General features: G+C 40.6%; 1 protein-coding gene and 1 pseudogene across 1 annotated transcript; both read right to left on the reverse strand.

The window, feature by feature from the left end:
* Positions 1-6,036: 6,036 nt before the first annotated feature.
* LOC111824679 lies at positions 6,037-6,132 on the reverse strand (annotated as a pseudogene).
* A 14,935-nt stretch (positions 6,133-21,067) lies between these two features.
* On the reverse strand, positions 21,068-25,805 carry LOC102423132 (kelch repeat and BTB domain-containing protein 6). The gene has a single exon (XM_006083496.3). It carries the CDS (start codon positions 25,331-25,333, stop codon positions 23,312-23,314), a length of 2,022 nt encoding a protein of 673 aa, XP_006083558.1. The 5' UTR covers positions 25,334-25,805; the 3' UTR covers positions 21,068-23,311.
* Positions 25,806-57,451: the final 31,646 nt, after the last annotated feature.

The following is a 57,451-nucleotide window of genomic DNA, read 5'->3' on the forward strand; positions in this document are numbered from 1 at the left end:
GTTTCATTGCCAAAATACAAATATTTTACTTCATTATGGGCTCTTGTGCCTCCAACTAGGACATGACCTCAATTTCTGAATTATCACATATAGCCTACCAGTATTATCATGTACTTATTTACATTTATAGCTTACAATTCTGTTGCTTAAAAGACCAGAGGAAGTCCTCCAAATTGAAAAACATTATCAGATGCAGTTTTGTCATGAAAATCTTTTGCTGACCCTGAATTTTTTCACTAGATGGTATGGCTAATATCTGCACAATTGTTTAGTAGATGACATTGACAGTATAGTAGTCCCAGCCTTATCTTCAGGGGATATGTTCTAAGACCCCCAGTGGATGCCTGAAACCAAGGACAATCCCAAACCCTATACATACTATGTTTTTTCCTAGACATACACACCTTTTCACTTAAAGGAGGCACTTTATGGCTTCTTTTTATCATTTCTGAATTTTCAGCACCACTACTCTTGCTTTTGGGGGCCATTACTAAGTAAAATGGGGATTACTTGAATTTAAGCACTAGGATACAATGACAGTCAATCTGATCATTGAGAAAGCTATGAAGTGACTAAGATGGGTAGCATATACACGTGGATACACTGGACAAAGGGATGATTCACATCCCAGGTGGAGCATGATCACACTACTCAGAACAGCACACAATTTAAAACTTATGAACTGTTTATTTCTAGAATTTTTCATGTAACATTTACAGACTGTGGATAAATAAAACTGCGAAAAGCAAAACCATAGATAAGGAAGGAAATGCTGTATTCCTTATGTAAAATAGATGACAAATAGGCAGGAGGATTGGTGGCATGTGTAGTGGTATCCTAAATCCTAGACTCCATCTTCTTCTTTAACTTAGAAAAATCTTAGTTTTTTGCCTTTATTAATCTGAGCACGGTGAAACAGATTTAAAAGAGTGAGATAATAAATATTCTGCCAGGCTGACCTGGCTCAGTGGTTGAGCATCAACCTATGAACCAGGAGGTCATGGTTTGATTCCCGGTCAGGGCACATGCCTAAGTTGCAGGCTCAGTCCCCAATGATGGGCTTGCAGGAGGCAGCCGATCAAAGATTCTCTCTCATCATTGATGTTTCTATCTCTCTCCCTCTCCCTTCCTCTCTGAAATCAATAAAAAATATACATATTAAATAAATAAATAAAATTTCTGTCACTGCTGATATTCAAGCAGAATATTAATGATCATTTATGAAGAATGCTGTAGAAATGAAACTAGCAAAACAGGTTGGTTGATTTTTAAGGTAATTTCTAATTCTATCATTTTCAATGATGAAATGTGGAGTCAAAGAATAATGTGAGATAAAATACAGAGAAAAATTCAATTTAGTTGGATAACTAACTGCAATTTAGTGATAAAGCAAAAAGAAACATCACAGATAATCCCAATATTTTTAGACTGGAATGTGGGGAAATCATGATAATTATATATAGAAGTGAGGAAATTACAAAGATTTGGGAATAATAAAACAGGATTAGAAATGTCTTTCCAGATCATGTTATGTTCCTGATAGCAGGGTACCAGCGAAAACATAGTGAAAAAGGCAGACCCCTGCTCTCATACAATCTAGTGAGGATACAGACAAGTGACAGGCAAGTAGTAATACACACATTGCCAGTAAAAGCCCTGGAGACCATGAGAGCTCATCCAACAAGCACCGCCCAGATGTCAGGGTCAGGGAGGGCTTCCTGGAGAAAATGATGTCTAATCTGGGAACTGAAGAGTGAGCCAGAATTTGCTGGGCCATGAGGTAAATTATCTATACTAATAAAAGGGTAATATGCTAATTAGACCAGATAGACTGGACATCCTTCCAGACAAAGCTGCAGTGGCTGCTAGGGCAGAGGAGGGCTGGCAGCCACGCGGCCAGCAGCCCGGCGGCTGGCAGTGGCAGCAGCAGCAGAGTGATGGGGACAGCACCTTCCCCTCACCTCCCATAGGGAGCGGGCCTAAGCCATCAGTAGGACATCCCCTGAGGGCTTCCAGACTGTGAGAGGGGGCAGGCCGGGCTGAGGGACCTCTGGGCCTCTAATAAAATATAAAAGAGAAGAGGGTTACAGGACAAGGGACATGTAAAGGTCTGGAGGGGAGGAAGAGGAAGGGCATTTTCAAGGTTCTAAAAGTAGTTTACATGATTGGAGTACAAAGTGTGAAGATGAGACAGAGGTACAAAGATGGGCCAGAAAAGCAAGCAGTGACAATGCATTAAGGAACTTATAAGCCATGTTAAGGAAATTGGACTTTTATCTGAAGGCCATGGACAGGCAATTAAAAGTGTTAATCATTGCTTGGCCAGTGTGGCTTAGTGGTTGAGCGTTGACCCATGAACCAGTAGGTCACAGTTCAATTCCTGGTCAGGGCACATGCCTAGGTTGCAGGCTTGATCCCTGGTAGGGGGCACGCAGGAGGCAGCTGATCAATGATTCCCTTTCATCATTGATGTTTCTATCTCTCTCTCTCTCCCCCTTCCTCTTTGAAACCAATAAAAATATATGTATTTAAAAGCATTAATCAGTGAAAAGACATAATTAAATTTGCATTTTATAAAGATCACTGGCTGCAATGTACAGCAGGGTTTTAAAATTTAATTTATTTATGTCTTTATATATTTATGTACCCCCAAAATTACAAATTATAGTTGAAAGAAATTAAAGAATACTTAAATAAATAAAGGATATCTTCTATATTCATGGATTGGACAACTCACCGTTAAAACAGAAATGTTCACCAAATTGAATTAGATTCAACACAATCATTATCAAATTTCTAGCTGATTCTAAAATTCATATGGAAATGTAAGTAATTAAGAGTAGCCACACTCTAGCTGGTTTGGCTCAGTGGATAGAACATTGGCCTGCAGACTGGAGGGTACTGGGTTCAATTCCAGTCAGGGGCACATGCCTGGGTGATCCCCAGTGGGGGGCATGCAGAAGGCAGCCAATCAATGATTTTCTCTCATCATTGATGTTTCTGTCTCTCTCTCCCTTGCTCTCTGAAATCAATAAAAATATATTTAAAATAACAAGAGAAAGAGTAGCCAAAGTAATCTTAAAATAGAATAATCAAGTTAAAGGATTCACATGTCCTGATTTCAAAACTTACAAAGCTGCAGTAAACAAGATGAAGACGGTGTGGTGCTGGGATATGCAGAGACAAAAATTATGGAATAGAATTGAGATTACAGAAATAAGCCTTTATTTTTATGGTTATTTGAATTTTCACAAGGGTGCCAAGACCATTCAATAGGGGAAAGAATAGTATTTTCAGCAACTGACTAGCACCATATACAAAAATTAATTTAAAATGAATCATAAATATAAATGTAAAACTATAAAACGTTTAGAGAAGAAAACATAGAAATAAATCTTCATATCCTAAAGTTAGAGAAAGCCTTCTTAGACATATTCCAAAAGCACAAGTGATGAAAGAAAAGAAAACTTGCTTGGTGTAGTACAGGATTCAAGGAATGAAACTGTGTTACATTCAATTGAAAATATTCTTTAGTTCCAGATTTACCATGAAAACTCTACGCTACCATAATATTTACTTTTCCCACGGGATCCCTGTTTTTAGTCCTAAAGATGATGCCCTAACTGGTTTGGCTCAGTGGATAGAGCATCGGCCTGCGGACTGAAAGGTCCCAGGTTTGATTCCGGTCAAGGGCATGTACCTTGGTTGCGGGCACATCCCCAGTAGGGGTGTGCAGGAGGCAGCTGATTGATGTTTCTCTCTCATCGATGTTTCTAACTCTTTATCCCTCTCCCTTCCTCTCTGTAAAAAATCAATAAAACATATTTTTAAAAAACAAACAAACAAACATTTTCATTAATAGATCTAAATTTATTTTTTAGTTTCTCTGTAATAGTAGTTCAAAAGTAGGTAAACTTAGACTTTTCTAGCAATTAACGTTTCAGTACTTCATGTTATTTAGAAATATCTAGATATTCAATTTTCTATCATTTCACTTAATGTAGTAAAATTCTAAAGTTTCAAGTTAACAAAGAGATTTATACTACGCTGCTGTAAAAAAAAGAAATAACTCATACGATTCACAACAGCACCGATGGACATGGAGAGCATTATGCTAAGCGAAATAAGCCAGTTGGAGAAAGATAAATGTCACATGATCTCACTCATTTGTGGACTATAATGAACAACATAAACTGATGAACAAAAATAGATCCAGAGACAGAAAAGCATCAAACAGACTGTCAAACCTCAGAGGGAAGGCAGAGGTAAGAGATCAACCAAAGGCCCTGTATGCATGCATATAAGCATAACTAATAGACACAGACACTGGGGCGGTGGGGGCATATATCCTAGGACAGCGATGGCGAACCTTTTGAGCTCGGCATGTCAGCATTTTGAAAAACCCTAACTTAACTCTGGTGCCGTGTCACATATAGAAATTTTTTGATATTTGCAACCATAGTAAAACAAAGACTTATATTTTTGCTATTTATTTTATATATTTAAATGCCATTTAACAAAGAAAAATCAACCAAAAAAATGAGTTCACGTGTCACCTCTGACACGCGTGTCATAGGTTCACCATCACTGTCCTAGGAGGAGGGGGAGTGGCCAGGGAGGAGTAGATGGGGAAATAAAGAGACATATGTAATACTTTAAACAATAAAAAAATAAACATTGTAATGTGTACACAGAATTTATATACATTGCTTGAATTTGTCAATGGTGTTCTAAAAAAATCAGTTAAGTATTCATACAATATAATTATTGCTAAAGAGTTAAAAGAAACCTTTTATTCCATTTATATTAATTTAATTTATTTTCTCCTAACAGTTAAGTTAGTTCTATATAAATTTTACTATACCAAGTTATTTCTCTTGCTGACAAATTTTGCAAAAGAGATAGCATGAACTTACTTGACTAATAAACTCAGAAAAAATCAAAGTATTATTTAATGCTTATGAGTCTAAAGATATGACTATTTAACCAAACTAAACTCAGAACCAGCTTTAATCCTATGTAATAAAGAGGGTATATGCAAATTGACCATCACTCTGCCACAAAGAGGGCAGCGCCCACAGCGGAGGCAGGGTTTCCGTAACACAAGATGGCTGCACCCACAGCGGAGCCCTACTTCTCGTTATGAGCCTTAACGAGTAATCTGCAGGGACCTGAGGCTGCGCCCCTCCTTCCCCCCATGGGGCTTGACAGGGGACCTCAGGCCACGCCTCCTGCCCCAGCACCGGGCTGGGGGACCTGAGGCCACACCCCCTGCCCCAGCTCCAGGCCAGGGGACTTGAGGCCACACCTCCCCCCCCGTCTGGCAGGGCTTGACAGAGGACCTGAGGTTGCGCCCCCACCCGGCAGGGCTTGACGAGGGACCTCAAGGTGTCCCCCCGCCCCAGTGCTGGGCCAGGGGACTTCAGGCTTCTCCCCTCGCCCTGGGCCAGGGGATATAAGGCCACACCCCCCACCCAGCAGGGCTTGACGGGGGACCTGAGGCTGTGCCCCCCCTACCATTGGAGCTTGTTGGGGGACCTGAGGCTGCGCCCCCCACCCAGCGGGGCTTGACAGGAGACCTCAAGGCATGCCCCCTGCCCCAGCCCGGGCTGGGGGACCTCAGCCTGCACCTCCCGCCCCAGCACCAGGCCAGGGGACCTGAGGCTATGCCCTTGCCCAGCGGGGCTTGACAAGGGTGGGACTGGCTGGGTCTAAATCTAGCCCAATTGGGGGGGGGGGCCTGCCGAGTCTGGGTCTCGCGTGATTTTGAGGCACATGTGGGTGGGTGGGACTCTGGGTCCCATGGTGAGCCCCAGACTCTGACAGGAGGAAGATTTTCATATACATTTTACTAATTTCCTTTCATCTCTGACACTTCTATTATAGAGAAAGGGCAAATAGCAATATTAAAATATTTCCTCTAATTAATCCCCTTTTAATGTGCACAAATTTTGTGCACCGGGCCAGTAGTTTCAAATATTTTCCCAAATCATGTGATTCTGAAAAGCATTTCAGTTAGCCTGTTCTATTTTGTTTTTTAATATGGAATGCTTCATGAATTTGCATGTCATCTTTGTATCAATCTTCTCTGTATCAATCTAATTTTAGTATATGTGCTGCCAAAGTGAGCACAGCCTGTTCTATTTTTTTTAATGTTTTATAACTCAAATGAGTAATTTTTTTATTGATTTAAGAGAGAGGAAGGGAAAAGGGGAGAGAGATAGAAACATCATTGATAGAGAAACATCATTGAAGGGCTGTCTCCTGAATGCCCCCTACTAGGGATGAAGCCCATAACCTGAGCATGTGTCCTGATGGGAATTGAACCTCCTGGTTCCTGGGTAATCACTCAACCACTGAGCCACACCACCAGGAAACCTGTTCTATTTTTGAGCATTCTTATATAAGCCCTTATTTTTTTAAACCAATTTAATATTACAAATTAGGATTCAATGGTAGAAATATGCTACATCTAGACTGTACATACTAGTACATAGACATACATCAACATACAGATAAGCATAAATAGAGATCTCATAGTTGTCATTTTAAATCTCTAGCCTTTGTGTTCCAGGCACAATTCAAGACTCAGAGGAAAACTGGATCCAGATTATGTTTCTGGTAAATGAACTAATTTAAGATTCTGCTTGGATGACCAAAGCTTTGTATGCTGTAAAACAAATAACATCGACAACAACATATCTCACTCACGCACATTCATACATTTCCCCCCCAAACTATACTTTCAGATTTAATTTGCCAGCTCTAGACTAAATTCATAACCAGTTTCAAGTTACAAACAAAATTCCACACCTGAGTTGAGACACAGACTCAACAAATAACCAATATAATTCCAGTAATCAATCCTAGTTGCTAATTGCAACCTCTCAGGATCCTTTTCCTAATGCAACTGATAGGGGACCCTCAAACCAAGTAAATGAATTCCTCAAGGACCCAACCAAAAGTAACAGGGGAGTGTCCCTGGGATCTTTACCTACAAGGCTACTTACCAGTAGATGTCTTCTACACCAAGTACCCACTTTCTCTCACTGCAAAATGAAAGCACTGTTGGTCAGCCATGCCCAGTCAATGGTGAGCACTGTAGATCTGTTCCTGGAGCAATCAGTCCAGGAAGCTGCTCACACAGAATCTGGAGCGACCACTACCAGCCAGGGGTTGCTGAACTGCAGGCAGAAAACCGACTCAGGGCTAAGTCCCAACAGAATTTCCATTTGTGTTACAGGAACAGCAAGAGTTTGTTCACCGGACACTAGCAGAGCCAAACACTAGACACAAAGATTGCAGTAGAGAAATATTGGCTAATCCCATCTAATAAAAGAGTAATATGCAAATTGACCATCACTCCAACACACAAGATGGCTGCCCCCATGTGGTCAAAGATGGTTGCCTCCATGTGGACACAAGATAGCCGGCAGGGGAGGGCAGTTGTAGGCGATCAGGCCAGCAGGAGGGGGCAGTTGGGAGGGACCAGGCCTGCAGGGGAGGGCAGTTGGGGGAGACCAGGCCTGCAGAGGAGGGCAGTTGGGGGTGACCAGGCCGGCAGGGTAGGGCAGTTAGGGGCAACCAGGCTGGCAGGGGAGTGGTTAGGGAGTGATCAGGCTGGCAGGCAGAAGCAGTTAGGGGCAATCGGGCAGGCAGGCAGGCGAGCGGTTGGGAGCCAGCAGTCCTGGATTGTGAGAGGGATGTCCGACTGCCCTTTTAGGCCCGATCCCAGTGGGGTCCCAGATTGGAGAGGGTGAAGGCTGGGCTGAGAGACATACACTCCCCCTTGTGCATGAATTTCTAGTTTTATTATAAAATAGAGGCCTGGTGCACAGATGCATGCACTGGTGGGGTCTCTCGGCCTGGCCTGCAGGGATCAGGCTGAAACCAGCTCTCAGACATCCCCTAAGAGGTCCCAGATTTCAAGAGGGCACAGCCAACCTGAGGGATCCCCACTGGTGTATGATCAGGGATGGGGAGGGACCATGGGAGGTCTTCAGGGCATGTCCAGCCCATCTCACCCAGTCCCCGTAAGTCAGACCCCAGCAGCAAGCTAACCTACTGGTCAAAGCGTCTGTCCCCTGGTGGTCAGTGTGCATAATAGTGACTGGTCGAATGGTCGAACAGTCAGACACTTAGCATATTAGGCTTTTATATATATAGACTAGGGGCCCGGTGCACGAAGATTCGTGCCCTGGGGGTGGGTCCCTCAGCCCAACCTGCACCCTCTCCAATCTGGGAGCCCTCAGGGGAGCCCTCTCCAATCTGGGAGTTTCTGTCTGTCTTTGCAATCATATGAGCGAATTGTCTGAGACCCCCAACCCAGTATGGTTTGTTGCTCACAGAATAATAGAGGCATTTTTTTTTCTTTGCTTCATTGGTGGAGATTTCCTGGAAGTTTTAGGATATCTTCCCTTTAATTTTTCCTATACACTCTGATTTTACTTGTCTCTCACCTTTGCTTTCTCTCCATTCCCCACTGCAACAGTAACTTGCTCCAGGCTCACTTTGCTCTAGTGTCTAGGACAGTGGTGGCAAACCTATGACACGTGTGTCAGAGGTGACACACGAACTCATTTTTTTGGTTTTTCTTGTTAAATGGCATTTAAATTTAAATATATAAAATAAATATCAAAAATATAAGTCTTTGTTTTACTATGGTTGCAAATATCAAAAGATTTCTATATATGACACGGCACCAGAGTTAAGTTAGGGTTTTTCAAAATGCTGACACACCGAGCTCAAAAGGTTCGCCTCACTGGTCTAGGAGATCCGTCTGCCACCAGAACTATGATTCCCAGCATTCCTGGTGCTCCCCACGCTCTCGGCTTCTGCTTCCGGTCTTGGGCTGCCACCAAAACTACTATTCCCAGAATTCCTGATGCTCCTCGTGCTCTTGGTTTTCCCTTCCTGTTCTGTCTCCATCCCACAGCCTCCCACTCTGCCAAGTCCTCCAAGCCGCCAGCTCTCCCTCTCTGCTCTCCATCTGGCAGCTTGGGGAGCCAAGTTCCCCAAGCCACTCCACTCTCCACCGGCTCTCCCATTCTGCTCTTGGCCTGGCGGCTTGGGGGAGTGACCAAGAGAGCCACGTCCCCCCAAGCTGCTGGCTCTCAGCCTGGCACCTGTGTATGCAAATTAACCCACCATCTTTGTCGGGTTAATTTGCACACTCACTCCTGATTGGCTGGTGAGCATAGCAGAGGGATAGTCAATTTACATGTTTCTCTTTTATTATATAGGACTAGAGGCCCGGTGCACGAAATTCGTGCACTGGGGATGGGTGGGGGGTCCCTTAGCCCAGCATGTGCCCTCTTGCAGTCCGGGACCCCTCCCTTGTTACTGCCCACCTGCTTGCTGCTTCCTACCGCTTGGCTTGCTGCTCCTTAGTTCTGCCACGAAGGCCTTGGGTCTGCTGGGTGCCGGGCCTGCAGGTTTGTGTCTCTGATACCCCCAGCAGCCCCAGTACCAAGGTGGCGGGCCTTGGGGCTGCTGGGTACAGGCCCCCCGTTGCGTGTTTGTGTCTTCTATCAGGCCCCCAGCAGCCCCAGCAGCCCCAGCACCACCTAAATAACTTAAGGGAAACTTTATTTAGTCTTCTTTTAAAAGCAATCTAGTTTAAAAATGAGTTGCAGTTAAGAGAGAACAAAGAACATGGTACCTAAGAGTGAGATAGACTGACAGAGGAGAGGCTGGGCACTGGTCAGGGGCTTACATCCCAACTGTTCTACACCTGGGAAATGATGTAAAATCGGTTTCTTTAGTTTTCTGCTTAATGGTCTTCTCCAGCACTGAGGTCAGAGGAGCCACCTTCCAGCCCGTAGGCTGCTTCTCAGAGTCGAAAATTTCGCCATAGGCCTCTGCCTAGGACAGGACCTCTGAACCCCCAGGGTGCATAAACACACAGGGCTTCCATCAGGCTCCGCTGATCCCAGGCCAGGAGGCCTCTCGGCTCCCCTGATCCAGGCGGCCGGAAGGCCTCTCGGCTCCCCTGATCCAGGCGGCCGGAAGGCCTCTTGGCTCCGCTGATCCCCGGGCAGTGAGGCCTCTCTGCTCTGAGGCTTCAGGGCTGTTTGGCTTCGCTCTACCGCTTGGAGCCTGAGTATGCAGATTAACCGCCATCTTTTAGCTTCTATAATTGAAACATTGTATCTTTTGGAGCTGTTGCTTCAGGAGCTCAGAGCCCCGCAGCTGCAGGCGGGAACCTTGGTTTCCTCTATCACTGGGGCAACCAAGCATCCTGTTCTCAGCTGCCTGGCTGCCGGCCGCCATCTTGGCTGACAGTTAATTTGCATATACTCACTGATTAGCCAATGAAAAGGGTAGCGGTCGTACGCTACTTACCATGTTTCTCTTTTATTAGTGTAGATGGCACCACACAGGAGAATGGGAAGCAAATGCTTAACAGCCTGAACTCCCCAATGACCTGTGGTTTACAGATCATATAGGAGAAGAAATCACAACACACTTGTGGTTTAGGGGTTAGGGGTTCTGTTGGGAATTCATTGATTGGAGGTAAGGTAAAGGTAATAAGTTATTTCTTCAGGTCTTAAAACAGCTCCAGTATCTCTTGGAAAAGTAACCAGGGGGTGATTCCACCTTAAGGCTCAGGAGTTGAAGCATTACTTAGGTCAAGTTGTTATCTTTAGCCCTGGCTGGTGTTTATCAGTGGTTAGAGTGTTGGCCCGCACACCAAAGGATCTCGGGTTTGATTCCCAGTCAAGGGCAGGTACCTGGGTTGGAGTTTTGATCCCAGCCCTGGTTGGGGTGTGTGTAGGAGGCAACCAATCGATGTGTGTCTCTCTCACATCGATGTTTTTCTCTCTTTCTTCCTTCCTCACTTCTACTCTCTCTAAAAATCAATGGAAAAAAATCCTTCAAGTGAGGATTAACAAAAAAAGGAAAAAAAAGAGATGTTATCTTTAGCCTGCCAGAGGTCAGGACCCTGTGACCATTAGTCAGGTGGGGGCTACTGTCTTCTGCTGCCTCAAGCATTGCTGATTATTTGGGGGGAAAGGTTAGGTCTCTGGGGGTGGCAGTGGTGGGGAGGAGAGGTGATTTCTAGAGCTAGGACTTAAAAGAAAATGTAATCAATGTCATAAAGACCCTCAGTTTTACAAACACAGTCACACTTAGACATACTGGGGATTAAGCCTCCATCAAAATTTATGAATTATCCTAATTCAACCCACAAATACTTTGGGGTCTGTGGACCCCAGAGTAATAAATTCTGAATCAGAGAACAAACCAGCTGGAAGGCTATCATAGAAGTCTACGCCAGCATATATATGGACTATATTAGTGATAGAAGGGATGGAGGAAAGTGGGTAGATTGTAACTGTATTTGGGGAACTCAATAGGATTCAGTAATTGAATTTGATGTGAACAGTGATGCAAATACAATGTCTGAGCTGTTGCTTGGATAACCAAGTGGTCAGTAAGTAATCCATGGAAATAGGAAACAAAATGTGGGACGAGAAGCAGCTTGAGTGAAGTAAGATTGGGTGAAGATAAAGTGTTCAGTTTGGAACGTGTTCACTGTGAACATAAATGAAACAAGATAACTGGATATATATTCTGGAGCTCAGAAGAAATGATGGACCAGAGATACAGATTTGGGAGTCATCAACATATACCAGGATTGGATGCAATGGCACAGGGAGAACGTGTGAAGAAAGAAGATGGCCAAAACAGGACCAGAATGTTTAAGGGAAAAGCAAAAGATTAGAAGGCTGCAAAGATGATGTAGATGAAGCAGAGGCAGAGAAGTGGTAGGAAAGCCAATAGAGTTATTTGATTCCTACACCATAGAGATTCCAGGCTCAGGCACAAGATTATACAGTCATTATTTTATACACTACATTTGTAACAGACTGTGCTTTGGGATTCATATGACGTTTACTTTTATAGTAACTGTTGTTTTATTTACTGTTTTCTATGTACAATATCATGTTGTCTGTGATAATGACAGTTTTACGACCCCATTTCCAATTTGGATGCCTTTTATCTCTTCTTCTTGTCTGATTGCTGTGGCTAGGACTTCCAGTTCTGTGTTGAATAAGAGTGGTAAAAGTGGACATCCTTGTCTTTTTCCTGTTCTTAAGGGAAATGCTTTTCGTTTTTCCCCACTGAGTATTATGTTGGCTGTAAGTTTGTCATATATGGCCTTTATTAGGTTGAGGTATGATCCCTCTATTCACAGTTTACTGAGAGTTTTTGTCAAAAAAGGGTGCTGCCCGACTGGTGTGGCTCAGTGGTTGAGCGTCGACCTTTGGATCATGAGGTCACAGTTTGATTCCTGTCAGGGCACATGCCTGGGTTGTGGGCTTGGTCCCCAATAGGGGCATGCAGGAGGCAGCCGATCAATGATTCTCTGTCAACATTGATGTTTCTATCTCTCTCTCTCCCTCTAAAATTAATAAAAATATTATTTTTAAAAAGGGTATTGGATTTTGTCAAATGTTTTTTCTGCATCTATTGGTATAATAATGTGATTTTTATCTTTCATTATGTTTATGTGATGTATCACATTTATTGATTTGTGAATATTGTACCAGCCTTGCATCCCCTGAATAAATCCCACTCGATCTTGGTGTGTGATTTTTTAAATATATTGCTGAATCCGATTTGCTAATATTTTTTTGAGGATTTTAGCATTTGTGTTCATCAGGGATATTGGCCTGTAATTTTCTTTCTTTGTAGTGTCTTTATCTGGTTTTGGAATTAGGGTAATGTGGGCTTCATAAAAAGAGCTTGGAAATGTTGCTTCCTCTTGAATTTTTTGAATTAGTTTGAGGAGGACTGTTGTTAATTCTTTGAATGTTTGATAAAATTTTCCTGTGACTCCATCCAGTCCAGGACTTTTGTTTGCTGGGAGTGTTTAAATTACTGCTTCAATTTCATCAATTGATATTGGCCTATTCAGGTTTTCTAATTCTTTCTGAATGGGTTTTAGAAAAATTCTTCCAGTATCTTTCTAGGAATTTGTCCATTTCACCCAGGTTGTCCAGTTTGTTGGCATATAGTTGTGCGAAGTATTTGCTTACAATCTTTTGTATTTCTGTGGTGTCAGTGGTTACTTCTCCGCTTTCATTTCTGATTTTATTTATTTGGGTCCTCTCTCTTTGTTTCGTAATGTGTTTGGCTAAAGGATCATCAATTTTGTTTATTTTTTCAAAGAACCAGCTTTTGGACTCATTGATCTTTTGTACCATTTTTGTAGTTTCTATCATTTATTCCCACTCTGGTCTTTATTATTACCTTTCTTCTACTTCCTCTGGACTTTTCTTATTGTCCTCTTTATAATTCATTTAGTTGTAGGGTTAGATAGTTTATTAGTGCTTTTTCTTGTTTCTTGAGGTAAGTCTGTAATGCTATGAATCTTCCTCTCAGGACTGCTTTTGCTGTGTCCAATAGGCTTGGGGTGGTTATGTCTTCATTTCATTTGTTTGCAGGAAGTTTTTAAATTTCTTTCTTGATCTCATTGGTAACCCATTCATTGTTTAATAACATGTTATTTAGCCAAAATGTATTTGAGTATTTTTGAGTGGTTTTTAATATTTTTATTGATTTCAGAGAGGAAGGAAGAGGAAGAGAGAGAAATAGAAACATCAATGATGAGAAAGAATCATAGATCCTCTGCCTCCTGGATCGAGCCCGCAACCCAGGCATGTGCCCTGACTGGGAATCAAACCATGACCCCCTGGTTCATAGGTTGATGCTCAACCACTGAGCTATGCCAGCTGGGCTATGTTTTAGTTTTTTTTTATTATAGTTGATTTCTAACTTCATGCCCTTGTGATCCAAAAAGATGCTTGGTATGATATCAAACTTCTTGAAATTGTATAGGTTTGTTGTATCCTAACATGTGGTCTAAGAATGTACCATGTGTGCTTCAGAAATATGTATATTGTTGCTTTGGGGTGAAATGTTCTATAAATATCAGTTAGATCCATCTGATCAAGTGTGTCATTTAAGGACTTTGTTTCCTTGTTGATTTTTTGTCTGGAAGATCTATTCAGTGAAATCAGTGGGGTGTTAAAGTCCCCTACTATGACTATATTGCTGTTGATCGCTCCTTTAAAATCCATCAAGAGTTGTTGTTGTTGTTGTTTATGTATTTGGGTGCTCTGTATTCGGTGCATATATGTTTACAAGGGTTATATTTTCTTGTTGAATCATTCCCTTTAGTATTATGTAATGGCCTTCTTTGTCTCTTGTTATGGCCTTGGTTTTGAAGTCTATTTTGTCTGAGATGAGTATTGTTCCCCCCACTTTTTTTTTCTTTTATTTAGATGGAATATTATTTCCATCCCTTCGCTCTCAGTCTGTTTGTATCTTTTGTTCTGAGGTGGGTCTCTTGTAGACAATCATACTTTACAAAGTGTTCCTCTGATATTGCCAGTACCCACCTGACACCATACATAATTACAATATTATTGACCATATTCCCTATGCTGTATTTTACATCCATCCCCATGACTATTCTGTAACTACTAACTAAGAAAACATGGGTCATGTTTTCTTATCCATTCAGTCATCCCACGTCTTTTGACTGGAGCATTTAATCCATTTACATTTAAGGTTATTATTGATAGGTATTTATTTATTGCCATTTTTATTTTCTTTATGCATATGATCCTCTCTCTCTCTCTCCTTTTCTTCTTCTCCTTCTTAAAGCAGTCCCTTTAACATTTCTTACATTGCCTGTTTGGTGGTAATGTACTCCTTTAACTTTTTTTTTTTTTTTTTTTTGGTCTGGAAGCTTTTTATTTCACTTTCAATTTTAAATTATAGCTTTGTTGTATACAGTAGTTTTGGATTTAGGCTCTTGCTTTTCATTACTTTGCTTATTTCATGCCACTCCCTTATGGTCTGAAGTGTTTCTATTGAGAAGTCAGCTGACATTCTAATGGGAACTCCTTTGTAGGTAATTTTCTGTCTCTCTGTTTGCCAGTTTAATTATGATGTGTTTAGGTGTGGGTCTCTTTGGGTTCATTGTCATTGTGACTCTCTGTACCTCCTGAAATTGTGTGATACTTTCCTTCATCAGGTTGGTGAAATTTTCTGTCATTATTTCTTTAGACAGGGTTTTTTGTTCCTTGCTCACCTTCTTCCCCTTCTGGTATTCCTATAATGTGGATGTTGTTATGTTTCATGTTGTCCCAGAACTCCCTTAAACCATCTTCCTGCTTTTTAATTCTTTTTCTATTTGCTGCTCTAATTGGTATTTATTTCTAAGTTGTCTTCCAAATTACTGATTTAATCCTCTGCTTCATCCAATCTACTTTTAATTCCTTCTATTGTGTTCTTGATTTCAGATATGTCATTCTTCACTTTTGCGTCGGTCTGGTTCATGGTTTATATTTCCTTTTTCATCTATAGTAGACATCTTAGTAATGTGGGGACTTTGTCAATCAATTGTTGCAAAACCTGTATGGCTGAACATCTGATCCTTGCCCTGGCAAAACCCTTACCTTCTGTTATGCTATTTTCAAGTTTTAATAATAGTCATATATCTAGGTTTGGCTATCTTACAGGTTTGACATATGACCTAATGTTACATAATATTCAGTGCTTATTATTTTTATTTTTTTCATTGCTTATTTAAAAGAATAAAAATGCATGGAGATTTCTAGAAGACTAAAATGAAGTTCTTACAAATATATAAATAAAAATATCCCAAAGGTTCAGGTACCCAAATCTTCAATCTCGATACACTACACACTATACCATCCCTTTTTACCTTTTTCTTTGTCCTCTGATAATGTCCCCATTATATATTATTTGTTTTTAAACTTTTTTACATTCAATATTATTTTGTATTAGTACAACATAGTGGTTAGACAATCATATACTTTACAAAGTGTACCCCTGATATTGCCAGTACCTACCTGCACTTCTCAATCTCTTCACCTTTTTCACCCAGTACCCCAATATCCCTTCCCTCTGGCAACCATCGGTCTATTCTCTATATCTATTTTGTTTATTTCTGTTCTATTTATTTGTTTATATTGTTCTTTAGATTTCACATACAAGTGAAGTCATATAGTATTTGTCTTTCTCTGAATGATTTATATTCCATTCAGTTATATATTATTTATTGAAGTTGGTTGAATGTATTGATGTAGTTACTGTTTTTATAATGTCAAAGCCCAGGTAAGTTAATTGCAATATAATTTATTTTAGATAAAGTATGCAATTGTGGGTATTACAATTATACGAGAAAAGCATTAGAACTGCACAGAGGAAAGATATAATGAAGTATCTGTTATGGACCTGAGTGGTGCCTGACTCTCCCCAGTACATGTGACCAAAACCTACAGAAGAGAAAATACAGCATAACATACATGTAAAATCACTTATAGACTCTTCCTTTTAAAAACTACATTCATGGCTGATTGAATGGCCCAGATACACCCTGTTTTATTGAACTGATAATAATGAGTTTTCTATGATGACTAATCCAGTTTAACAAAACCTTTCTCACTTCCTGCCACTAAAATGTGAGTGGAAGGAATGGGGGAGGGATGTACCTGATTTTGGATCTTTTCAGAGCAAATCTAAATTTTTGTAACACTACTATTATTTGCTGGTTTAACATCAAATTTAATAAATGAGCAAGTGCCGGGAGCCGGTCCATCCTTGCTGCTTGACACAGTCGCTGCAGAGAAGAAACATCTGCACAGCATGTTTCAAGGGACCTGGCGTATATGGCATACTGTTCTTAATGTTTGCTCCCCTTCTTGGCGCTATGTGTTTTAACCAAGGTCACCTCTCCGAGAAAGGTTGTTTCCCCAGGTAGGGATTTTTCCCTGAAGTTAGGGAGGGAATAAAATCCCTTAACTAAGTGCCAGGCGGGTAGTTAATCACTTTAAATAAGAACAATCACGCTTAAGCTACATAATCTTTACTCCCTGGAATGGAGATAAGAAACACCCTAACCTTTGTAATAGAAATTGACAGGATTAAAATCGGCTGGTATAAATACGGATGTAACAAGACAATAAACATCAGATCCTCAGCAGATCCTCAGATCCTAACCAGAACCTAGCCAGAGAACATGGCAAAAGATCCTGGACAGAACCTGGCTACAGAACTTCACTGGAGAACCTAGGGAGAGAACATGGCAAAAGATCCTGGACAGAACCTGGCTACAGAACTTGGCTGGAGAACCTGGAGAAGCTGGATGGAGAACCTAGCAAGAGAACCTGTACACAGAACTTGGCTGGAGATCTTGGACAGAACTTGGCTGGAGATTCTGGAGGGAGAACCTCGCTATGCTGATGAACTGAACCCAGTTTCCATGTCATTCATTCTTCGCCGACTCCGTCCACACCTTTGGGGACCCCTGGACCTGCTGGGGTTGGACCCCAACAAGTGAGGAGAAAAAGACAAAATATTTCAGCTGTAACGGAGCTCTTTAGAGGTTGTATTGTAGCAATTAGCTTTCAAAACTTCCTTTAAAACATGGCCAAAAACCCAACTGAATTCACAGGTGCTTATGAGAAGGTTGGAACTTGAAGGAATATATAAGGGTTGAGAACAGAGATGTGTGTCATACCTCTTTATTTCCCTTAGCTTGCATTGATTTGAATATATTTACTTTCTAATTTTACATCTTTATAAAAGACAGAGAAAGGTATACTTTGAGAAATGTGATTTATAATAGCATCATTATCCCATAATTGAAAACACTGAGTGTTTGGTAGTCTGGCAGAATGTGCCCATTAGAAATAACCTGTAGCTCAGGAGACAGGGTTGCTATGACAACCAAGCAAAAGAGTTTAATAATAGCTCTATTTCAAAGCTGGAAAATTGACAGGATGATGAGAGCTCTAAATGCAGTGGCTTCTCATATAAGTGCAAGCAAGCACCAAATACATTTATTTCTTTGTTCAACAAATATTCATCAAACGCCTCTGCTGTGCCTGGCACTATGTTAGAACCTGTGGAAAAGACAGATGTGGTACATCCCTCCATGATGGAGTTAGTGCAGGAGACAAATAATAAAGAGCAAACAAACCGATAAACTGAGTAATTCCAGCATGTTAGAAGGCCATACAGAAAAGAAAGTAATGGGACTATGACACTAAATAAGCAATATATATATATATATATATATATATATATATATATATATACACACACACTATGGAGAAGAACCCAGTCATAGTATATATTAAAAATCTTGTCGCCCAGCTGGCATGGCTCAGTGGTTGAGCGTCAACCTATGAACCAGGAAATCACGGTTTGATTCCAGGTCAGGGCCTATGCCCGGGTTGTGGGCTCAACCCCCACTGGGGGGCATGCAGGAGGTAGCTGCTCAATGATTCTCTCATCATTGATGTTTCTACCTCTCTCTCCCTCTCCCTTCCTCTCTGAAGTCAATTTTTTAAAAATCTTGGAACATTGCATGATATAATGACAAGACTAGACTTTGGCTCACGATCTAAGGTACCAGTATGCAATTAGTTTTGTTATTTAATCAAAACAAGATCAACTGCCCTTGCCTTTTCTGTACAGAGCAACAGCAGGAGCCCAGGGAGCTCCAGAAGTCTTTCCAGGGTGGGAAGCCTGGTGTATGTTGTGTCAACTGCAATAACCCCTGAGATGGTGTTATCATTTTGGCTGCCATGTGATAAAATCTGGCCTGACACATGGTTAAATAGCAATGTCAGATTGCTATTTAACCTAATAGTCTTTCTCCCCCATTCTATAAGAAGAAATCCCTGAATTTTAACTATATACATGTTGACTCAAAATAAAACTGTGCCTCCCGTGCACTTTTGCAACAAGGTATGGCCATTGTAGTTAAGCTTTGACCAATGTCACGTGACTGGAAGTGATGTGTACAACTTCCCTTATAGGGAAGTGTCATGCCCTCTCCTCTTCTTCCTGATGACTGGAATATGAACATGATGGTGAACCAGCTTGTACCATGTAGACCAGGACAACACTCTGAGGATAGCAGAACAGGAAAACAGGAAAAGCCTGGTCTCAGATGACTTTCTAGATCAGAGTCAACATAATGGATTGAATTTTTATATCAGGAAAGTCTGTCTTATTAAAACAACTACAGGGCCTCTATATATATAACCACACCTGAATCCTAACTAATGTATAAGGTGAGAGAAAGCATCTGTGGTATCTTCCCTGTACAAAGAAATCCCTGAAGTCACTGAGATTCTAGTTCAGGCTGTGCCTGGAATGAGTGCCATTGCTGGATTTGTTCAGTTACAACGGGCAAAAAATTCTATTTTACTTTCTTAAAATCTAAATTAAGGTAATATTGCTTACAACTGAGAGTCCTGGCTGTACTCTTTCTTTAAGGCAAAAACACATCTGTTTTGGAAGAAATACTTTGCCTGAAATTTACAGTAAGTCCTTTTTAACTGTTCCCAGAATTAACAAAGTGTATCCAAAAATAATATTCTTAATTGAGATATGGTGGCTGTAAGCAGCAATTTTAGCTTTGGAGGGAAGAATGTAAAAGTTTGACTCCATTAGAGATAGGTGACACCCCACAGGGTAGGTTGTTTTAGGAGAAAATATATTTCAGATATAGATGAAATGTTATACAAATCATCTGTTCCCCACTCTTCCTGTGCCTAGGACCACACTGAGTCTCCAAAGTTAAAGATGTGAGGAATGGAAGTTTGATGAAACAGACCCAGGCGACAACTGGTTCAGAGTCAAGGAGGTGGTCCTTCTCCCTATCCTGCATGAAACCTATTGCCTCCATGGTATTGAGGTTTGGCAGCTTTTGTGAACAGGATCTTTTATTTTGTTATTATTAAATTTTTTATATTTTTATTAAACTGATTTAAAATATATATATGTATTTATTGATTTTTTTACAGAGAGGAAGGGAGAGGGATAGAGAGTTAGAAACATCGATGAGAGAGAAACATCGATCAGCAGCCTCCTGCACACTCCCCACCGGGGATGTGCCCACAACCAAGTACATGCCCTTGACCGGAATCGAACCTGGGACCCTTCAGTCCGCAGGCCAACGCTCTATCCACTGAGCCAAACCGGTCAGGGCTAAATTGATTTTTATATTATTATTAAATTGATTATTAAACCCTCTAGGTTCAAGAAATAACATTAATTCTCTTGGGATTCTAGTGGTAGTCACATTTTCTATAAATTCTGCCTCTTAATACTATCCTGCTTTATCAAATTTACTAAATAAATGTTCCTTTAAAGTTAATTAGAATAATGAAAAGTGTGTAGGAGTTTTTAAACAGGTATGGGAAGAAGAGACTGTCACAAGTGCTCTTACCTTGAGTCTGATGAGCTTCAAAAGTGTCATAAATAATTGAAAATATAAAATTATGAATATATGCCTTTGGGGGGAATGGATCAAAAGCTTTCCCCAGAGCCCTGGCTGGTTTAGCTCAGTGGTTAGAGTGTCAGCCTGTGGACCCAAGGGTAGTGGGTTCTATTCCCAGTCAAGAACATGTACCTCAGTTGCAGGTCCTATTCCCGGCCCCGGACAGGGCATGGGCAGGAGGCAACCAGTCAATGTATTCCTCTCTCTCTCTCTCCCTCCCTCCCTCCCACCCTTTCTCTAAAGATAAATGTATATCCCCAAGTGATTAAAAAAAAAAAAGCTATCCCCATATTCTCAACAAGATCAGGTACAGATAATTTTTTAATTCCAGCTCAATTAAAAATGATAAAAAGAGCTATTTAATTTCAATCTCTAATCCATATATAGACAAGCTTATTGCTAAATTAATTTCTACTTCATCCTTTTGGAACCATAATGCCATTTATTATTTTAACTAAAAAGAACTTGCAAAAATTTGGACTCTTTGAGCTTTTCAGATTATGGGAACAGATAAAAAAATAATTACGGTTACTCTAAATCTTATAAATAGTAGTCCTGCAAACAACATTATATCGAGAATTTGCTAAAAGTTCTGATGATTAATTGAAAAACTGAGGCAAGGATGCTTTTCTATCAAAAAAGGATTTCAACACTGCTAGTTATGTCATTCACTGCACAAGCAAGTGTTGCATACATTCAGCAGAAACACCGAATTAAAAAGTCAGAAAGTCTGGGATTTAATACCAGTTTTATTTGTTACTAATCACATACAAATCACTTATCTATAAAATAATGATTAACATCTATTCCCTAATTCACAAATATATCACGAAACCAAAATTCTTCCTAAGAAAACCTCTTTGTAAACAAAGATATTACTACCATTTAGCTTAGGCTTTAACTGAAAGGTTGAAAATGGCAACCTGGAGAATTTGTCTCATATAAACTATAGATGAATAATTTGGATGAATTATCCATTGTCCTTTTTCAACATGAAAAAACAGAAAGCTATCAAAAGAAGTCACTGGTGAAGAAAAAGTTGGAAAAAAAAAAGCTACTGAGAAAGGGCTCTGTGTTAAGTACAGTGCTTAGAACAACCCTGATATCAAATGGAACAAAATTTAGCCTTAGGCAACTGAAAGCATAACTGACCTTTTGAAGGAACACATACTGCTAAGACAAGCATCTTATTTCATAAAAAATAAACAGGAATGTTCTGCAAAATCTTCAAATGGCCCATAAAAATGCCTCCGAATACTTTTTTTTAAAAACTTGCCTGTCTCCCTCTCTTTATTTTCATATGATAGTATATCATTCAAAAATTCTGTTTCCCACCTGAGAGAGCACATGCCTTAGTATTCTGCCACGGTGTATGAAATGTTAGCATTCTGTCACTAGCAAATAGGAATTAGCATGTTATTAAATAAAGATTTAGGAAGCTAATGCTAATTGGGTATAGGTAATTTTATACACTATAAGCATCTGTCATTTATTATGAATAATGACAACAATATCTAGTAAATCTTAAGAGGTAAGCATTTATATTTTCTGGTATTTAACAATGTCAGTTTTATGTGATTTAGTCTACTTCTGGACTTTTCCTTACATAGTGACAGAAACAAAGACTAAAGCATTAATTCACAGAGAAACTCAGAACAGATACAAATACCCTAATAAAAGAACCATATATTCCACTGCTTAGGGAAATATTTTAGATGAATATACTTTCACTACTGGCCCCAAAAGCCATCATCCACGTATGTTATTTAACTGTAAACTTTTAATACAAAAATACCTTTAAGCTACTAATAACATTTAGTGACTTACAAAACTGACAATATTTCAGTGCTACACAAAACAATTCTATACTTAAAACTTAAAGTTTTAAAGTTCTTTGCCGGCACTTGATTTTATAGTTGATAGATACAATAACTACTAATCAATAAAATACTGTCCTTAGCTTATACATATTTTCAAAACCAATATTACCTCACAAAACAGTAAAGAATAATCAAATCTTGCTGACAAATCTTGTAAGCTGAACACCAAAACTATACAGTCAAAATATTTTAAGAATCACAATAACTTTTTAAGACAATGAATAAAAGTTTACACAATCACATCCAATGGACAAAAGGATTGTTCCTCTGAATCAATGAAGCATGTACCAAGTATAGATAAAACACATGAACCTACAAAGCAAGTTACTGGGGTTTTGTTTTTGTTTGTTTTTTAAGTTTTGTAGATGATTAGTGACACTGCTAGAATGGAATTCTTTTTAGATGGAAACTTGGTCACTATTTGCAAATACACATTTTATATTACAAATTTAAAACTGAAATTTCTTTTCCAACAGTAGAATCCTGTGGGGGTTTTTTGTTGTTTTTATACCAGTGAGCTTATGGCCATTCTGTGAAGTATTACATTCCTTCACATTATAATCATTCAGTCACATTAAACATATATGCATCTTTTTCCTTCATGAAAGGGGAGGAAATAACTAAAATTTAGCAGATTATATTTAAGTTAGAACACATGTTGTATAAACATACTAGTTTAAAGTTTTGGAATTCTACTACACTGTTCTGAAGAAAAATATATGCTTTCAAAACCCTATCTAGTAATCCCTATCCAGCTATTTTAAAAATTAAAATTCCAGTTACTGTACTTGTGGCACTAAACAGAGTGGAAGGCAAAATTATCATATTCAAATATAGACATATTAAATAACCAAACAATATTGGATTTTTAGAACAGTAAATTATTAAATAGGTTTATTTTTGGAGTGCTTAAATTCTCTAACCTTAAATTACATCAGTATTTCAAATAATACCCTTTCTAAAGAAAACCTGAAATTAATCAACTTTTTTTCCAGTAAAGGGAAAGGGTCTATCTTTTAGATACTTTCCAAAGCAATAAAAATACCTTAGTGTTTCAACCTATCTATAACAAACCCTGCTGATCCTGTGCATTTCACTGAGGTGCTACCTGTACCCACAAATCATCATCAGATAAAGAACTTGAACTTCCTGACTCAGAATCTAGCTCACTGAATCCACCTAAATCCCATTCAGTACTAGATTCACTTGGTATTTCCTCTTCCTCAGTGAGGAAACTCTGACCAGGCTCAAGGCAGGAAGGATAAACACGAGCTGAGAGGCAGAAAAAGTTGGAATCAAATTGGAAGAGGCCTAATGTGGTACCAATATTAATCCACTGGTCTCCACTAATGTCATATTCATACACGGTCACTCGGTTCTTTTTCCATTGTGGGGTGCGTGAGGTAATCAGCAACAGTTTTTGGTCATGATTGATGATCCGGTAGTTGCTGGTCTCTGACACCAAAGGAATATTATTAATCTGCCTCCATTCTCCTCTGACTGGATTATAGACCTTCATGACTGGGATGTCACAGATACAATAGATCTCATCATTGAAGACACAGGCTTCCTGAAAGTCATGGCGCTTAAGAGAAACACACTTCAGCCACATATTGTGGTTAGGATCATAGCAGAACATGCGCTTACTGTTGAGAGCATAAAGGTAGTTCTGAATTACCATTAGGTCAAAGGAGATAAAAGAATGGGGTAGTGGAGCCACCAGTGCCCACTGGTTCCTCTGAACACTGTAGCATTCCACTTCCTTCAATTTAAGTCCAGTAATAGGGTCTCGCCCACCCAAGATGTAAATGTAGCCATTGAGGTAGGCCACATCCATGCCCTCACGACAGAGCAAGCGATCTGCAAGTTGCTGCCAACTATTCTGGGCTGGTTTATACACCCAGAGGTCTTTCCTGGGCTGGGCAGCTAGATAGATGTCATGGTCCGGAGAGATACAGACGGCTAAGGTGGTTACAGTTCTAGTGTGAGCAAGGCAGGTCAAAGGTGAGGGCACTTTGTAAATATCCCCGGAATAGGGGTCACAGCACAGAAAGGGATCTCTAGGGTGACCAAAGAAAATCACCATCTTCTTGGCACACACACCCAACCTCTGGGGTGGATTTTCTGCTGCGTATACAGCAGAGCTGCTGCTGCTGCTGCTGCTGCCGTCTGGCTTTGCCACCACAGACTTGTACATCATGTCACCATATCGCATCTGCAGAGCCCCTTCAATAAGGTCCAGACAGTACTTCTTCACAGTGGTGTTGGTTAGCAGCCCTTTCAGGTAATCCTGATCTTCATCAGCGAAATGTGTCCAGCGGACACACTTGAAGACTTCCGCAGCGCTGGGACCCCGCTCCTTGGGAGCCGCCTCCAACCACTGCATGGCAACGTGACACACGGTCTGCTCATGCTCTATGTTTAGACAATCCAGGCGCAGGACAGCCAGCAGCTGGGCCAGGGTCAGATCTGCCAGAGTCTCCTCCCGAATCGGACCCATCTGGCTGAGCTGCTTGAAGTTGTGGGCTATGAAGGACTGGGCCTGTGAGCGCAGCTTGCGATGGCCAAAGGCATCAGCGAACTTGAGGATGGCGGTGCAGTTAGCCAGGTCCAGGCGGCGGGCTAGGAAGGAAGCACAGGCTTCCCGCACGTACTCGAGCTGCAACATGTCGGAGGCCGCGTAAAGGCGTTCCACGTTGGCCTCACTCAGGGACACGCGACCGGTGTAGCAGTATTCGACCAGCACCTCAAAGGACTCGGCATCCACGTCATGCATGGTCACGTTCGCCTGCTGGCTCTCGTACATGCCGCCGGTGAACATGCTCTTGAAGTAGGGGCAGGCGGCAGCCAGCACGTTCCGGTTGCAGGAGAAAAGGCGGCCCGTGCCAGGCCCACTGCCAGGCGTCACCACCTCGATGGTCACATCACACAGCAGCCGAGAGTCATAGAAGGACTTGAGCTGAGCCAGCAGGGCTGCAGAGTGGGCCGCGTCCTTCAGCTCCTCCGGGCCCGTGAAGAAGGCCGAAACCGTCGGCTTGTGAATCCTCTTGGGCCGCTTGCCACCACGGGGACTGGCGAGGCGGCGGGAACGCGGGGCATCTTCCCGGGACTGCATGGTGGAGATGGCGGCGGGCGCTGAGGGCAAGAGCGGGCGCTAGGCTAGGGCCGGGCTCCGGCTTCTCCTCACCCTGCTGTTGCGGGCGCAACGATAACGGTGTCTCCGGAGAGACAACCACACGAGTCCATTTACTTGACTCAGCCCTGTGCCGAGGTGCCACCTGCCTTTACCGCGTAGACCGCGCCAACTCACCCGCTTCCAGTTCCACGCCCTTCCTCCGCCTCAGCTCGCCCACAGAACCGCAGGCTGACACGGAAAGCCGCCGCCGCCGCGCTGGCACGGCAGTACCGCTAGGCGTCCAGGAGAACTACGATGCCCAGGTGGCCTTTCGCGCCTCGAGGCATGCCGGGTCCTCCAGACCTACAGGCATAGGCTCAGGTACAGAAGCGGCGTGGCATGCCGGGAGTAGTAGTTTCCATAGTATCGCGAGATTTATCTGCCGTTCATTGTTTCAGCTGACGAAATTAAAAATAACTGATTCTTCCCGATTCCGATTTCATGTTATGGTAGAACTTTGAGTTTGGAATGCAAATTAGGCTCCCGTTCTAGTATTTATTAATTGTTTGCCTTCTCTCTCATAGTGTTCTTCTAAGATTAAATGAGCCCGGCCTCGGTGTTCAGTGGTCGATCGTAGACCCGGAACCGAGAGGTCACCAGTGCGATTCCCGGTCAGGGCACAAGCCCGGGTTGCGGGCTTGGTCCCTAGTAGCGGGGTGACTCAGTGGATAGAGAGTCGGCCTGAGGACTGGAGGGTCCGGGGTTGGATTCCAATCAAGGTCACATGCCCGGGTTGTGGGCTCGATCCCCGGTCACGGGCATGCAGGTGGCAACCGATCAGGATGTTTCTATCTTTCTCCCCCTCTCCCTTCCTCTCTCTAATATAAACAAAAACATATTTTTAATATACATTTTTCTTGATTTCAGAGAGGAAGAGAGAGATATAAACAACAATGATGAGATAGAATCATTGATCGGCTGCCTCCCCCATGCCCCTGACTGGGGATCGAGCCCGCGACCCGGACATGTGCCCTGGACCGGAATCTAACCCGGGACCCTTCAGTCCTCAGGCTGACGCTCTATCCACTGAGCCAAACCAGCCAGGGCTAAAAACGTATTTTTAAAAATGAGACAAATTGCATAGGATACATAGGATTCTCTGAGTACATATTTGTTCTTATATATTAATAGAATAATTAATAAGTACTTGCACATTTCCTAATTTCTGTGTTTTAGCTTTTCTTATAGCATCTATGAAAAATGAATTACCCACTCATTTGAAATCATTGGTCTATAAGGAAAAAAATTTTTTTAAAAATTAATCCTCACCCAAGGATATTTTTTCATTGATTTTTAGAAAGTGTGGAAGGGAAGGGGAGAGAGAGGAAAAAAACAACAACACATTGATGTGAAAGAAACACATCGACTGGTTGCCTCCGATGGTGGCAGGAGATCAAGCTTGCAAGCAAGCCCTTTACTGGAATTGAATCTGAGACCCTTCAGTCCACAGCCACTGCTCTATGCACTAAGCCAAACCAGCTAGGACTGGTGTGTAGTCTTTTAAGATATCTTCGTTCCCTTAGCAATACTCATTTCAGGTTCCTCTTTTCATGGCTTGATAGCTTATTTCTTTTTTGTTAGTGAGTAATACTCCATTGTATGGATATACCACAATTTACTTATCCACTCACCTACTAAATGGCATTTTGTTTGCTTTGAATTTTGCAATTGTGAATAAACCTGCTCTAGACACTCATGCACTCTTTTATTTCGGGACATAAGTTTTCAGCTCATTTGGTAAATACTAAGGAATGTGACTGAAGGATCCTATGGGAAGACTATGTTTAGCTTTGTAAGGAACTGCCTAGAGCAGCGGTTCTCAACCTGTGTGTCTCAACCCCTTTGGGGATCGAACGACCCTTTCACAGGGGTCGCCTAAGACCATTGGAAAACACATATATAATTACATATTGTTTTTGTGATTGATCACTATGCTTTAATTATGTTCAATTTGTAACAATGAAATTGGGGGTCACCACAACATGAGGAACTGTATTAAAGGGTCGCGGCATTAGAAAGGTTGAGAACCACTGCCCTAGAGCCATCTCTTGGTTCGGTTTTATTGCAACCTATTGTTTAACCTTAGTATTATGGGAAACTTTCAAACCACTTTTCAAGGGTGTTCAGAATTCTCACCAATATATGCTTCACCGCTAAGGTGAAAATTCATATTATTATCTCCAAAAAATGTCAGGATTTTACTGAGGACAACTTACAACTCTAATGGTCCATTTGGGACGCTTGGAATTTCCCTAAGCCTGTCTATTTACAAGGTGCCCTCAAATCTCAGTGCTCTAAGACCTGTTCTCATCAATGGTCAGTTTATTTTGCTGGTATGAGGAGGCTGAAAATAAAATATCATCGGTCTACCTCAAACTGTACAGTCTCTTAAAGACTGTCTCTTTTACCCTCTAATCTCAGGACTCTGTCCTCACCTGAATGCACCATGTGATCAAGCCATTTCTCCTACCTACTTTTCTGTGGATTCTCTTTTTCTTCCTTTGGTCTCTATTCTTCTTTTTACCCCTCCCTGCCTCCATGAAAGTACTTTGCTCCCAACTTCCAATAATAAGAACCCTTATTATTGGTCCTTCCCAACCTGTGAGGGAAGGTCAATAACCTGAGCACCCACCTGAGCAGGTATTCTTTAATCCTTTGTGGAAAAATAGTAAGAAGCAAGGAAAATCCCTGGGCAAGTGGAATAGGGAAACTGAGACAAGAAAATTCAACAAGCCAATTTGAACAACTTTCAGCCAGCTAGTAAATAGCAAGACCTTATCTCCCCTAACCAAGGACACTTGAGAGCCAATGGTTTATACCTCCCCTCCCTAACCAGAGAATACATAGCTTAAATCATCCTTGTCTTGGAAATAGAGAACAAAGACTCAATCAGTGCCATTTGTGTCAGCTAAATCTAAGGACAAATAAAGTCGGAGTAACAGATAACAAAAACCCCATTAGAGCCAGACAGGCCCAAGATAAAACTAAAACAGTAAAACAGACCAAAGAATAATCCAAACACTCCCCTATACACTCATTTTGATGCACCAGCATATTAAAAACGCACCTGGAAAATTGATAAATATTCTGCTAAAACCCTCCCCTAAGATTCTCACTTGCAGGGGAAAAAAACAAGATAAAACTCCTCAGGACAAAGATTCAGTATGGCTCACTCTAGAGCACTCCCATGCCCCTTTCTGGGCATGAACTTTTTACTTCCTCCTAAACTCTAACGGCCCAGGAGACCTGCAAGCAGGGGAGCAGTGGGCAGTGGCCGCTCGTCCCAGGTTAACCCCCTGATCCTATTGCCAAGGCCCTCTTTTCTCTGACTTCCCAGTGAGCCAAAGCAACCCAACCTAAGCTCACTTCTTTCCTATAACAATTCTAGAGAGCCAAAGCAGAGCACCGCCTGGCTCTCTCCTGTTGTTTCTTCTGTCCTACATCCTTCCTTTGTTTCACTGTCCCCAGCTTTAATAAACATACTCTCAAAATCACCTAGACTCATGATCTGAAATCTTTCCTATACAAGTTAAGAGCCCACACACTACAGGCCAGTCTCTGTGTGGTAACACCTTGATCTCACTCATATCTACATTTTATTGTTAAAGTCTTTCTGGACCTCCATAAAAATAGGAAAGAATCTAGTAATCAATTCAGACTGATCTTCAGGATATATTCTCTTGGGACCCATGATTTATAACAACTTGTGCCACTCCTAATGGGTCCCAGAGATCCCACTTTATTGTTTGAAAAGCCAAACGGGCCACTCTTCAAGAGGAACTTCAAAGAAGTTAGAGCACCTTGAGGCTTACATACAGGCTAACACCTTAGGGCAGTGGTTCTCAACCTTCCTAATGCCGTGACCCTTTAATACAGTTCCTCATGTTGTGGTGACTCCCAACCATAAAATTATTTTCGTTGCTACTTCATAACTGTAATGTTGCTACTGTTATGAATCGTAATGTAAATATCTGATATGCAGGATGTATTTTCATTGTTACAAATTGAACATAATTAAAGCAGAGTGATCAATCACAAAAACAATATGTAATTATATATGTGTTTTCCAATGGTCTTAGGTGACCCCTGTGAAAGGGTTGTTCGACCCCCAAAGGGGTCGCGACCCACAGGTTGAGAACCGCTGCCTTAGGGGAAAGGACTTTTAGAATCCATTCCCACTGTCTTCCTTCAAAAATTGATTGGTCATCCCTGCCCGGTTTGGCTCAGTGGAGAGAGTGTTGGCCTTCGGACTGAAGGGTCCCAGGTTCGATTCCAGTCAAGGGCACATGCCCAGGTTGTGGGCTCAATCCCCAGTGTGGGGTGTGCAGGAGGCAGCCAATCGGTGATTCTCTCTCTTCAGTTTCTATCTCTCTCTCCCTCTCCCTTCCTCTCTGAAATCAATAAAAATATATTTTTTTAAAAATTGATTGGTCAAAAATAAAAGATTGCAGAATACAAAGAGATTAATCTGTCTCTAACTTTAGAAATAGTTTAGAAAATGTTTGGAAGGACTATTCTGGTCTGACTCTAAATGACTGAACACTTTCCGCCTTAGTCACTAGCTTCATTAAGGATATGACCACGCCAAACCGGTTTGGCTCAGTGGATAAAGCGTCAGCCTGCGGACTGAAGGGTCCCGGGTTTGATTCCGGTCAAGGGCATGTACCTTGGTTGCGGGCACATCCCCAGTGGGAGATGTGCAGGAGGCAGCTGGTTGATGTTTCTAACTCTCTATCCCTCTCCCTTCCTCTCTGTAAAAAATCAATAAAATATATTTTTTAAAAAAAAGGATATGACCAGAAACTAGAGAGAGTATTCAAAACATTTTACAGCCCTATCTGGTTTGGCACAGTGGATAAGCATCAGCCTGTGGACCAAAGGGTCCTGGTTTGATTCTGGTCAAGGGCACGTACCTTGGTTGCAGGCTCCACCCCCACCCAGGCTCTGGTCGGGGGCAGGAAGAAACTATGAAGGAGGCAACCAATGGATCTGTTTCTCTCACATCATATTTCTCTCTGTCTTTCTCTCTCTTTTCCACTCTGTCTAAAAATCAATGGAAAAATATCCTCAAGTGAGGATTTACAAAAACATAATATAAATTAGTGAGGTGATTTCTCTCTGAAATACATACACTAGTTCAACATCACAAGGACTCTGTTGCATTTTGGTCAAATCAAAACAATGCAAATTCAAGACTTTACAACCTAATTTGAAGGAAACAAGCCAAGACAATCTGCTCCCTCTAAAACTTCCATAGATAGAGATAATTACAGATATTGTAAAGAAAAGGGACATAAGGCTCGATATTAACCAACCTTCAAATGCAAAAGCAAACAGGAGACCAAAAATTCAACTCTTAATGACTTTACTCAGAGAAGCCCTCCTTTTTGGGGGGACAACTAACTCACTCTTTTATAAAAGTTTTTTTTTTTAAATATATTTTATTGATTTTTTACAGAGAGGAAGGGAGAGAGATAGAGAGTTAGAAACATCGATGAGAGAGAAACATCAATCAGCTGCCTCCTGCACATCTCCTACTGGGGATGTGCCCGCAACCAAGGTACATGCCCTTGACCGGAATCAAACCTGGGACCTTTCAGTCCGCAGGCTGACGCTCTATCCACTGAGCCAAACCGGTTTTGGCTAAAAAAGTTTTAAATCACAGTTGATATACAATATTATATTAGTTTCAGGTGTACAATATAGTGATTAGACATTTATAGAACTTATAAATTGATCACTCTGATAAGTCTAGTATCCATCTAGAGACCATACATAGTTTTTATAACATTATTGACTATAGTTTCTATGCTATACTTTACATTCCCAGACTATTTTGTAGTTACTAATTTGTACTTCTAAATCCCTTCACTTTTTTCACCCATCCCTCCAATCCCTCTCCCATCAGGCAACAGTCAAAATGTTTTCTGTACCCATGAGTCTGTTTCTCTTCTGCTTATTTGTTTGTTTGTGTGTGTTTTTATATTTGACATATTAGTGAAATCAACAACTAATTCTTATAATGCAAAGCAGAAGAATCATTAATGGTTATCTTACCCCTGACACGGGGGCAACAGTTTCACCATTAACACTATTATTCCATGCCCTGACTGGTTTGGCTCAGTGGATAGAGCGTCGGCTTGTGGACTGAAGGGTCCCGGGTTCGATTCCAGTCAAGGGCATGTACCTTGGTTGTGGGCACATCCCCAGTGGGGGGTGTGCAAGAGGCAGCTGATCGATGTTTCTCTCTCATCGATGTTTCTAACTCTCTATCCCTCTCCCTTCCTCTCTGTAAAAAATCAATAAAATATATTTTTAAAAACACACACTATTATTCCTCCAGAATGCCTATATTGAATCCCTAACCCCTCATAATTCAGAATGTGACCTTATTTGAAGATAAGGTTTTTACAGAGGTAACCAAGTTAAAATGAGGTATTAGGGTGGGCCGTAACCCAATATGACTAGTGTCCTTATAAAAAGGGGAAGTTAGGACATGCTTAGAGGGAAGATGATGTAAAAAGACATAAAGAAAAAATGGCCATCTACAAGTTAAGGAGAAAGGCCTAGAAACTCACAGCCTTCAGAAGGAACTAATATCTTATCTTGGACTTCTTGCTTCCACAAGTGTGACATGATACATTTATTTTGTTTAAGCCACCCAGTCTGTGGCACATAACAAATGTCAGCCCTAGAAAACTAATCCGGACAGCTTTTCTTTTCCCACTACCCTGCCTGCAGTGGGACATGATCATCTACACCTGACTTGCCTTTATGTAAATCTCTTTTTGCCTTACTAGTACTTCTCAGTACGCTTTCCTGTAATCTTCCTGGGCATAGATTTACTTCCCTATAGGAATACCAGTATTTTTTATTCCCAAATGCCTCACCCTTGAAGTCCCTGACTCCATACCTTGTAGCTTTGCCTTTTTATGAATCCCATTGAGCATCAGACATTTTTTGCTCCTATAAAAAACCCCAAACACTTAAGTACAAACTATGTTAATTAAAATTCCTGACTCTCTCTGGGCTGCTCATTCCCCTGACATAAGCCAAACCTGTGAGACTGAACCTCTTGAAGTAGAAATAGACCCTTCCATGAAACTCCCAAGATTACCATAGCATAGTTAAAATTAGAAGCCCTCCAAAACTTTCAACCTATGATTCAAAGCCTTATCAATATATCCTGTAATACTCTGACCCCCACAGGAAAGAATCCCAATGGCAAGGGATAGTGATAGTGACTAGTCCAACACTTGCAGCCCATAAAATAAACGCAGGTTTCCTTTAGTTTTTAACCCTAATACCATTCTGGCTTATATCCCCATCCAACATCACTCACTTCACAGTCATCAATTTATTTTCCAGTTTTCTTTCTTTCTTTTTTTCCAATACATCCCCCTTCACCCTAACAAAATCCATTTTGCATTTACATGGAAAAATCAACAATGCTCATAGACTGTCACGCCTCAGGGGCTTATCGCCAAGCCTTAGGGGTTAATTATTTTTCTAGGACCCTAAATGCAAACCTGAGGAATTAACCTTTCCTTGCACCTCTTTCTTTATCTAGTATGTAGATGACCTTCTCTGTTTCCCTGATTTTGACAACTCTTTGCCCACAACAGACATAAAGTCTCTAAAAATAACATGCAATTATTTAACCCCATCAAGAGCATGCTGTCTCCCTTGAAGGAAGACTTTGTCCCCTACATGTATTAGCACCATCAATGCCCCATTCCCTGAGAACAAAAGATGACTCTGAGGGTTTCTAGGAGTAGCTGGCTATTGCTGGAACTGGATCCCTAGCTTTTTCACTATTGTCTCTCTCTATATGCCTTGACTAAGAAAACAGCAAACCCTGATTAAGACTCTCCTTCCATGCGTGCATTTCAAACCCTGAAAACTTCTCTATGCTCTTTTCTTGCTTTTGGACTTTCTAGTTACTCATCACCATTTCCCCCTTTTGTATATAAAAGGGAAGGATATGCATATTCTTGTTTTCAGGATAATTAGAAGCTTTTCTCTGCAAACAAACTACTGCAACAATTATAGCTAAGCTGCAACCAGAAAGAATTTTCCCCACTTGGGGATCCCTTTGCTCCTTTCTTGTGAAAGAGGAATTCACTTCATAGCCTAAAATGTTACTATCTTTACCACTCTCAAGCCTCTGGAAAAATAAAACAGGCAAACAACGCTCTTAAATGAGGATTCAGTATGCCCAAAGCCTAGCACTTAGCCGTGATGATCCTTGAATCTCCACTCCGGTCAACATTGATTAGTCCCTTATGAAAAAATACTGGCAGGCTAATGAGGATTCTTTACCTTGTTTGGTCCTTAGGTGACTCTAATTTCATCTCATCCAACATCTATTCTTAAATACTGCAAAAGGCATATTAAATATGCTCACATTTATCATCAGCAGGTCTGGTTTCCTTCCTCACCACAGCCCTTACATGATCTTCAAATTGAAGATTTGATTGACTGTGAAAGATACCACCAAAAGACCAAAAGACCAATCTGGAATCCAAGTGCAAGGGGTCTTACACTACTACAAAACTAAAGGGGTACAACATGTACGTACTTTATGTTTCATAATTTAAAAATGCAAGACAATTCTGGTTTTGCATGTAAAGAGCTTGGAAGTCACCACTCTGTCCTAACAACAAGTACAAAGCTGAATGGACTGAAAATCAACAACTTCTTGGATCTGTAAGCGAGGGGAGGACACGGGAAACAGCTGCTCCCAAGATTGGAGAAACAGACAGGAGAATACAGGGAGCCAGACCTTCCCGGAGCAGAGACCCAGGAGCAGAAACTGACGCAGAAACACGTGCCCAGGAACACATGCCGAGGTAGGAAAACCTGAAATACAAGTGGATGAATTGCTGGAGGCTCAGTGATGACAACTCTGAAGTTAAAAATTCCAGAGTACCCAGTGATATTCTGAGATTTACCTGCAGGAGCTTGACAAATTCGCACAGTAAATATGGGAGAAAAACTCCCTCACTTTTTCCGAAGGGAGGAAATGGGAAAGACACCATTTTTAAATACGCCAGGGCACTCTGTTCTTAACAAGGCATGCCCGCAGGAGAAACTAGTTAACCAGATCCTAACCTGCTGGGGCCTCATCAGAGCCTACCTTCCCTCTAGCCTTCCAGGTGGGAGCAGAGAAATACCCAGCTCCACCCCTCCTACGGGGAAGGAAAACAATAAAAACAGTTCAGAGGCATAGGTTACCTAAAGGATTGCCGCATAGCCATAGGACAGTAGAACATTTTCCTCTACCCCACATCCTACCACCACATTACTAGAGGCCTGTTTACAACAGTTCCTGTTACTGACTACATCGCACCCAACTATCACGAAAACATTAAAAGCACAATTTGAAAGTACAGAACAAGCATCAGAACCAGACATGGAAGGGATGTTGGAATTATCAGACGAGGAATTGAAAACAACTATGAACAATAAGCTAAGGATTCTAAAGGATAAAGTAGGCAGCATATAAGAACTGATGGGCAATGTAAGCAGGGAGATGGAAAGCCTAAGGAGAACTAAAAATAAATTACAATGGAGTTTCTGGTTTAAGATGGCAATATAGGAAGATCCTTAACTCACCTTCTCCCACAGACACACTAAATTTACATCTGTATATGGAGGAATTTCCTCTGAAAAAAAAAAATTAAAAACAGGAGGACCAACCCATTCACATTGGGCAAATGAAAGGGAAATCACATCAAAGTGGGTAGCAAAGGCTGAGATAATCTGGCCAGAAATCCCACGCCTGGTGCCAGGACCCACAATGGGAGGAAACTTAACACCTGGAGCTTCACCCTGAGGAGTGAAGGGTTTGTAACTCACATTGGGCATCCCATTGTTAAGACCAGCACCTGAGAGAAGAGCCCCCAAACACCTACCTTAGGCCCACAAGACCTGTGGGGCTGTAGTGAACTGAGAAAGAGCTCTTAAAGGGCTTCTGTTGCAGGCTCACCCGCCCCAGGGTGTAACACAAAACAGCCCTTTGAAAAGTGCCCAGACTTTATGTGAAAGTATTGGTCTGAGGGGCAGGAACCTGCTGGGAAACTCTCCAGGTGTTATATTGTAAATCAGAAGAGCCTTAATCAATAAGCCAAATTTATTTGGAGTCCTGTTCATTTTCACTAGCACTAGTGGGCCCAGAGGAACTCTTGCTTCTCAAATTCTGGGGCTCAATATGGTGGAAGTCTTTTCAATTTATATGTTTTCAGCCCTTTGTTTTCCAAATTTGGAAAGAGACTTCCGGACCTTCTGAGAAAAAGTCCTGCGTGCTGGGACACGGCTGTGAGACCATATCTCAAGGCCTGGCCTGGCGCCAGCACTGACAGCTCTGTCTGGGGCACAGTTTATGACCTCTCTGGAATGGAAGTAGTCTTATTTTCCCTACTATTTAAGCAAGCAAATGTTTACAGAAGCCAGAATAGCAGGGTTAAAATTTTAAACAGCAGTTTTTACCCAAGATGGAGGTTATTATACTTCACAGGGTCGGGAGGCTGGTGGTAATATCACTGTAATTTACTAGTTATTACAGAAAAGGAGCACAGGGAAGGCCAAATATTACAGGCCTTTGGGCAAGCAGGCATTTGGGCAGCTTCACCAGGAAGCTAAAGCTTTACACTCCCCAGGGAGCTACCGATCTATTCCCCGCAGATCCCTGAGGGAAGGGACTGGACAGGAAGGAGAATAGACACATGCCCAGTAAAGTTGGGGGGGCATCGGGAAGGTATTTGCTGGGAACAGGTCATAGGACAGAAAAGGTGTAACCACTGCAAGGGCGTGAAATTTTAGAATATTTATGCCCCTAAACAAAGGAGTTAACTCTCTTGGTACCTCTTGGCGTGTTGTGCTTGACTCCTGGCTTGCGGGGTTCTTTTGCCCCTGCTTCCTGGCACTCGCCCACTGAATTTCTTGATTAGTTCTAACAATTGTGTGTGTGTGTGTGTGTGTGTGTGTGTGTAGAGTTTTCAGGTTTTTCTATATATAAGCTCTGCAGACAGACAATTTTACTTCTTTCTTTCCGATTTGGATACCTTTTATTTTTTCGTCTTGTCTAATTGCTCCAGCTATGACTATCAATGCTATGTTGAACAGAGTGTGAGTGTGAGCACTCTTGTCTTGTTCCTGACCTTAAAGAAAACGCATCCAGATTTTTGCCATTTAGTGATGTTAGCTGTGGACTTATAGATAGCTTTTATTATGTTGAGGAGCATTCCTTCTATACCATATTTCTTTTTCTTTTTCTGAAAAAAAAACATATATTGTTATAGTAATAAGTTTAGTTAGTATAAGATAGCATAATCAAATTTCATTTTTTTATTAGAGTGAATTTTAAACTTTACTTAGAAGAGGAACTTAATTTGTGTGTGTGTGTGACCCTGATAAGTAACTTGTAACTCCCTGCGTGTAAACAACTTGTAACGCCCTGCATGTTAACTCCTGACAAATAACTTGTAACTCCTGACAAACAACTTGTAACTTCCTGCGTGTGTATCCGATAAGCCCAGAAGGCCACCGGAGCACACTGATATGAGACACTGAAGAAGCCCACCTATGGGGCATAAAAGAAGGACTCTCACAGCAGCAGACAGACGTCTCTCTGACCTCCACAGACGAGACGTTCTCCTTCCCCCTGGAAACTGCTGTTCCTGCTCTGCTTCTGAGCCGAGACTGTTAGAGATCTCTCTTCGAGTCAAGAGACCAAGCTCCTGCCGCGGCGTATTTGACGACCTCCGTGTGTCTCTGTCAGCGAGTGTCTCCGGGTGGCCTGCCAAGGACTGAAACCCATCAGCTCTCTGGTAAATAAACCTGTGTGATTTCTTGCATTGTTTTTCCCCTGTGTCTTCTCTCTTCTTAGTTTTTGGTTAAGCTCGGCCATATTAATTAATAGTAAGTACCCTTTGACATCTGTATTGGTATATCCAAATGAGGCGCTCTGGGTCACCTGTGCATACGTTCCCATAGGAGTGGAACATATATCTTTATTGATTTCAGAGAGGAGGGGAGAGGGAGAGAGAGAATCATTGATCGGCTGCCTCCTGTATACTCCACACTGGGGATCCAGCCCACAACCCGGGCATGTGCCCTGACGAATTGAACCATGACCTCCTACTTCAGAGGTCGACACTCACTAAGCTACGCTGGCCGGGTTACACCATATTTCTTGAAAGTTGTCATGAAAAGATGGTGAATTTTGTCAAATGTTTCTCTATATCAATTAAGATCATATGAGTTTTAAATTTTTATTTTAGAGAGAGGAAGGGAAAGAGAGAGAGAGAAACATCAATATGGGAAAGAAACATTGATAAGTTGCCTCCAGCATTTGCCAGACCATAGATCAAACCTGCAACCTGGGTGTGTGCCCTGACTGGGAATTGAACCTGCCACCTTCTGATGTACAGGACAACGCGCCAACCAACTGAGCCACAATGGCCAGGGTGATCCTGTGATTTTAATTCTTCACTTTGTTCATGTGATGTATCACATTTATTGATTTGTTAAGCCAAACTTACATCCCAGGAATAAATCCCACTTGATTTTTATTTATGATCCTTTTAATGTGCTTTGAATATAGTGTGCTAATATTTTGTTGAGGATTTTAAAATCTACATTCATAACAGATATTGAGGTGTAATTTTCCTTTCTTATAGTGTTCTTACCTGGCTAGTTGAGACTAAAGAAAGACTCATAAAATGAGTCTGGAAGTGTTTTCTCCTCTTTAATTTTTGGAAGAGTTTGAGAAAGATTGGCATTAATTCTTCTTTAAATTTTTGAAGAATTTACCAGTGAAGCCATCTGGTTGTGGGATTTTCTTTGTTGGGAGGTTTTTTATTACCACTTTAATCTCCTTACTTATTATCAGTCTGTTCAGATTTTCTTTTTCTTCATGATTCAATCATAGGTTCTATGTCATAGATTTGGTCATAGTTCTATATATCTAAGAATGTATCCATTTCTTCCAGGTGACCTAAATTGTTGACATATAATTATTTGTAATAGTCTCTTATGATCTTAATTTTTCTGTATTATTACTTGTAATGTCTCCTCTTTAATTTCTGATTTTTTTGAACCTCTCTCATTTTTCTTTTTAGTCTAGCTAAAGGTTTATCTTTAAAAAAAGACACAGCTATTAGTTTTTTAAAAATATATATACATATATATTTTTATTGATTTCAGAGAGAAGGAAAGAGAGAGACAGAAACATCAATGATGAGAGAGAATCATAGATCAAGCCCGCAACCATCCATGTGTCCTGACTAGGAATCAAACCAGGACCTCCTGATTCATGGGTTGAAGCTCAACCACTGATCCACACGGGCCAGGAGCTATTAGTTTTGCTGATTTTTTCTATTTGTGTCTATTTCATTTATTTCTGCTCTGATCTTTATTTTCTTACTTCTGCTATCTTTGCATTTAGCTTGTTCTTTTCTAGTTTATCAAGTTGTAAAGTTATGTTGTTTATTTGAGATCTTGCTTTTTTCTTAAATTAAAAGTTTTGATGTTGCATTTTCATTTCACTGGCTAAAAACATAAAAAGTTTTATAGTTTTCATGGAAATTTTTCTTCCCCTTTTAGATATTTCTGATAAATTAAAAACAAATTTACAAAAAGGTACAGAAGTTTCTCTTTAGATGTTTGATGAAAAACAAGGAAAATAGCACATTTAGTGTTAGTGATGGAGAGCAAGTCTGGAGCACCTACAGTTGAAAAGCAGAATATATTTTTGCTCCCACTTATACAATTACATTAAAAGATGAGAACAGGAATGTTTTTCCATATTAAATATTTAAAGCCAGTTGTTTGTTCTGTAACTTTTCTTTAAATGACACTTGTGGATTTTTCACTTGTTAAAAGTCCAATATATAACTGAAGCCAAGTGAACTATGTACCAGCAACTATTACAGAACCGTAAAACTTCAATGCCCTCCCCTATCTCCACTCCACACAAAAAATAAAGGAAAGAGAAAATATTTCCCCAACACTCCTCAGAGGCTGCTTACCTCCTGGCAAGATATGAAAATCATATTCGCTAAAAAAAATACACCCCTGCAAACTTCAAGGCATTTATCTAGCGTTCTCACAGAGCTCAAAGTATCACCAAAAGATTAAAGGAGGCCCTAGCCAGTTTGGCTCAGTGGATAGAGCACCAGCCTGCGGACCGAAGGGTCCAGGGTTCACTTCTGATCAAGGACATGTGCCTGGGTTGCAGGCTCCTCCCCAGCCTGGGCCCTGGTCTTGCAGGCTCCTCCTGGGCCTCAGCCTTCATCAGCTCATGCAGGAGGCAACCAATTGATGTGTTTCTCTCACATCCCTATTTCTCTTTTTCCTCTCTCTTCCACTCTTTCTAAAAATCAATGGAAAAACATCCTCAAATGAGGATTAAAGAAAAAAAAACATTAAGGGAGGAGTGGGGGGAAATGTTGAATCATTCTGAGTTCCCTGTTAGTCACAGAACAAGATACAGAGATCTCTTAAGTAAGTAGGGTTGCTCTCCAGTGGGTCATTTGTTGCCCAAGTTGATGACAGCAGGAACTTTAGAACCCCACTTGTTAACAGGTCTGTATTCATTAATCACTTGCATTCACACTAAAAACAAAACCAACATAAGGGAAAAAAACTGCTCAGTACCAGAGATTGAATAACCATGTATAGTCTCTTGAAATAAATTTGATTCCTTTAGAAGTCTAATTACTTTCAGTTACCTTTTTAAATGAATATATATATATATATATATATATATATATATATATATTTTTTTTTTTTTTCTTGTGATTCTACTTGTGTTTCTTCTGCTGCGTTGAAGATTTTCTGGTCTCTACTTTATTTATTTCCACTTTGATCATTGTTATTTTTCTTCTGCTAACTTTAGGTTTACACAAAATACCGATTTTGTTTATCATTTTTAAAAAGTAGCTCTTAGTTTCATCAATCTTTTCTATTGTTTTTCTGGTCTCTACTATAAACATCCCTGCTAGAACTTCTCTTGCAGCATACCATAGCATTTAGTGTGTTGTATTTCCATTTTTATTTATTTTGAGATTTTTGAAGTTAAGTAATATTTGAGTTCTTGCTATTTCCTTAATATATGCATGTAATACTATAAACATCCCTGCTAGAATTTCTCTTGCAGCATACCATAGCATTTAGTGTGTTGTATTTCCATTTTTATTTATTTTGAGATTTTTTTATTCCCTTTTGATTTTTTCTTTTTTCTTTGATCTATTGGTTGTTCAGGGGTGTGTTATTTAGTTTCCACTTGTTTGAAAATTTCCAGCTTTACTTTTGTTGCTGATTTCTACTTTCATACCATTGTCCTCCGAAAAGATAGTTGGTGCAGTTTCAATCTTCTTAAATTGCTAATCTTGTTTTGTGGTCTATTATATGATCTATCCTAGAGAATATTCCAGGTATACTAGAGAAGCATATGTATTCTGCTACCTGGATGGAATGTTCTAAAAATGTGTGTTAAATTCATTGATCTAAGTTATGGTTCAAGTCTAACATTTCCTTATTGATTTTCTGTCTAGATCAGTGGTTCATAACAGTAGCAACATTACAGTTATGAAGTAGCAACGAAAATAATTTTATGGTTGGGTCACAACATGAGGAACAGTATTTAAAGGGCCAGAAGGTTGAGAACCACTGGTCTAGATGATCTATTCATTGCTTAAAGTATGGTATTGAAATCCCCTACTATTATTCTATTGTAGTCTATTTTTCCTTTCAGATCTGTTTGTATTTCTTAATATATTTAGGTGCTCCGATGTTAGGTGCACGTATTTACAATTGTTATATCTTCTTGATGAATTGATTTCTTTATCATTATATAAAGACCTTCTTTGTCTCTTATTACATTTTTTTGCTTAGAGTCTAGTTTGTATCATGTAAGTATACTTACCCCTGCTCTCTTTTGGTTTCTATTGCATGGAATTTCTTTTCCCATCTTTTCACTTTGAGCTTGAGTGTGTCCACAAATCTGAGGTGAGTCTCTTGTGGGTAGCATATATATAGTTGGTTCCTGTTTTTTCATTCATCCAGTCACTCAGTGCCCTTTGATTGATGAATTCAATCTGTTTATCTTTAGAGTAATTATTAATATATAAGGACTTACTAATGCCACTCATTACTTTCTGGATGTATTGTAGTTTCATTGCTTTTTTTCTCCCTCTGTTTTTGCCTACCTTTGAAAACTGGTGATTTTCCATGGTGGCATGCTGATTTCTCTTTCTTGAAAATTTGTGAATCTACTCTAGGTTTTTGTTTTATGGTTACCATGAGGCTTACATAATATGTCTTGTAGATAAAAGAGTTCATTTTAAGCTGATAGCAACTTATTTCAACCACATACAAAAGTTCCACCCTTTCCCATAATCCCCAATTTTTTTTTAAATTAAATCTTTATTGTTCAGATTATTACAGTTGTTCCTCTTTTTTCCCCCCCATAGCTCTCCATCACCCAATTCCCACCCCACCCTCTGCCCTTACCCCTCCCACTGTCCTCATGAATAGGTGTACGATTTTTGTCCAGTCTCTTCCCGCACCCCCACACCCCTTTCCCCCCAAGAATTGTCAGTCCACTCCCTTTCCATGCCCCTGGTTCTATTATATTCACCAGTTTACTCTGTTCATCAGATTTTTTATTCACTTGATTTTTAGATTCACTTGTTGATAGATATGTATTTGCTGTTCATAATTTTTATCTTTACCTTTTTCTTCTTCCTCTTCTTAAAGAATACCTTTCAGCATTTCATATAATGCTGGTTTGGTGGTGATGAACTCCTTTAGCTTTTTCTTATCTGTGAAGCTCTTTATCTGACCTTCAATTCTGAATGATAGCTTTGCTGGATAAAGTAATCTTGGTTGTAGGTTCTTGCTATTCATCACTTTGAATATTTCTTGCCAATCCATTCTGGCCTGCAAAGTTTCTGTTGAGAAATCAGCTGATAGTCGTATGGGTACTCCCTTGTAGGTAACTGACTTTCTTTCTCTTGCTGCTTTTAAGATTCTCTCTTTGTCTTTTGCTCTTGGCATTTTAATTATGATGTGTCTTGGTGTGGTCCTCTTTGGATTCCTTTTGTTTGGGGTTCTCTGCGCTTCCTGGACTTGTAAGTCTATTTCTTTCACCAGGTAGGGGAAGTTTTCTGTCATTATTTCTTCAAATAGGTTTTCAATATCTTGTTCTCTCTCTTCTTCTGGCACCCCTATAATTCAGATGTTGGTACGTTTGAAGTTGTCCCAGAGGCTCCTTACACTATCTTCAGATTTTTGGATTCTTTTTTCTTTTCCGGTTGGGTGTTTTTTGTTTCTTCATATTTCAAATCTTTGACTTAATTCTTGGGATCCTCTTGTCTGCTGTTGGATCTCTGTATATTATTCTTTATTTCAGTCAGTGTATACTTAATTTCTAGTTGGTCTTTTTTCATATCCTCCAGGGTCTCACTAAATTTATCGGTGGTTTCCAGAAAATTCTTGAAAAACCTTATAACCGTGGTTTTGAACTCTATATCCAGTCATTTGCTTTCCTCCATTTCTGTCATTTGTGACCTGTTTCTTTGTCTCCGCATTTTTTATGCTTCCCTGTGTTGGTAGAGTGGCTTTGTGTGCTAGGTGTCCTATAGGGCCCAGTGGCTCAGCCTCCCCAATTATCTGAGGTGGACACTCTTGGTGCACCCCTTTGTGGGCTTTGTGCACAGGCTTGTTGTAGTCTTGTTGTAGTTAAGCCTTGATTGTTATTGGTATCACTGGGAGGAATTGACCTCCAGGCCAATTGCCTGAGAGAATCAGCTGTGTCTGCAGTGGGAGAACTTCTGTGCTGAAGGCACCCTTCTGGGGCAAGACTTGCTTCAGTGGGGCTTTGGTGCTCACTGATCCTGCCCCCTGAGTGTGTCCCTTATGGATCTGAGGAGTTGTAATCTGGATGGTCCCACTCTGACCACTGGGTACACTGGCTCTTGGATCTCTAAGGAGGTGCTAATTTAGCCTCTGCCTGAGGCTACCCAGCAGGAGCTACGAAGAGATCTGCAGATTCCCCTTCCTTGTTTGGGGTTTGGAGGTGCCCAGATGAGGCCCAGCTCTGAAGCAATGCAAGCTGCTGTGGGGCTTTGGGCCTTCTCTTGGAAGTTCTGTGTCTGTCTGGCCCAGCTGCAGTTTGTTAGGTAATTATCAGATTGCAAAGGGCCAGGGCATTCATATGCAAAAGCCTCTGCCACAGCCTGGGTGGGGCGGGGTCTCAGGGAATCAACAGGGCGGAGCAAGCAGCTATGGCTGATCCTCAGCCCTGCCCTAAGGGGCCCCGTGTCTCAGTGTCCTGGTAATTGCTGCAAGCACCTCTGAGGGAAAGCTGCCCTCAAGTTCCGAGTTCTGCCCGCTACCAGACAGTCCAGTTTCTCCCCGTATGAGTCCTGGGTCCCCAGAGACTTCCCGGAACTGGAGTTCAGAGCAGTCGGGAGCTTGTGACTCCCTCCCGATTCAAAAAGACAGCCGCGTCCTCAGGTGCCAGCCCCTTTCCGTGTGCGCTCGAGCCACTGTACCTCTGCACTTTACTTCCACAGCTCCTCTGAGTCTCAGTGTGCTTTTCTCTTTCCTTCTAGTTGTAGAATTTCCACTCAGCCAGCCTTCCTGTAGTTCTGGATGATGTCCGTTTTGTCTTTTCGTTGTATTCTTGAAGTTGTTGTGGGAGGCAGCAATTTCTGGTGTTTACCTATGCCACCATCTTGGTTTCTCCTCCCCCAATATATTTTTGATGTTATAATTTACTTCTTTTGAAATTGTGCTCTCATTAACAACTTATAGTAGTGTTAATAAAATATAGTTATTGTGACGTTCCTTTAATTTTTATACTATAGTTAAGGGGTACACACAACCTTATTACAGAACTAGAGTTTTCTAAATCTGACTGTATATTTACTGTTACCAATATGTTGAATGCTTTTGTATGTTTTCATGTCACTAATTTGCATCTGTACATTTAAGCTTAAAGAACTCCTGTCAGCATTTTTTGCAAGGCAGGGCTGGTGTGATGAATTCCCTCAGCTTACGTCTGGGAAATTATTTCTCCTTCATGACTTTTCTAGACAGAATGCTCTTGGCTGGAAAATTTTCTCTTTCAATACTTTGAATATGTCATTCTTGTCTCCCTCAGCCTTTATGTTTTCTGCTGAGAAATCTGTCAATTGACTAATGGGATTCATTTGTAGGTTATAATCTTTACTAGAGACCCAGTGCACAGCCCGGCCTGTGCCCTCTCGCAGTCTGGGACCCCTCGGGGGATGACCACTTGTTGGCTTAGGCCTGCTCCCCGGGGATTGGGCATAAGATGGCAATCAGACATCCCTCTGGCAGCTCGGCAGCCCTCGGGGGATTTCCACTTGCCAGCGGGGAGCAGGCCTAAACTGCAGTCGGACATCCTTAGCGCTGCTGAGGAGGTGGGAGAGGCTCCCACCACCATCGCTGTACTGGCACCCATCAGCCTGGCTTGTGGCTGAGCAGAGCTCCCCATGTGAGAGCACCCTGACCACCAGAGGGCAGCTCCTGCATTGAGCATCTGCCCCCTGGTGGTCAGTGTGTGTCATAGTGACCAGTCATTCCCAGTCTTTCTGCTGTTAGGGTCAGTTTGCATATTACCCTTTTACTATATAGGATAGAGGCCTGGTGCATGGGTGGGGGCTGGCTGGTTTGCCCTGAAGGATGTCCTGGATCAGGGTGGGGGGTCCCGCTTGGGTGCCTGGCCAGCCTGGGTGAGGGGCTGATGGCTGTTTTCAGGTTGGTCACACCCCCTTCAGGGTGGGGTCCCCACTGGGGTGCCTGGCCAGTCTGGGTGAGGGGCTGAGGGCCGTTTTCAGGCTGGCCTGTGACCAAAGCTCCCAGCCTCTCCTTTTTTTTAATTTTTTTTTTTATTCTGGGATTTATTTACCTTCTATGGCTGTCACTGGATCTGAGAGCCGGCTCCAGCTCTGAGGCCCGGCTCCAGCTTGAGGCCTCAGCTGCTGAAAGCAGGTATCTGGGGTTTGTTTGGCTTCTATAATTGAAACAGTGTTGCAGCTCCAGCTCTGAGACCTCAGCTGGCTGAAAGCAGGTATCTGGGGTTTGTTTAGCTTCTATAATTGAAACATAGTTGCTTTTGGAGCTGTTGCTTTCAGGCTCAGAGCCAGGCCGCGGCAGGCAGGGAACCTTGGCTTCCTCCATCACTGGAGCAAGCAAGCCTCCTGCTCGCTTCAGCTGTGTGGCTGCCGGCCGCCATCTTGGTTGGCAGTTAATTTGCATATCGCCCTGATTTGCCAATGGAAGCGTATTGGAGGTACGGTTAATTACCATATTTGTCTTTTATTAGATAGGATAGATAGCTGTCTCAAAGGTTTGACATTTGATCAAACGTTGTGTGGGATTCAGTGCTTATTTAGAATAAAAAAGTATAAAAATTTCTAGAAGACTAAAATAAAGTTCTTACAAATATGTATATCAAAATACCCTAAGGGTTCTGATGCTAAAATCTGCCATCTTGAGATTACATGCTATACTTTCCTTATCTTTCTCTCTTTCCTCCTGAGAGCATCTCCATTGTGGGTTATTAAAGATGGCTGTCTGTATTTAAGTGGTTACTGTTTTATAATGTCAAAGCCTGGAAGGTAAGCTAATTGCAATATAACTTCTTTTAGATAAGATAATGGTACTGCTTACTAGTGAGTATAACAACCCTATGTATAAGAAAAGCATTCAGAACTGCACAGAGAAACAATGTAGTGAAGGATTTATTATAGGATCTACCTTGGAACTTGATGTGCCTGACTCCCCCTAGTACATGTGACCAAAACCTACAGAAGAGAAAATACAGCCTCGCATACATATATCCATCGTTAGAAAATAGACTCTGCCTTTTAACACTTGGAGTGGGGGAAACGAGTTAAGTCGGCTCGCGTGAATTGCGCGTACTCCGCGGGAGCCGTCTTTAACTCGGTTCATATAGATTTGCGGTGGAGTGCGGGAAACGTGTAAACTCGGGCTGATTGTAACTGCGTATTACCAAATATTTGTTTGTAATCCACCCTTTTGGTGGATGGAACAAAACCAAAAGACAGAGCCATCTTATATTTTGGCGGGAAATTCACCCCACACCGGAGTGTTAAAAACTACATTCCATGGTTGGTGGAATGGCCCACATAAACCTGTTTTATTGAAGTAATAATAATGAGTATTCTATGATGATTAATCCAGTTTAATAAAACCTTTCTCAGTTTCTTTCCTACAATGTGGGTGTGGAGGAGGGATAGAGTGGTGTCTTATATTGGGCCTTCTCTATGAAAAATCTCAATTTTTGTAAGACTATTATCATTTGCTAATTTAATATGAAAATTTAAACAACAGGCAACAAGTAGAAAATATTTAGGATGTAACAGAGCTCTTTAGAGTTTGTTCTTTAACAATTACCTTTCAAAACTTCCATAAAAACTTGTATAGAAAACCCAACCAAATTCACAGATGTTTGTGGAACAGTGGCGTGCTTGGAGGAAATATGAAAGGGTTAGGAATGGAGATGTGTGTCATACTGTTTTGTTTTTCCTAGCATTTACTGGTTTGAAAAGATTTGTTTCCTTTCTAATTCTCTGCCATCTTCATAATAGATAAAGAGAAAACCTCTCAATGCCTCAATGCCTCTTTATTGTGTGAGAAATGTGACTTGTAATAGCGTCATTATTTCATAATGGAAAATACTGTGGTCTTCCGGGAAAACAAGTACATCAGAATTAACTCGTAGCTCTGGAGACCAGTGGGTTGCTATAACAACCAGGGAAAAACAAAGTACAATAATAGCTCTTCCTCAAAGGTAGATAACTCACTAAATGATGTCATTTATAAATGCAGGTGTTTGTCATACAAATGCAAATACCAAATGCATTCATTTATTTCTTCTTTCATGAGTACCAACTCCATGTCTGCCACTATGCTAGGAACTGGTGAAAAAGATAGCTTCCTCAAAGGTAGATAACTCACTAAATGATGTCATTTATAAATGCAGGTGTTTGTCATACAAATGCAAATACCAAATGCATTCATTTATTTCTTCTTTCATGAGTACCAACTCCATGTCTGCCACTATGCTAGGAACTGGTGAAAAAGATAGACATGGTCCCTTTTATGATGAAACGCACATTCTAGTGAAGGGGACAGATAATAAAGAGTAAATAAATCAATGCACTAAATAATTCCAGCATGTGAGAAAGGCCCCACAGGAAATCAAACAATGGGCCCTGATACTGAACAAAACAGAGAATGGCTGTTTTAGTATAGAATATGGATATATCATAAACTTGACTTTAAGGGTATGTGAGCTTTAGTAAAGTGATGGAGTAAAGAATAAAGTCTTGCCAAACCGGTTTGGCTCAGTGGATAGAGCGTCGGCCTGCGGACTGAAGGGTCCCGGGTTCGATTCCGGTCAAGGGCATGTACCTTGGTTGCGGGCACATCCCCAGTAGGAGGTGTGCAGGAGGCAGCTGGTTGATGTTTCTCTCTCATCAATGTTTCTAACTCTCTATTCCTCTCCCTTCCTCTCTGTAAAAAAGCAATAAAATATATTTTTTTTAAAAAAAGAATAAAGTCTTACAATTTTTATTAATAAAGATAGTTTTTTTTAAAAAAAACAAACTGCTATCTGGAGCATTATTATTATTACTAGAGGCCCGATGCACAAAATTCGTGCAAGAGTAGGCCTTCCTTCCCCCGGTTGCCAGCACTGGCTTCCCTCTGGCACCTGGGACCTGAGCTTCCCTCCGGCCCCGGCTTTGTCCAGATGTCCAAAATGACGTCCAGTCTAATTAACATATTACCCTTTTATTATTATAGATAGATAATTATGTCTTGAATTCCTCTTGAATTGAGTGAATTCAACATGAAAATAGGGATTGTTTGTGTTTTTTTATTGTTTCATATAAAATATTTAGATGTTGTACAACAACAATCACCATTAATTCCAAAACATTTTCATTGTTCCCAAAGAAATTCCATACCTATCCATTTCCTCCTAACCCTCCATATGCCCATCCCCCAGTCTTTGGTAACCACTAATCTACTTTTTGTCTTTATGGGTGTGCCTACTCTGGACATTTCACATAAATGGAATCATATAATATATTTTCTTCTGTGACTGGCTTCTTTCACTGAAGTCATGTTTTCAAGGTTCATGCATGTTGTAGCATGGATAAGAACTCTATTCCTTTTAAGGCCAAATATTCCATTGCACTGGTATTGCCGGTTTTTCATCCACTTATCAGTTAATGGCCATCTGGGTTGTTTTTGCTTTGTTTTTCACTTTTTGTTAGTTGTGAATAATGCTGCTACTGGTACACATTTGTGTACCAGTTTTTTTCTGGATGTATGTTTTCAATTCTCCTGGGTACATACATATCTAGGAGTGAGAATTTGGGGTCATATGACAGTTCTGTTTAATGTTTTGAGGAACTACAAACTGTTTTCCTAAACAACTACACCATTGTACATTCCCACCAGCAGGGTATGAAGGTTTCAGTTTTTTTCATAGCCTTGCCAACACTTGTTATTTTTTGTTTTGTTGTTGTTGTTGATATTGTTTGTTTGGGTTTTTAATATAATAATTCGAGTGGGTGTGAAGTGGTATCTTATTGTGGTTTTGATTTGTATTTCCCTACAGACTACTGATGTTTAGTATCTTTTCATGCACTTGATGACTATTTGTATATGTTTTTTGGGAAAATGTCTGTACAAATCCTTTCTTCATTGTCAATTGGGGTTTTTGTATTTTTATTATTGAATTATATGAGTTTTTACATATTCTAGACACAAGCCCCTTATCACATATGTCATCTGTCAATATTTTTTCCTTTGCATGGGTTGTCTCTTCCTTTTACTGATATCATATGAAACAAAAAAGTTTAATTTTGATTAAATCCAATATATCTATTTTTTCTTTTGTTGTGCCCCTGACTTTTTCTTTCATTTGCTTTTTTTTTTTTTTTTGACAAATGTCCTGTATGTCTGTATGTCAAGCTGTTTTCACAGAGTATATTCTGAAATAGGCCAAATAAAGAAAAGTTCCAATAATTGAGCTTGTCAGACAGGTCAACTACTAACAATTCTCTGGGGATAGGGCTTTTGGGGAGTTCCAAGTCCATCCTGTCCCTCCAGTGACTGCCAAGCTGCTGTTTTTCATAGCTAGCTGTGAATTTCAATACTCCCATGGAGCTGCAGATTAAGTGTTTGTTGTTTTTAATATTCATATATTTTTAATTGATTTTAGAGAGAGGAAGGGAGAGGGAAACATTTGTTGTTTCATTAAAAAATATTTTTTATTGATTTTAGAGAGAGGAAGGGAAAGGGATAGAGAGATAGAAACATTGATCAGCTGCCTCCTGCATGCCCCCCACTGGGATTGCGCCTGAAACCCAGGCATGTGCCCTGACTGGAATCAAACCACAACCTCCTGTTTCATGGGCCAACGTTTAACCACTGAGCCATGCCTGCCAGGCAGCTTTTTTTTTTTTTTAAATAAACATGATCTGGAATGTTGCCAGCCTTTAGTTAATTTCCAAAGTTCTACCATATTTATTTTGAGAATTTTTGCTAGTGGTGTCATTGCTTTAAAAAGGAGCAAATTTGGGGGAGGGAGTGTTGTTACAGCACCATTCAGAATGTCTATATCCAGAATTATTGATATACAAGATAACTTGGATAAATCTCAAAAGGTTATATACTGCATGATTCAATTTATATAATACTCTTTAAATAAAATAATTAGGATTACAAACTATGGGTTAACAAGGGCTAGAGAAGTAAAGGCAGCAACTGTGGTCATAAAAGCATAGTCATAAGGGATATATGTGATAGAACTGTTTTGCATCTTACTTGTACTGATGTTCTAATTTCATGGGATTAAATATACACACACAAATGAGTGCATGTAGAAGTGGTAATATATGAAAGTCAATTTGTAGCAATGTCAGTGTCTTATTTGTGATATTGTACTATAATTATGCAAGATGTTATCATTGGAGGATCCTGGGTGAAGAGTTTATAAGATCTTTCTCAATTATCCTATATAATAAAAACCTAATATACTAAGTGTTCGGTTGTCTGGTCGTCCGTTCAACCAATCAATGATATGCTAAGGCCATTCAACCACTCGTTGTTATGTGCACTGACCGCCAGGGGGCAGACAGTCGACCGGTCAACCAGTCGCTATAACTTGCACTGACCACCAGCGGGCAGACGTTCCAACCGGTAGGTTAGCTTGCTGCTGGGGTCCAGCTGATTGGGACTGAGAGAGATGGGCTGGAGCTGGACATGCTGTGGAGCCTCCCATGGTCCCTCCCTGGCTGGCCAACCTCCCATGTCCCTCCCTGGCCCTGATCATGCACCAGTGGGGTCCCTCAGCCTGGCCTGCGCCCTCTTGCAATCCTCAACCCCTCGGGAGATGTCGGAGAGCCAATTTCGGCCCTATCCCACAGGCATAAAAGGCTAATATACAAATCGACTGGATAGCAGAACGACCGATAGCTATGATGCACACTAACCACCAGGGGGCAGACACTCAATGCAGGAGCTTCCCCCTGATGGTCAATGTGCTCCCATGGGGGAGCACTGCTCAGCCAGAAGTCAGGCTCACGGCTGGTGAGCGCAGCAGCAGTGGCAGGATCCTCTCCCACCTCTGCAGCAGTGCTAAGGATGTTCCCTGAGGGCTCCCAGACTGCAAGAGGTTGCAGGCTGAGCTGAGGGACACCCCCCCCCAAGTGCACAAATTTCTTGCACTGGACCTCTAGTTACTTATAACTGCATGTGAATGTACAGAAATCTCAAAGTTAAAAAATTTAAAGCAAAAAAATATGGTTGTTCATAATGGAAACTATAAATATGAAAATTATATCACATACTTGAAAGAAGCAATTATTCAAAATATTCTGCAGCTATTTTGAGGTTTTCATAAATACACAAAATATACTGTAAGTGTATTTCAAATATATGAGGGTTCCCTGATTAATGTGAAGTCAGCACAAGAACTGGGCAAGTAACTAAGTTTCGTGGGACCATAGATTATTATGGTCAATAAGCTGGGCTTTGAGGAGTTCATAAGTAGATTACATTCACATAGCACTGCCACAATAAGTCAGGCACAGAAAATGCTGGAATGTTGGTATGAAGCCTTACTTTTGTGAGGCACCCCTTTCTGAAACATAAAATTCATATAGGCAATTTTTGGTATTCTTTTACAATTGAATTGCATAAACATAGGTGTTTCTAAAAATATAGGTATGAATTATGCTGGGATAAGCTAAACAATACAAAGCTTTATTAAGGAGCTCTGAAACATGCTGGAACTTTGTTAAAACTAACTACAGTATATTTCTTATCCTTCATATAACTGAAAATAAAAATTGGATATTCTGTGGTCTGATATCTATTCTGAGAAAAATCTCAAGCTATTGCTCATAAAATGTGTCCCCAGCATACTATAACAAACAATTTAACTTAATTTTGTCATACTTACTTTCAAGGCAAAGTGGATACTATATAATGCTTTGTAAAAATGTTTTATCCATCCTGGCTGGTTTAGCTCAGTGGTTAGAACCAGCATTTGTTATTGGCCCATGGACTGACAGGTCACAGGTTTGATTGCCAGTCAAGGGCATGTACCTCAGTTCCAGGCTCGATTCCTGGTCCCAGTTGAGGTAAGAACTGGAGGCAACCAATCAATATGTCTCTCTCATATCAGTGTTTATCCCTCCCTCCTCTCTCCCCTCCATTCTCTATTAAAATATATATATATATATCCTTGGGTGAGGATTGAAAAAAAAGTTTTAATGTTTTATCTACTTATCTACTATAAGATCTGAGGAATGGACATACTAAGCAAAATTTAGAGGAATTGCATATTTAGAGGAATTCTTGTTTTATTTTTTGTTTTGTTATTCATTTATTTATTTTTTAGATTCCACATATAAGTGAGTCCATATGGTATCTGTCTTTCTCTGGTTGACTTATTTCATTTAGCATAATACCCTCTAGGTCCATCTATGTTGTTGCAAATGTCAAGATTTTATTCTTTTTTTATTGCTGAATAACATTACACTGCATGTGCGTGCGTGCGTGTGTGTGTGTGTGTGTGTGTGTGTGTGTGTGTGTGTGTAAAACATCTTTATCCATTCATCTAGGTTGCTTCCATATCTTAGCTATACTAGTAATGATGCAATGAAATAGGGGTACCTAATATTTTTTAATTAATGTTTTTGATTTCTTCAGATAAATACCCAGAAGTGGAATTGCTGGATCATTAGCAGCTCTATTTTTAATTTCTTGAGGAATCTTTATACTGTTCTCCATAGTGGCTGCACTAATTTACAATCCCACCAACAGGGTTCCCTCTTCTCCACATCCTTGCCAGCATTTGTTATTTGCTTATTTACTGATAGCCATTCTGATATAGGGTGTCCCAAAATTCACGCAAGATTTGCAATTGAATTGAATTGCAAATCTTGCGTGAATTTTGGGACACCCTATATAAATGAGGTGATATCTCACTGGGATTGGGCCTAAACCAGTGGTCGAACATCCCCTGAGGGGTCCCCGATTGGAGTGGGTGCAGGCTGGGCTGAGGGAACCGCCCCCTTCCGTGCATGAATTTCATGCACCGGACCTCTAGTTGTAAATAATGCTGCAATGAACATGGGATTGCAGATATCTTTTTAATAACCTGTTCTCATTTCCACAGTGGCTATACCAATTTACATTCTCATCAACAGTATTCAAGGGTTCCCTTTTCTCCATATCCTCACCAACACTTATCCCATTTTCTTGATGATATCTGCTGGAAGCCTATCCACCCTGGCTGCTTGAGGCAGTCTCTGCAGGGATGTTTCAAGGGACCTTGAAATGGAGATGAGAAACGCCCTAGCCTTTGGAATGGAATGGATGGGATTAAGATCAAATAGGATAAATGCAGATGTAAGAGGACAATAGGGGAAGGAACCTGGCTAGGAGAAGAAAGGTTGTTTCCCCAGGTGAGAATTTTTATCAAAAAACCCTTTAACTGAGTGTCAGAGGGGTGGTTGGTCGCTTTGATCTTTGCTTGGAGTGACCTCCTTCAGTTACTTCCTTGTAGCTTAGTGGAACAATAGAGTAACCTTTGAATGGAGATGGGAAGCCCCCTGGCCTTTTGTATAGAATGGATAGGATTGGGACCAAATAGTATAAATACAGATATTAGATGACAATAAAGAGGAGGAACCTGGCTATGGTGATCACCTGAACACTGCCTCCGTGTCATTCATTCTTCCGCCGACTCCGTCCACACCTTTGGGAACCCCTGGACCCGCTGGGGCTGGACCCCAGCAGATAGCCATTCTAAAAGGTATGAGGTAATATCTCATTGTGGTTTTGATTTGCATTTCCCTGATGCTGAGTGATATTGAACATATTTTCATGTACCTGTTGGCCATTTAGATGTCTTCTTTGGAAAAAAAATCTATTCAGTTCCTTTGCCCATTTTTAATTGGATTGCTTGTTTTCTGTGTCTGAGTTGTATGAGTTTGTGATATATTTTGGATATTAACCTCTTATCAAATATACAGTTCACAAATACTTTCTCATTCCATAAGTAGCCTTTTCATTTTGTTATGCAGGAGCTTTTTAATTTTTACTTTTGCTGCTTGTACTTTTGATGTCATATCCAAAAAAATCATTGCCAAGACCAATGTCAAGGAGCTTCTTTCCTATATTTCTTCTAAGAGTTTTATGGTATCAGGTCCTATGTTTAAGTGTTTAATCCATTTCAAGTTAATGTTTGTGAGTTATGTAAGCATGCTTCCTGATTTCAAACCACATTACAAGGCTATATAGTAATTAAAATAGTATGTATTGGCATAAAATAGACATAGATCAATGGAACAGAACAGAGAGCCCAGAAATAACCCCCCACATATAAGGTCAACTAATATTTTACAAGAGAGTCAAAAATGTCAAATGAGGAAAGGATAGACTCTTCAACAAGTGGGGTTGGAAAAACTGAATAAACACATTCAGAAAAATGAGTAGAGCCTGGTTGTGTGGCTCAGTGATTGATCGTCGACCAATGAACCAAGAGGTCATGGTTTGATTCCTGGTCAAGGCATATGCCCGGTTTGTGGGCTTGGTCCCCCGTGTGGGGTGTGCAGGAGGCAGCCAATCAATGATTATCTCTCATCATTGATGTTCCTATCTCTCTCCCCCTCTCCCTTCCTCTCTGAAATCAATAAAAATATATTTATTTTAAAAATAAAAATATAATAAATAAATAAAAATATATTAAAAAAAAGAAAAATGAGTAGGAACCCTATCTTATAGGGATCTTATTTTAAACACTGGGTTGTGCCTCATCTTTCTCTAAGTCTTCTGAGTCTCCTGACAAGCAATTCAGTTAACTGATACCAGTTCTCTTCTCTTAAACATCCACAGAGCCAGTAGACAGTCAACATGGGGGGAAAAGGACCTGAGATCCTAGAAAATCAGAATTGACTATATGAAGAATCTTTGACATTTCAGAAACCTCAAGCATTATTATATCAAACTAGAGGCCCAATGCACAAAATTCGTGCAAGAGTAGGTCTTCCTTCCCCCAGCTGCCAGCACCAGCTTCCCTCTGGCACCTGGGACCCGGGCTTCCCTCGCAGCCCCAGCTTCGTCCAGAAGGACGTTGGGTCTACTTAGCATATTATGCTTTTATTATGATAGATGGCAACTGTAAGGTTGATTCCAGCTATAATTCAAAACTTCACAGCAATAAATACGCAGACATTTTCTAAGTTTAGATTGCATTTTGAAATAAAATATGACTTAATTGTTTCTTTAAATTAGAGGTACAATACTATGCAAATTGATTCAAATTTAGAGCAATGTTATTACTCCTTAAATATACACTCAATGGGTGAATTATAGAACAGAGATAGTATTTGAGAAAGTACTAGTATATCTTATTATTATCTTGACATATTTAATATCATAACTGAATTTAAATAAGAACAATTTGATATTTATTAAGTTAGCTCAATGCTCTGATTTAGAGATTACTTTATCTGAACTAAAAGGGTCAAAATATAATACTAAAAATACAAATAGTAAAAATACCTAATATAATACTAAAAATACAAGCATAATATAATGCTAAAATAATGCTACATATTTTAGTATAATGAAAACGTATCATCTGATCATGCATATTTTCTTGGGTTTATTTTGTTTTTTTTGTTTTTTTATTTCCTTTCTCAACTGTATTAAGATGACTTTGCCTCAAGTCAGGCCCCCTCTTTATTCAGAGTTCTTAGCAAGCAGTGCAGTAATTCCAGACTCGGTGACCTAAGGTGCATCACTAAGTTAGAGGACCAAATAAAGCTCAAGCAGAACAATAGCAATTTTACTCTCCGAGTCATATGTTTGAGGTCATGTTCACATTGAAAAAAATGGTGTAGATTTCATCATAAATGCTATGCAGGAGGCTGAGGGCATACTAGAAAGTGCCCTGACTCAGAGACAGGAAACACAGTTCTAATTCTGATTTTGCTAGTAATTAGCAGTATGACCATTGGTATATTATTTAAATTTTGTTGGGTTTAAATAAGAAAACAGGGCAATATTCTATTATTCTAAATGACAAAAAATCAAGAATTATCTAGTGATAAGCACAATATACAGAAATTCAAGCTATTTAAGGATTATTTAAAAAATAGAAATTATATATACACACACACACATATGTATCTTTCATTGTTGTAATCTAGAATATATGCAGTTCTATTTTACAATAACACTACCAGTCTTAAATATTTTTCAACTCTTTTCAAGACCCTTTGATTGGTGTTATGAGATATAAAAATGGAGTAAACCCTATCCCTCCTGCTCTCACAAAGCTTACCAGTTAGTAGGTTCACCCTCTCAAGCATCCGTCCCCATGCTGCTCCTTTTCTTTCAGCAGAAAACCATGCAACCTAATTCAAATAAAGAATTAAGTTTAGAGATATAAGATACCTGAAGTCCAAAACCATCCCTATGAACTCATCTCCATTTATATGACCTTCCCCTTCTTCCTCCAGGTTTGGAAAAAGAAGGGTCCTGACTCCTGTCCAAGTAAAATTCGGCCACTTGAGCTTTGGTCCATCTCCTCGCTCTCCCTGAACTTCTAAGCTTAGGCCCCTCATTATTCTCTCTAATGAATGTCTTTCTGCCTGAGCCTAGTAAAGTGTTTAAGACTCCTGGTGACCAAAAACACAACCCAGATACTTTCTCCCTCACTAGGTGCTGCTTATTCCCTTCCAAAGAACAGCCCATGCTTGTCTCCACTTTCTCATATCTTACCTTGTGAGGGAAGAATTTCCTGTTGGCCCTAGCCGGTTTGGCTCAGTGGACTGTGGACTGAAGGGTCCCAGGTTCGATTCTGGTCAAGGTCACCTGTCTGGGTTGCAGGCTCGATCCCCAGTGAGGGGCGTGCAGGAGGCAGCCAATCAATGATTCTCTGTCATCATTGGTGTTTCTATCTCTCTCTTCCTCTCTCTTCCTCTCTGAAATCAATAAAAAAAATATTTTAAAAAAAGATATTACTGTTGACATTGTGCCAGGTTGTACTATTGAATATCCCACAATCTGGATTTGGCTGATGGCTTCTTCATAGTGTTTTTAACTGTTCCTTCTGGCCACTTTCCTGTAAACTGGAAGTTTATTTTAATGGCTTAATTAAATTCAGGTTCATCATTTCTGGCAACATATTTTTTAATAAAACATAAATTTGTTGTTGTTGTCATCATCTATACTAAAAATAGAGGAATATGCAAATTGTCCAGGACACCATCACAGTAATGACCAAACAGAGGCTGCGTGGGGCAACAAGGCCGACAGAGGGGTTAGTGAAGGACGACCAAACAACTGACAGCAGGCTGTGTGGGGCGACCAGGCTGGCAGGGGGGCAGTTGGAGGTAACCAGGCCAGCGGAGGGGGGGCAGTTGGGGGCGACCAGGATGGCAGAGGGCAGTTGGGGGCAAC

The sequence above is a fragment of the Myotis lucifugus genome, unplaced genomic scaffold (assembly GCF_000147115.1).
Source record: "Myotis lucifugus unplaced genomic scaffold, Myoluc2.0 scaffold_7, whole genome shotgun sequence".
Lineage (NCBI taxonomy): Eukaryota > Metazoa > Chordata > Mammalia > Chiroptera > Vespertilionidae > Myotis > Myotis lucifugus.

Bases quoted from the DNA above. Each gene is read 5' to 3' on its own strand.
- LOC102423132 (XM_006083496.3), bottom strand. From the start codon at position 25,333: ATGCAGTCCCGGGAAGATGCCCCGCGTTCCCGCCGCCTCGCCAGTCCC.